This window comes from Schistocerca cancellata, chromosome 5 (genome assembly GCF_023864275.1).
Source record: "Schistocerca cancellata isolate TAMUIC-IGC-003103 chromosome 5, iqSchCanc2.1, whole genome shotgun sequence".
Classification (NCBI taxonomy): domain Eukaryota; kingdom Metazoa; phylum Arthropoda; class Insecta; order Orthoptera; family Acrididae; genus Schistocerca; species Schistocerca cancellata.
The window spans coordinates 400,537,351-400,609,439 of record NC_064630.1 but is presented as its reverse complement, the minus strand read 5'-3'; positions in this window follow the sequence as shown (position 1 = coordinate 400,609,439).

Here is a 72,089-nt window from a genome sequence, read left to right as displayed (position 1 = left end):
GAATGAACACCTATATCTTTCCGTACGAGCTCTGACTTCCCTTATTTTATCTTGGTGATCGTTCCACCCTATGTAGGTCGGTGTCAACAAAATATTTTCGCATTCAGAGGAGAAAATTTCGTGAGAAGAATCCGTGGCAACGAAAAACGCCTTTCTTTTAATGATGTCCATCCCAAATCCTGTATCATTTCTGTGACACTCTCTTCCATATTTCAAGATAATACAAAACGTACTGCTTTTCTTTGAGCGTTTTCGATGTGCTCCGTCAGTCAAGTACAAGAAAAGTATGTGGCTTAGTTGTTAAATCAGTTACGCTGCTAAAATGGCAGGTTATTAAAATTTAAGTGAGCCTGTATGTTGTGTTATAGTCGGTGCACGAGCGATGGGACACAGCATGTCCAAGGTAGCGATGAAGTGCGGATTTACCTGTACTGTCATTTCACGAGTGTACCGTGAATATAACGAATGTGGTAAAACATCAAATCTCCGACGTCGCCGCAGCCGGAAGAAAGATCCTGCAAGAAAGGGACCAACGACGACTGAAGAGAATCGCTCAACGTGACAGAAGTGCAACCCTTCCGCAAATTGCTGCATATTTCAGTGCTTGGCCATCAACAAGTAACAGCGTGCGAACCTTTCAAGGAAACATCATTGATATGGTTTTTGGATCCCCAGGCCCGTCACCTTGACAGATCTTTATACCTCGACTGGACCCGTCAAAGCCGGCATTGGACTGTTTCATTACATTACATTTATCGTTTTCTATGGATCCCTTGGAGGCGACTCTTTGGGATGTGGAAAGGATCAAAATCCTTGTGAAGATATTCATCGATGGAGTAGAAGGAGTTGGCCAATAGGAGGCCCTTTAATTCACTCTGAAACCGATCTTTATCACTTACAAGACCTTTGATGTGCTCTGGTAAGATATTGCATATACCGGGTGATCAAAAAGTCAGTATAAATATGAAAACTTAATAAACCTCATTATTCCGTGATTTATTCAGTTTTCAAATTTATACTGACTTTTTGATCACCTTCTTGATCTTGACTTCTTTTTCTACTAATGTTAAGCTTTTATAACCCTTATAAAGATTGCTTTTGGTTTTAAATCATGTTTTGCACTATATTGTGTAAAAAGAGACATGTTGAAAATGACAAGACATCATGTACTGTAGTAGTTAGAATACCAAGTTTCTTAAAGAGGTCTCTGCATGATGATCTAGGACTGACACGAGAACTAATTCTAATGACTCGTTTCTGAATTTTGAAAATGTTCTCTTTGTGACATGAGTTTTCTTAAACGATGATACCATAACTCATTAGTGCATGGAAGTAGGCTGAATAAACTAACTTCTTCATTTTTAAATCACCTATTTCTGCTATCATGCGTACTGCAAATGTAGCTGAACTAAGGCGCTTCATTAAGTCTAGAGTGTGAGTTTTCCAATTTGGGTTGTGGTCAATTTGGAGCCCTAAAAGTTAGACATTGGCTACAGCTTCAATTTCATTGTATGAATGCATTATACTTATAGGGTCAGGTATTTTTTGTGAGGTACTAAACTTATGTACTGGGTCTTGTCAAAATTCAGTGACAATCCATTTACTGTGAACCACCCATTGATTATTTCATTAGCTGATTGCTCAGTGATGTCATGGGTACTGTTTTTATACCAATACTCGTATCATCATCAAATAAGACAAAATTTGCATTTTGTGACACTACATATGGAAGGTCATTAATATATAATGGGAACATCAAGGGACCTAAAATAGAGCCCTGGGGTAACTCCTTGTCTGATGGTTTCATATTTTGAATGACTATTGTTATGTGGTAGGCCTGATACAGATTCACACTGTTTTCTATTAAAAACATAGTATGAGAACCATGAGCCTGCTACTCCTGTTATCCCATAATATTTTAACTTTTGTATAAGGACGTCATCCTTAACACAATCAAAGGCTTTAGCCAGATCACAGAATATTCCAAGTGGTAATAAATTTTGATTTATTGATTCTAATATATCATCTGTAAAAGTAGATATAGCTTGTCCAGTAGACAATCCTTTCCAAAATCCAAACAGATTACGAATGTGAATATTTTTTGTACTAAGTGTTTATAAAGTCTGTAGTACATAACCCTTTCTTACACTTTCGAAAATATTGCCAATAATGAAATAAGATGGAAGTTTTCCACTGATTATTGGTCTCCTTTTTTGTGTAATGCTTTGACAATAGCATATTTAAGGCTGTCTGGAAAAGTACCACAGTGGAGAAATTCCTCACCTAAGTAACATATTTTTTTTCTTCTTCTTCTTCTTCTTCTTCTTCTTCATCATCAGTCTACTGACTGGTTTGATGCGGCCCGCCACGAATTCCTTCCTGTGCTAACCTCTTCATCTCAGAGTAGCATTTGCAACCTACGTCCTCAATTATTTGCTTGACGTATTCCAATCTCTGTCTTCCTCTACAGTTTTTGCCCTCTACAGCTCCCTCTAGTACCATGGAAGTCATTCACTCATGTCTTAGCAGATGTCCTATCATCCTGTCCTTTCTCCTTATCAGTGTTTTCCACATATTCCTCTCCTCTCCGATTCTGCGTAGAACCTCCTCATTCCTTACCTTATCAGTCCATCTAATTTTCAACATTCGTCTATAGCACCACATCTCAAATGCTTCGATTCTCCTCTGTTCCGGTTTTCCCACAGTCCATGTTACACTACCAATGCTGTACTCCAGACGTAAATCCTCAGAAATTTCTTCTTCAAATTAAGGCCGATATTTGATATTAGTAGACTTCTCTTGGCCAGAAATGCCTTTTTTGCCATAGCGAGTCTGCTTTTGATGTTCTCCTTGCTCCGTCCGTCATTGGTTATTTTACTGCCTAGGTAGCAGAATTCCTTAACTTCATTGACTTCGTGACCATCAATCCTGATGTTAAGTTTCTAGCTGTTCTCATTTCTACTACTTCTCATTATCTTCGTCTTTCTCCGATTTACTCTCAAACCATACTGTGTACTCATTAGACTGTTCATTCCGTTCAGCAGATCATTTAATTCTTCTTCACTTTCACTCAGGATAGCAATGTCATCAGCGAATCGTATCGTTGATATCCTTTCACCTTGTATTTTAATTCCACTCCTGAACCTTTCTTTTATTTCCGTCATTGCTTCCTCGATGTACAGATTGAAGAGTAGGGGCGAAAGGCTACCGCCTTGTCTAACACCCTTCTTAATACGAGCACTTCGTTCTTGATCGTCCACTCTTATTATTCCCTCTTGGTTGTTGTACATATTGTATATGACCCGTCTCTCCCTATAGCTTACCCCTACTTTTTTCAGAATCTCGAACAGCTTGCACCATTTTATATTGTCGAACGCTTTTTCCAGGTCGACAAATCCTATGAAAGTGTCTTGATTTTTCTTTAATCTTGCTTCCATTATTAGCCGTAACGTCAGAATTGCCTCTCTCGTCCCTTTACTTTTCCTAAAGCCAAACTGATCGTCACCTACCGTATTCTCAATTTTCTTTCCATTCTTCTGTATATTATTCTTGTAAGCAGCTTCGATGCATGAGCTGTTAAGCTGATTGTGCGATAATTCTCGCACTTGTCAGCTCTTGCCGTCTTCGGAATTGTGTGGATGACGCTTTTCCGAAAGTCAGATGGTATATCGCCAGACTCATATATTCTACACACCAACGTGAATAGTCGTTTTGTTGCCACTTCCCCCAACGATTTTAGAAATTCTGATGGAATGTTATCTATCCATTTTGCTCTATTTGACCGTAAGTCCTCCAAAGCTCTTTTAAATTCCGATTCTAATATTGGATCCCCTATCTCTTCTAAAACGACTCCTGTTTCTTCTTCTATCACATCTGACAAATCTTCACCCTCATAGAGACTTTTAATGTGTCCTTTCCACCTATCTGCTCTCTCCTCTGCATTTAACAGTGGAATTCCCGTTGCACTCTTAATGTTACCACCGTTGCTTTTAATTTCACCAAAAGTTGTTTTGACTTTCCTGTATGCTGAGTCTGTACTTCTGACAATCATATCTTTTTCGATGTCTTCACATTTTTCCTGCAGCCATTTCGTCTTAGCTTCCCTGCACTTCCTATTTATTTCATTCCTCAGCGACTCTTATATCTGTATTCCTGATTTTCCCGGAACATGTTTGTACTTCCTCCTTTCATCAATCAACTGAAGTATTTCTTCTGTTACCCATGGTTTCTTCGCAGCTACCTTCTTTGTACCTATGTTTTCCTTCCCAACTTCTGTGATGGCCTTTTTTAGAGATGTCCATTCCTCTTCAACTGTACTGCTTACTGCGCTATTCCTTATTGCTGTATCTATAGCGTTAGAGAACTTCAAACGTGTCTCGTCATTCCTTAGTACTTCCGTATCCCACTTCTTTGCGTATTGATTCTTCCTGACTAATGTCTTGAACTTCAGCCTACTCTTCATCACTACTATATTGTGATCTGAGTCTATATCTGCTCCTGGTTACGCCTTACAATCCAGTATCTGATTTCGGAATCTCTGTTTGACCATGATGTAATCTAATTGAAATCTTCCCGTATCTCCCAGCCTTTTCCAAGTATAACTCGTCCTCTTGTGATTCTTGAACAGGGTATTCGCTATTACTAGCTGAAACTTGTTACAGAAATCAAATAGTCTTTCTCCTCTTTCATTCCTTGTCCCAAGACCATATTCTCCTGTAACCTTTTCTTCTACTCCTTCCCCTACAACTGCATTCCAGTCGCCCATGACTATAAGATTTTCGTCCCCCTTTACATACTGCATTACCCTTTCAATATCCTCATACACTTTCTCTATCTGTTCATCTTCAGCTTGCAACGTCGGCATGTATACCTGAACTATCGTTGTCGATGTTGGTCTGCTGTCGATTCTGATTAGAACAACCCGGTCACTGAACTGTTCACAGTAACACACCCTCTGCCGTACCTTCCTATTTATAACGAATCCAACATCTGTTATACCATTTTCTGCTGCTGTTGATATTACCCGATTCTCATCTGACCAGAAATCCTTGTCTTCCTTCCACTTCACTTCAAGTAACTCAGTATGTCTCAAAGTTCTGAGGATCAACATTTAATTATGGTAGTTCTGGTTTCATCATAAGCTCTGGAACATTTGTTTTTAAGAGAGCTAATAATATTATAAATCTCTTTCGGTGAGGTAGGATAAAGGTGAATTTCGTCAAACTTCTGCAGAAATGCATTTCTTAAATATTTTAAGCTGTGTTCTGAGGATCTATGCAAACCTAAGTTGTCTGCTACTGAAAGGAAAAAGTTGTTGAAAGTGTCTGCAATTTTGGAAGTATCTCTAATCAACTCATTATTTACATTTAACATAATTTCCTCATTTGCCTGATTAGTTTTTCTTGTTTCTCTTCTTACTATGTTCAATATAGTTTTTATCTTTTTATTAGAGGCAATTATTTTTCTTGAAAATAGATACATTTTGAGGATCTGATTACTTTGTTTAGAATTTTACAACATAATTTGTAACGTGATTTAGGTCTGTAGTCACCGTTTTCCCTTGACATTAAGTACAGTCTTCTTTTTGTTTTGCAAGATACTTTTATTCCAATTGTAATCCAAAGTTTTGAAACATTTAATCATTTGCTTTGATTACTTTCTTAGGGCAGCAGTTTTCAATGTGATTTATGACTACATTAGAGAAACAGTTACATTTTTCATTTATCCTGGGTGAATTGTATACATCTTTCCAGCCTGTATTCCTCTATCAGATTTTTATACCTTCAATTCCTGTTTCATTTATTATTCGTATAGTTTCCCACTTCCTGTTATTAGTTAAATCAGACCCAAGTATATTAAATGTAAGCAACTGGGCATCATCATCTGAAATGCCATTAAATATTGGAATTATACTGTGATTTTCTAGTGTGGTAGTATCTATGAAAATGTTATCAATACCAGTGTTGCTGGTATCCATAACTCTCGTTGGGAACTGTACTAAGGGAATGAGATTATAAGAAGTGGTAAGAGACTCTACAATGGATCTAGAGTAACTATCCTCCAAAAAATTTAAATTAAAATTTATTTTTAGAAGTTAAGAAATTTAATACTACATCAAGCTGGAAATTACTACATTATCCTAAAATTACCAGTTGGAGCCCTGCGTATTGTGACTGTAATTACTTTTATTTTGTGTGTTTCTACTTGTGTGGCACATGCTTCAAAATGCTGATCACTACAGTATTTAAGAATGTCAATGTTTTCATAATTGTCACCCTTTTTCATGTAAGTGGCTACTCGTCCTTTCTCCATATCTTTTCTACTCTTCAATATTAAGCATTTCAATTTCACTACCTAAATGATGTTCGGAAATACAAATAATTTCAACAGGATTTGTAGACTGTAGCGCATCTAAACAGATCTGAAATTCGTTAATTTTGTTTTTTAAACCTCTGATATTTTGATATAGTAAATTAACTGTTACTTTTTTTCGTTTTCACTAGTCTTCACAAGTGTGACATTTTCAGGTACATCTTATTTCAATACTGAATGCTTAGATAATGAGCTTAACCTAAAAAAGAACTAGTTCGATGAGTTGCAGTGTCTCCCCCGCTTAAAGAATTTTCTATCAACCTTGTTGATGACTGGAAACATGTTGCCTGGTCGGATGGGTCTGGTTCCAAATTGTATCGAGCGGATGAACGTGTACGGGTATGGAGACAACTTCATGAATCCACGAACGCTGCATGTCAGCAGAGGATTGGTCAAGCTGATGGAGGCTCTTTAATGCTGGGGAGCGTGTGCAGTTGGTGTGATATGGGACCTCTGATACGTCTATATACGACACTGACAGGTCACACTTACATAAGCGTTCTGTCTTACTTGCATCCATTCATATCTATTGTGCATTCCGACGGCCTTGGGCAATTCCAGCTTGACAATGCGACACCCTACACGTCCAGAATTGCTCCAGAGTGGCTCCAGGAACACTCTTCTGAGTTTAAACTAATCTGCTCGGCAACATACTCTCCAGACATGTAGGTTATTGATCATATCTAGGATGCCTTGCAACGTGCTGTTCATAAGAGATCTCCAAGCCCTCGTACTCTTACGGATTTAGGGACAGCTCTGCGGTATTCATGGGTCAGTTCCCTTAAGCACTACTTCAGACATTAGTGGAGTCCACGCCACGCCGTGTTACGGCACTTCTGAGTGCTCGCGGGGCCCCTACATGGTATTAGGCACGTGTACCAGTTTCTTTGTCTCTTCAGTGCATAAGTGATTAGAGTTGCAGTTCTCTGTGACAGGTAGAATGGCCACCAAAATACATTAGTGTTGTTCGGGTTTATTGTCATTATTTGGACTGATAGCTTGTAAGAGGCGTGTAAAAAGCTTCATATGATTAGATATCACTGTGACGGACACGGAGTTCGTGTGAGACATTGTTATCAGCTCCTCAATTTGAAATGGCCTCACTGGGTCTGGGTGCTTCACTGTTTTATCAGACACTGTAGGACAGCCTGAAGAGATCACCTAACTACAGGTTAAGTAAGAAGGGGGAGACGAAGAAGGGGACGAAGAAGAAGGGTGGGGGGGGGGGTAAGGTGTAAGAGTTCAACGTATTTTTGATTGTAGAAGTGGAATAGGATTGGGTTTAAATTGCTGCAGATGTTATCGTGATTAAAAGATCGATGCCCAATCATTTTGACGTGACAGATGGTGGGAAGGAATTTGTAGAGAGAGAGAAAGCAGGCTACACGAAATAAAGTTTAAGTGACGGTGCTAACGTACAGCTTCAGAGAAAATGGCCTGGTGGAAAACGATGATAGTAAGAATTGTGTTGGCAACGTCAGACAGCGAAACGAAAGACACTCCAGGGGATGACTGGCTGCAACTTGGCAGTGAATCGTGGTGTTAGCAATGAAAGACGACGAGGACAAAACTTCATGATAGCTATGGAGGTGGCGATGACAATGATAGATGACTACACTCAAGACACAGTAGTGATGAAGAGCATAGGCCAATAGGCGTCAGTTCCTCATGAACAGCAACCAAGAGTGTTGCCCTGGCTATCTATTGCACGATGACTGGTACTACATAAAGGATTATGAACATTCGTAAACTTTACTTGTCTTATCGATGTGGATATTCTGGATAAAAACACAACAAACCCTTATGTAGCACAGTGTAAACTGTGGTTGTAGTGAATATTAACTTAAGGACGACATTGAATATTAACTGGTTTGAGTGGCTGTCACCTTTAAAAGCCTTTGGAGAAATTAACGCTTTCAAATAAAATCCTTAACTTACATCCATCGATCCGAGATTCATTTCCTTGGGAGATGTCTCACCTTTTAAGCGTTTAATACATAGTTTCAGTGGAGCAGCGCTATTGAATTCCTCTCGAGACTCCTCCAGGAATGTATAGCATCTCGAGGGAGAAGTAATTTCGTTTCTATTAAAGAGAAGAGGGGAGCTTGATTAACAGATCTGATTATTTATTGATGTCTGAATTACAAGCTCATGCTAATAAGTGGTGGAACACATACCAGCAGAAGAACAGCAACAAAGCTCATCCTCAAACTATTACTTGAAAATGAGAGGAGGGTTAATACATACGCAGGCGTTCACAGGTTCAGTTTTATTCAACTGACCACGCATCTCTTATCTGTACGTAGACTCAGTGCAAAACTTCCGTTTCCTTTTCACATGTACGGCGGCGGTCAACGAGTGGGGAGAGTGAAGCGGCTTCCTCGGGATATAAAGAAGAAATAATTTTCTCGTGCATGAAACATACGCTTTGTTAAGTAGATACAAGCATTGTACGTAAGCTATTACAGTGGTCCGTCAGCTTAACGTTTTAATCAAATGATGGAAAAGCACCTCCTAACAATACTTTTTACTGCGACTACTTAGTTGATAGTAACAGCTGTGTTCAACGGCGGTCTCTTAAGATCATTGCTAACAAGAACAACACGGCAAGTGCCATCATGCGATTTCCCAGAAACTACGCTCACGGGAACAGGGGCCAAAATAAGCTTATCCACAGATACTCGACCGTTTCTGAGAAAACGACGGTCAAAGTTATCGAAATAGGTTATATACCTTTTAGCGCTTACAAAGTTTAAACGAAGCGGTGCCAAAGTGTTAAGCGTCGCGGCTTGCCACACTTGGGCCACGTGTTCGAAACCTAATTATTGTTTTTCTATTTGATTTTTCTTTTCATTTATCTACCCAAGTCCGTAGAAGATTACTGCACGAACGTTTTCTAATGATTGCTGAAATAATCTTGTCGTTATTCGTCTACTAATTCTCTGTCTCGTGAATGACTTATATAAAGAAACAGTAAATGAATGAGAAAATTATTTGAAATTATTTTCGGTGAAATTCCGGTGGTGTATCTTGATTCATAACTAGCTGGAAACGCCAGTTTTAGGAAAAATGATCCGTTATGCAACGAATGAAATCATCAGCAAAGTTAACTACGTTTCTTTCCTGAATGAGATTCATTGGAGAAATTTAGATGTGGCAAACCTGCCTTCGCGCGGTGATCGTGGTGTTCGGAATTTGTATATTTCCAGTGCTTCTGCGATCGGTATAACGAAGAGAATTCACGGAACTTTCCTGAAAAAGTTACGTAAGAAATAAATTTAAGAATTACTGTAAGAATTGATATCAGAATGAAATATATAAAGATGAGAGTTTAAGAAGATTGTAACCCCTGAATATACCATACACACATGCACTATGTGCTTAAAAGTATCGTCGGAGGTTCGAATCCTCCCTCTGGCTTGGGTATGTGTGTTGTTCTTAGCGTAATTTAGTTTAAGTTACATTAAGTAGTGTGTAAGCTTAGGGACCGATGACCTCAGTGGTTTGGTCCCATACGACCATATCACAAATTTCCAAAAATTAAAAGTATCCGGACAACTCCAAAAACGTTTTTCATATTAGGTGCATTGTGCTGCCACCTACTGCCAAGTACTCGATATCAGCTACCTCAGTAGTCATTAGAAATTGTTAGAGAGCAGAAGGGGCCGTTCCGCGGAACTCACGGACTTCGAACGTAGTCAAGTGATTGGGTGTCACTTGTGTCATACGTCTGTACGCGAGATTTTCACACTACTAAACATCCCTAGATCAATTTTTTCCGATGTGATAGTGAAGTGGAAACGTGAAGAGACATGTACAGCACAAAAGCATACAGGCCGATCTCGTCTGTTAGCTGACAGAGACCGCTGACAGTTGGAGAGGATCGTAATGTGTAATAGGCAGACATCTACCCGGACCATCACACAGGAATTGCAAACTGCATCAGGATCCACTGCAAGCACTATGACAGCTAGGCGAGAGGTGAGGAAACGGATTTCATGGTCGAGCGGCTGCTCATTAGTCACACATCACGTCGGTAAATACCAAACGTCGCCTCTCTTGGTGTAAGGAGCGTAAACCTTAGACGACAGAACAGTGGAAGAAAGTTGTGTGCAGTGACTAATCTCGGTACACAATGTGGCGATCCGATGGAAGGGTGTAGGTATGGGGAAATCCCGGTGAACATGATGCTCGGAGGTGATGATGTTATGGTGTCGTCGTGTTTCTAACGGAGGGGGCTTGCACCCCTTGTTGTTTTGCGTGGCACTATCACAGCACAGATATACAATGATGTTTTAAGCAGCTTCTTGCTTCGCACTGTGGAAGAGCAATTTGGGGATGGCGATTGCATCTTTCAACACGATCGAGCACAAGGTCCCCAAGGAAAAATGAATACTTTTATTGATTCATCGTTCATTCAGTACGACGGAATCGCCCAGTGAATACCACTAAAACATTCCCCAGACCATAACGCTCGCCCTCGAGCCTGGATCACTCCGACGATCGTTTCAGGGCCGTTCACACTAATGGCCATCCGTCCAATGGGACATGAAGCGTGATTCATCTGAAAAGGTCACCTGTCGCCAATCAGTGGACGTCCAGTTGCGTTACTGGCTCGCAAATCCAGCCTACGTCACCGAAGATCAGAAGTCAGCACGGGTGCACGATGCAGACAACAGTTACGGCGACCGAGGCAAAACTTTCGCAGAAAGGTCGTTCAGAAGACACTATTAGTAGCTCCTTGGTTTATCTGGGCTGTCAACTGACTAAAAATTGCACGTCTAGTCACCCATATACATCTCCGCAGCCGTCGTTCGCCCATGTCATCTACGGCCGGTGGTGCAGCATAGCTAAGGCTTCAGATAGCGCCATTTTTCCATGTACGGTGTACTGCAACCACGGCGGCATTCGACCAGTTTACAAATCTAGCCGCTTCGGTAATGTTCCCACCCTTGGACCGACAGCCACTGATCATGGTCGTTTGGTCGTCAGATAACTCTCTCAATTTCCGCATCGCAACAACGATTGCTCTCTTCATGAGTTTCCCCCCCTCTCCCCTCCACCCAGAGGTGTTATATACCCTCCACTGCTAGTGCTGCCACCTGCCGTCTGTCAGTGGTGATTGCATATTGACGTCTAACACAGACGGTGGTCACATTAGCGCGACTGAGCCGTGTAATACTATCTTCATACCTTCGGTTTTGTGTTCCGAGTTGTCTGATGGAAAAAGTTCTCTCTCTCTCTTGACAGCCCTTTAATATTGAATGATATCGTCCCAATTTCTGGTCTTCAGGAGGAACAACAATGTGTTTTGCCATCTTCCTCTGTTGTTTCTTAGATGTTTCCCGGTGGTGGACGGATTAGCCATTGGCACTAGTTCAGCCTTTGCAGGGTACGCCCGTTTGTATTGTCAGTACAATAATCGTTCGTGGAGGCTCCGTCCATGTGCCCTCAACCACACCGCTCACAACTACTACTGAATCAGAAGTCAAGACAGTGTAAGGAAGAGCAACCAAACTCGATAAAGAACCTATCCCTGAAAAATCTGATTTCCAACAAGAGAGGTCAAGTTGTAGTCAATATTAAATATGACTCAACACATCGATGACAGTTTCGAAGGGGACTTAATAAGTGGTGATATCTTCGTCGAAATTTCTGCTGTATGCAGAAAATAACAAAGGACAGTCGCTTGATTTGCATGTTAAGAGGCATACTTCAGAATCTAAGATTCTACGTAGCCTTACATTGGAAGAAAAGTAGACAGAGAAACCTTATTTCGTACAGTATCGAAACAAATGACCGTCCAAACCGGTCGGAAATAAAGAGACTCATGTATGGAGACAACACTGCCGTAATGGGTGTTGAAACAAAACTGACGAGACTTTGTATAACTTGGGGACCTGTTACGAGAAAAATCACCTGCTACCTAACCCGGAAAAAAAGGCAAGTATGTGGATTCCATCTGCGTCATAGGGAAGTCACTATAGGTTAAAAATAGAATGGAGAGGAGTTAGTCCACAACACTGCACCCAACCGCCATACTTGGGAGTCACCCTAGACCGTACACTGTAATTTAAAAAACACTGCAATGACCTAAAATAAAAAATATGTGACAGAAACAATATTGCATGTAAACTGACTGGTTAAAGATGGAGAGGGAAATCTAAAGTTCGCCGATCATCAGCAGAAGGACTCTGTTTGGCAGCGGGAGAATGTGCAGCACTAGTATGGGAGGCAACTTGGTTCTCCAAACAAATAGACTTCGCTCTAAATGAGACTGGGAGGACTGTCACAGGATTTCTGAGACATACATCTGTCCACAGATTTACTCATTCGCTGCTACAGCATCACCGGATATCAGACGCGAAGTAGCCGGCGAGATGGTGAGGAAGAATATAGCAATCACAAAAAAATGTGTGTGAAATCTTATGGGACTTAACTGCTGAGGTCATCAGTCCCTAAGCTTACACACTACTTAACCTAAGTTATCCTAAGGACAAACACACACACCCACGCCCGAGGGAGGACTCGAACCTCCCCCGGGACCAGCCACACAGTCCATGACTGCAGCGCCCCTGATCGCTCGGCTAATCCCGCGCGGCAATAGATATCATAAATTTCACCCGTCGACCACATCTAATCCATACTGTAGGGGAGAGTACAGTACGTGGAGAACAGTGTACCCTGGAACACAAGACTCTTTTTGTGCGTACTACAATCTAGTAAATGAATTTAGAAACATATGAAAGTATGCGTACTAGAGACCGCCAGAAGTAGACTCTCCCATTCTCTATGCTTTTTGTTGCTGTTACGCATGAGACTGCGTTTTGTGCAGTATTTGTAAATATTTCGCGTTCTACACCTCTACGTTCTCTATACTACATTAATGCTATTTTCAAAATATTGTTAATTCTTCAAGTACAGAAATTTATGGCGAGTTGAATTCTATACGTTTTTGGAACTATATATGTAACATGCCGACAGTAAGCCATACTCCGTCCGTTGTTCACCGTTTCGTGTCTTGAAACAGAAGAGGAGCTTTTACACTGGAACGTGTGGTACTTGTAAATGAACTGAGTTTCTTTAATGAGTTACTAATATACTTGTATTGTACATGGAAATTTGTGTTGGTTTCCAATAGATTCTATTTCAAAATGTATTTAGCTTGTAACTGGTTTTTCATAATACTTCTGCTCCATTAGATTTTACTTATTGATTATTGGTGTGTAGTGGACTAATAATGTAAAACACAGACCATTAAATACAGTACTGACTATACTGTCTCTATTGCAGCGCTTTCAAATTTCAGTCGAATTTTTGTTCCTATATACAAGACAATGTTGTACCTTGGAACATGTTTTCACATTTGTTGAAATTTTAATTTTCTGGTGTATTTCTTGTAGTTCCAGAAAAAGTCCGCAGCACATAAGAACTAAATTCTAATATTTAAAAACGGAATAAGAAAATTTATTAAACTTCTATTACAGAGCCGTATAGAGGCGAAGTTCTGAAAAATGTTCCAACGTATAGCTCTCTCCCCTGCAGTTTTAATTACAGTTAACAATAGTTTAGAATCAGTGACTGATGTAGTGTCTTCCACTACTATGAAATGGGGCAGTGCACACTATCACAATGACTAAATGGACCATGGTATTTGACATATTACAGGACAGTGTACCCGCCTCTGCAAACGTGGCGGCTAACGCGCACGTATTCAGTGACACTCTTCTCTGAGAAATTCAGTTCGTACCCTTTGGTAAACAAACTCCATCGCCAGTATTTGTTCAGGTGGGGATGAGCTGAGCATTGCAGTTCCTGGTCACCAGATCATGCGTGAAATCCCAAAGCATTCCACTATGTCTCATGGAGCGAGGAAATGTGATATTTTCGACGGTGAAACGTCCGTTGTCTTGTGACCAGTTGGGCTATTCGCGAGGAGTAGGCCATGTGGCAGCAACAGGTTCCAACATCTCTCTGCTCTCCCCTCCTTTTTCCACTTCTTCCTCCTCCTCCTCCTCCTCATCATCATCATCATCTTCATCTTCATCTTCATCACCACCACCAACAATAACAATAACAACAATAACATCAACTGCGCCATGTAGTCCATGAGTGACTTTATTTTGTAATTAAGTTGTTCGAAAACTCTTTCCAAGTATGTGGAGTGGTCACCGATGCCTAGTGCTCTAGTCTCCTTCTGTTAATTCACTGGTCCTTGGGTTGCGGAATCATATGAGGAGCGTTGCGTACACTACTCTGGTTAAGAACGATAACCTCGAATAGCTTATTCACGTTCATATTGCTTGTGCAACTATTTAGTCGGAACCAAATACCGCTGTGCGGCTTCACCGGTCGGTGATGAGGCGCTGCCACATGTACACTGAAGCGCCAAAGAAACTGGTAGAGGCATGATTCCCCCCCCCCCCCCCCCGCCATGAACCATGGACCTTGCTGTTGGAGGGGAGGGTTGCGTGCCTCAATGATACTGATAGCCGTACCGTAGGTGCAACCACAACGGAGGGGTATCTGTTAAGAGGCCTGACAAACGTGTGGTTCCTGAAGAGGGGCAGCAGCCTCTTCAGTAGTTGCAGGGTCAACAGTCTCGATGATTGACTGATATGACCTTATAACACTAACCAAAACAGCCTTGCTGTGCTGGTACTGTGAACGGCTGAAAGCAAGAGGAAACTACAGCCATAATTTTTCCCGAGGGCACGCAGCTTTACTGTATGGTTAAATGATGATGGCGTCCTCTTGGGTAAAATATTTCGGAGGTAAAATAGTCCACCATGCGGATCTCCCGGCGGGGACTACTCAGGAGAAAGTTGTTATCAGGAGAAAGAAAACTGGCGTTCTGCGGATCGGAGCGTGGAACGTCAGATACCTTAATCGGGCAGGTAGGTTAGAAAACTTAAAAAGGGAAATGGATAGGCTAAAGTTAGATATAGTGGGAATTAGTGAAGTTCGGTGGCGGGAGGGATAAGACTTTTGGTCATGTGAATATAGCGTTATAAATACAAAATCAAATAAGGGTAATGGAGGAGTAGGATTAATAATGAATAAAAAGATAGGACTGCGGGTAAGCTACTACAAACAGCATAGTGAACGCATTATTGTGGCCAAGACAGGCACGAAGCCCACACCTACTACAGTAGTACAAGTTTATATTCCAACTAGCTCTGCAGATGATGAAGAAATTGATAAAATGTATGATGATATAAAAGAAATTATTCAGGTAGTGAAGGGAGACAAAAATTTAATAGTCATGGGTGACTGGAATTCGAGAGTAGGAAAAGGGAGAGAAGGAAACATAATAGGTGAATATGGATTGGGGGAAAGAAATGAAAGAGGAAGCCGTCTGGTAGAATTTTGCACAGAGCATAACTTAATCATAGCTAACAGTTAGTTCAAGAACCATAAAAGTAGGTTGTACACATGGAAGAATCCTGGAAATACTAGAAAGTATCAGATAGATTGTATAATGGTAAGACAGAGATTTAGGAACCAGGTATTAAATTGTAAGACATTTCCAGGGGCAGATGTGGACTCTGACCACAATCTATTGGTTATGAACTGTAGATTAAAACTGAAGAAACTGCAAAAAGGTGGGAGTTTAAGGAGATGGGATCTGGATAAACTGAAAGAACCAGAGGTTGTGCAGAGTTTCAGGGAGAGCATAAGGGAACAATTGATAGGAATGGGGGAAGGAAATACAGTAGAAGAAGAATGGGTGCCTTTGAGGAATGAAATAGTGAAGCCAGCAGAGGATCAAGTAGGTAAAAAGACGAGGGCTAGTAGAAATCCTTGGGTAACAGAAGAGATACTGAATTTAATTGATGAAAGGAATACAAACGTCTCAAAAATGAGATCGACAGGGAGTGCAAAATGGCTAAGCAGGGATGGCTAGAGGACACATGTAAGGATGTAGAAGCTTATCTCACTAGGGGTAAGATAGATAATGCCTACAGGAAAATTAAAGAGACTTTTGGAGAAAAGAGAACCACTTGTATGAATATCAAGAGCTCAGATGGAAACCCAGTCCTAACCAAAGCAGGGAAAGCAGAAAGGTGGAAGGAGTATATAGAGGGTCTATACAAGGGCGATGTTATTGAGGACAATATTATGGAAATGGAAGAGGAGGTAGATGAAGATAAAATGGGAGATATGATACTGCGTGAAGAGTTTGACAGAGCACTGAAAGACCTGAGTCGAAACAAGGCCCCGGGAGTAGACAACATTCCATGAGAACTACTGACGGCCTTGGGAGAGACAGTCCTGACAAAACTCTACCATCTCTTGAGCAAGATACATGAGATAGGCGAAATACCCTCAGACTTCAAGAAGAATATAATAATTCCAATCCCAAAGAAAGCAGGTGCTGACAGATGTGAAAATTACCGAACAATCAGTTTAATAAGTCACGGATGCAAAATACTAACGCGAATTCTTTACAGACGAATGGAAAAACTGGTAGAAGCCGGCCTCAGGGAAGATCAGTTTGGATTCCGTAGAACACGTGAGGCAATACTGACCCTATGACTTATCTTAGAAGCTAGATTAAGGAAAGGCAAACCTACGTATCTATCATTTGGAGACTTAGAGAAAGCTTTTGACAATGTTGACTGGAATACTCTCTTTCAAATTCTGAAGGTAGCAGGGGTAAAATACAGGGAACGAAAGGCTATTTACTATTTGTACAGAAACCAGATGTCAGTTATACGAGTCGAGGGACATGAAAGGCAAGCAGCGGTTGGGAAGGGAGTGAGACAGGGTTGTAGCCTTTCCCCGATGTTATTCAATCTGTATATTGAGCAAGCAGTAAAGAAACAAAAGAAAAATTCGGAGTAGGTATTAAAATCCATGGAGAAGAAATAAAAACTTTGAGGTTCGCTGATGACATTGTAATTCTGTCAGAGACAGCAAAGGACTTGGAAGAGCAGTTGAACGGAATGGACAGTGTCTTGAAAGGAGGATATAAGATGAACATCAACAAAAGCAAAACGAGGATAATGGAATGTATTCGAATTAAGTCGGGTGATGCTGAGGGAATTAGATTAGGAAGTGAGACACTTAAAGTAGTAAAGGAGTTTTGCTATTTGGGGAGCAAAATAACTGATGATGGTCGAAGTAGAGAAGATATAAGATGTAGACTGGCAATGGCAAGGAAAGCGTTTCTAAAGAAGAGAAATTTGTTAACATCGAATATAGATTTAAGTGTCAGGAAGTCGTTTCTGAAAGTATTTGTATGGAATGTAGTCATGTATGGAAGTGAAACATGGACGATAAATAGTTTGGACAAGAAGAGAATAGAAGCTTTCGAAATGTGGTGCTACAGAAGAATGCTGAAGATTAGATGGGTAGATCACATAACTAATGAGGAGGTATTGAATAGAATTGGGAAGAAGAAGAGTTTGTGGCACAACTTGACAAGAAGAAGTGATCGGTTGGTAGGACATGTTCTGAGGCATTAGGGGATCACAAATTTAGCGTTGGAGGGCAGCGTGGAGGGTGAAAACCGTAGAGGGAGACCAAGAGATGAATACACTAAGCAGATTCAGAAGGATTTAGGTTGTAGTAAGTACTGGGAGATGAAGAAGCTTGCACAGGATAGAGTAGCATGGAGAGCTGAATCAAACCAGTCTCATGACTGAAGACCACAACAACAACAACAACAACAACATAGGCATGGTTATTCAAATACAGAGATATGTTAAAAGGCAGAATAGGGCACTGCAGTCGGCAACGCCTATGTGTCTGCAGCAATTGTTAGATCGGTTACTGCTGCTATAATGGCAGGTTATCAAGATTTAAGTGAATCTGAACGCAGTGTTATAACCGGCGCACGAGCGATGGAATGCAGCCTCACCGAGGTACCGATGAAGTGGGGATTTTCCCGTGCGACCGTTTCAAGAGTGCACCGTGAGTATTAAGAATCCGCTAAAACATCAAATCTCAGACAATCTCAGACGTCACTGCGACCGGCAAGAGATCCTACAAGAACGGGAACAACGACGACTGAATAGACTTGTTCATCATGACAGAAATGTAGCCTTTCCGCAAATTGCTGCAGATTTCAATGCTGTGCCACCATCAACTGTCAACTTGCGAACCATTCAACGAAACATAATCGATATTGGTTTTCGGAGCCGAAGACCCACTAGTGTACCCTTGACTGCACGACACAAAGCTTGCGTGGGCCCGTCAACACCGAAATTGAACTGTTGATGACTGGAAACATGTTGCCACGTTGGACGAGTCTCGTTTCATATTGTATGAAGCGGAAGTCGTTTTCGGATGTGGTGACAACCTCATGAATCCATGGACCCTGCATGTCAGCAGTGGAATGCTTAAGCTGTTGAAGGCTCTGTTATGGTGTGGGGCGTGTGCAGTTGGAGTGATATGGGAACCCTAACTGGTGATATGTACGTAAGTATCCTGTCTGATCACCTGTTTCCATTCATGTTCATTGTGCATTCCGACGGGCTTGGGCAATTCCAGCAGGACAGTGCGACACCCCACACGTCCACATTTGCTACATAGTTCCTCCAGGAACACTCCTCTGTGTTTAAACACTTCCGCTGGCCGCCAAACTCCTCATACATGAACATACAGGGTGTTTCAAAAATGACCGGTATATTTGAAACGGTAATAAAAACTAAACGAGCAGCGATAGAAATACACCGTTTGTTGCAATATGCTTGGGACAACAGTACATTTTCAGGTAGACAAACTTTCGAAATTACAGTAGTTACAATTGTCAACAACAGATGGCGCTGCGGTCTGGGAAACTCTATAGTACGATATTTTCCACATATCCACCATGCGTAGCAATAATATGGCGTAGTCTCTGAATGAAATTACCCGAAACCTTTGACAACGTGTCTGGCGGAATGGCTTCACATGCAGATGAGATGTACTGCTTCAGCTGTTCAATTGTTTCTGGATTCTGGCGGTACACCTGGTCTTTCGTTTCCCCACAGAAAGAAGTCACAAGGGTTCATGTCTGGCGAATAGGGAGGCCAATCCACGCCGCCTCCTGTATGTTTCGGATAGCCCAAAGCAATCACACGATCATCGAAATATTCATTCAGGAAATTAAAGACGTCGGCCGTGCGATGTGGCCGGGCACCATCTTGCATAAACCACGAGGTGTTCGCAGTGTCGTCTAAGGCAGTTTGTACCGCCACAAATTCACGAAGAATGTCCAGATAGCGTGCTGCAGTAATCGTTTCGGATCTGAAAAATGGGCCAATGATTCCTTTGGAAGAAATGGCGGCCCAGACCAGTACTTTTTGAGGATGCAGGGACGATGAGACTGCAACATGGGGCTTTTCGGTTCCCCATATGCGCCAGTTCTGTTTATTGACGAAGCCGTCCAGGTAAAAATAAGCTTCGTCAGTAAACCAAATGCTGCCCACATGCATATCGCCGTCATCAATCCTGTGCACTATATCGTTAGCGAATGTCTCTCGTGCAGCAATGGTAGCGGCGCTGAGGGGTTGCCGCGTTTGAATTTTGTATGGATAGAGGTGTAAACTCTGGCGCATGAGACGATACGTGGACGTTGGCGTCATTTGGACCGCAGCTGCAACACGGCGAACGGAAACCCGAGGCCGCTGTTGGATCACCTGCTGCACTAGCTGCGCGTTGCCCTCTGTGGTTGCCGTACGCGGTCGCCCTACCTTTCCAGCACGTTCATCCGTCACGTTGCTGGCGGGGTCAGGGATTTTCACCTGCCTCGAGATGACTGGGTGTTTGTGTTGTCCTCATCATTTCATCATCATCCAGGAAAGTGGCGAAATTGGACTGAGCAAAGATTGGGTAACTGTACGGGCGCTGATAACCACGCAGTTGAGCGCCCCACAAACCAAACATCATCATCCGTCACGTTCCCAGTCCGTTGAAATTTTTCAAACAGATCCTTTATTGTATCGCTTTTCGGTCCTTTGGTTACATTAAACCTCCGTTGAAAACTTCGTCTTGTTGCAACAACACTGTGTTCTAGGCGGTGGAATTCCAACACCAGAAAAATCCTCTGTTCTAAGGAATAAACCATGTTGTCCACAGCACACTTGCACGTTGTGAACAGCACACGCTTACAGCAGAAACACGACGTACAGAATGGCCCACCCACAGACTGCATTGTCTTCTATATCTTTCACATCACTTGCAGCGCCATCTGTTGTTGAAAATTGTAACTACTGTAATTTCGAAAGTTTGTTCGCCTGAAAATGTACTGTTGTCCCAAGCATATTGCAACAAAAGGTGTATTTCTATCGCTGCTCGTTTAGTTTTTATTGCCGTTTCAAATATACCGGTCATTTTTGAAACACCCTGTAAATGCTTCACTGAACTTATCCGGGATACCTTGCGACGTGCTGCTCGGAAGAGATCTCCACCCTCTCGTACGCTTACGGATTTATGGACAAACCTGCAGGATTCATTGTGTCATTCCCTTTCAGCACTAATCCCGACATTAGTATAGTCCATGTCACGTCATGTTGCGGCACTTCTGCGTGCTCGCGTGGGCCGTACACGATAGTAGACAGCTGCAGAAGTTTCTTTGGCTCTTCAGTGTATTTTCGCTGAGCATGTCTTCTGTTATGACAACTGTACGTCCTCTAACGCTGTAACTGTGAGTAAATACGCTCATTGGCCTAATTTTTACTGATTTTTTCTGATTTCATCTAAGGGATCGCCCCCACTGTGTTTATTACAAATGTAATAAAATTTTCAGCTCTCTCAACATACAAAAAATACGACGCATTTTATAAACGATAAATCATGATAACGGAAAATCCAAAAACGATGAAAAACATGAAGTAACTGATACTTCTGTGTACGGTTGGCACATGGAAACAAAATGATGATGCAAACTGCTCCCAAGTCATGCTTACACAGCTAAGAATGCATACTGTAGACTGAAATCACTAAAGTGATTACCTTATTTGAACACTGTTTTCCCCAGAAACTAACCAAGGTCAGAGCAAAGTATATAAAGAAGTCATGGATTACTCAAGGAATAGAGGTATCTTGTAAAACAAAAACAAAACTATCTGCCAACTCGCAACAGTTCTGATGTTGATGCTGTAGAACATTACAAGAAATACTGCAAAATATTAAGGACTGTAATACGGACATCAAAGCAAATATATTACAAGGAAATGATAGTCATATCAGACAACAAAATAAACACAATATGGGATATAGTGAAGGAGGAAACCGATAGAACCAGACTTGAACAGGGACAAAGAGCATTAAGAGTATATGACACATCGGTGACAGATGTGTATAGTGTTGCAGAACATTTTAACAAACATTGTCAAAGTCGCAATTTGGATTCGTAAAGGGAGAAGGCTATCTACACTTACAGTGAAAACGTACTTAATTCATTAGACAAAACATTGCAGGCAACTGGTATATTTTGTGATCTGTCAAAGGCATTTGACTGGGTAAATCACAATAGCCTTTTAAGTAAATTAGAATATTGTGGTGTAACAGGAGACGCTGCAAAATGGTTCAAATGTTATATCTCTGGCAGGAAACAAAAGGTGTTATTAGGAAAGAGACATGTAGTAAGCTATCAGGCATCATCCAACTGGGAACTAACTGCATGTGGGGTCCCACAAGGTTCCATCTCAGGGCCCTTACTCATGAAAGGTCGTTGATTTACACAAGACAAAGTGTTAACATTACCAGATGCCAAGTTTGTTTTGTTTGCCAACGATACAAACGTTGTAATAAACAGCACAAGTGTAGTCTTAGAAAGATCAGCTAATAAAATATTTGTGGACATTAGTCACTGGTTCCTAGCCAATTCTTTGTCGCTAAACTTTGGAAAAACACACTACAAGCAGTGAAGAACTTGTAAGGAGTGACCCACGAGTATATGCCTAACATATGATGACAAGCAGATAGAAGTGGATGTTAAATCTTGGGATTACAGCTTGATAATAAATTCAACTAGGAGGAGCACACCCAGAACTGCTGAAGCGTCTTAACAATTCTCTATTTGCAATGCCAATTGTGTCAGACATAGGGGATATAAAAATGGAAAAACTGGCATACTATATTTACTTTCATTCGATAATGTTAAATGGGAGTATTTTTTGGGGTAATTCACGAAGTCAGGCTAAAGTTTTCCAGGCAAAAAACGTGCAATAAGAGTTATATTTGGTATGAGCTCAACAACATCCTGCAGAAGCCTATTTAGGGAACTAGGGATACTAACTACTGCTTCCAAATATACGTATTGCTTAATGAAATATGTCATTAAGAATATATCATTTTTTTCAAAACAACAGCTCAATTCATGGAATCAGTACTAGAAATAAGAATAGTCTTCACAATGATTTAAAGTCACTCTTGTACAAAAAGGTGTGCCTTATTCAGGAACACACATTTCCAATAACTTGCCAGCAAACATAAAAAGCTTAACAACCAATGAAATTCAGATTAAGAGAAGCCTAAAGGATTTATTGGTAGTCAACTCCTTCTACTCCATTGATGAATTTATCAATAGAACCAACAGATACATATCTATATATAATCTAACTTCTGCACCATTTCAGTGCAGTAATATGTTCATTGTAAATAAGTATTTTAGTAATTTACTAGTTCTATTATGTTTATTACCTTATAAATAAAAATTATTTTCTTAATTTTAAATTCAGTGCATTAATTCAATCACAGTAAATGAGTGTTTGTAAAATGATTCTTTCATACAATGTTCATTAAAAAAATGACGATCAATCCACTTGGCACCTGTGGAAGGTACATTAGCTTATTTGTTTCAGTTGTCAATATTTGTCATTTATCATCGTTATTCTGTCATGTACTACATCCTGGAGGACCTCCTCACTACGGATCAGTTGGAATGAAAGTAAATCTAATATAATCTAGTCATGACAGTTTTCTCTGAAAATGAGAGGAGAGACCTAGGGAAGGTAGCCCCAGAAAATCGTTCCACGGCGTCTTCTTTTTGGACGCGTTTGTCTTTATTCAGAGCCAATGGTAGAGTGTAAAAAGATGAATCAGAGACAGATTGCAGAGTGGCTAGATCCACCTCATTTTGTTGTTCATACTCTGTGGCAACTATTTCCAGCCCAGCTCTGCCAAACGGAAGATTCTTCCAATACCCTTAACGCAAATAAATGATCAAAATTTGCTGCTCGAAGGGGAAGGACAATGCATCCAACACAAATGCTTGCTGCATCTGTAGTAATGTGTTGCGACCATCTCCCATTCGATGAATTATGTGTCACCTTCATCACTGACTAACTAGTAGCCCATTTGCTGCCTTTCATATAGCGGGAGGACACACGGTTCGTAAAACTACAACAAATAATTATTTCTAAATTCATACCTAGTCTTAAGGACGTCTCCTTCCTTCCGTTACATCCCTTCGGACGTCACTTCAGAGAAAAACATTTGAATTCAACATGGTTACCTTCTAAGAGCTCATGGTAAGAACGTAGATACTGTTACGTAACAATTACTGTGGAAACTTCGGGATACCTTTTACTGTATGTATTAGACCAATTAATACTCTTCCAAAACCAAAAGTATTACGCTACTATTCTCGGGGTAAATATTCAGAATAATTTATTATAAAAAAATTGTTACCTAGTTCTCTGTAAAGATCTATTAAACATATCAAGTGCATAACTATACTGTGTGAGTAAATTTAGCAGTTATAAATTCACATAGAAAATAAGCTTGTTAATTACTGCAAAAATAGCGCTTTCTATAAGCGTGGAATAAGAACTAAATTGAATTTTCCGGAAAGGAATACACATGAAACTAAAGGAGCATTTTTCAACAGGCGATAAAAATGTGCAATGCACTGCAAGTAACTAAACTATGTTTAAAATGTCTGTTAAAAATCATCTGTTAATGGAATACATTACATATAGGGAACTACAATGCTTGACAGCTGCTAAGGAACAGAGACATTGTTGGACAGGAATAATCTCAGGCAATGATGGACGACATGAAATACAGTACATACGTAATAGAAGTGGAGTGGTATATTTACAACAAAAAATGGCCCTGATTTCGCCACAATGGAAACGAGGATGACATAAATAAATGTCAACAACGCTTCACATAGGTTAGGATCCCGACGTAATGGTCGATATCGGACTCTTAAGTAAGGAATATGCCCTTCTTGAGCAGTACGCACAGTTTTCACCTGTTATTCATACTATCAAAATGTTTAGGAGACCTTGGGGGATATTGTTCCACTGATCTCTAAAGGCGGTTTTCAGTTTTTGCACGGTTCGGAGAGGGTGTGTTCGTTGAGAAACAGGTCTTCCAAGAGCTTCCCAGGAATGCTCTGTAGGCTTTAGGTCCGGGCACTAAGTTCAATATCTTCACTTTCCAGTGTGTCTGACACATCAGCGATCCTGTGTGGGCACGAACTGTCGTACAGGAACAGAAAATCCAGACCTACAGCACCCGTAAACAGATGGACATGATCCAGAATAATCTTGCTACAATATCGCTGTGTTGTAGCTGTACGTCGCGCAAAGGTATGGAGCAATATCGGTCACTGTGCATAATGCCTACCCATATAACGTCTCGGCCATAATGACGTTGATGAACATCCTGTGGTTAGTAAAGTGTGACCCTCCCTCTCTCCATTAAATGTTGGCCATAATCATCTACACAGTGAAGCAGAATTCGTCGGGGAACAACACTCTGGAACACAATTTCTTACCTCAACCGATATACTCCTTACACCAACGAACGCTTCCTAGACGATGACGAGACTGAAGTGGGGTGTATTTACCAGGATTCCGAGCATACGAATCAGCCAGATCCCCTGGCAGACATACATGTACAGATACCGGTTGCAAGATCTACAGCGACCTGCCTGAGAGTACGATGTCTATTCCTTTTCGCCACTAGGGTTACGTATCTACTATTTGCAGTTTAGAAGACCACCTATGACCAGCGGCATGCTTTCGCATAGCATTTCATCTTTCAGCGCTCTTTTCTCATAGCGAGATGACACTACTGGGCACTTTGCTTACTCCGGCCACAGAAGTGAAACTTTGACCGTCCAGCTGCTCGAGCACGATCTTAAGCACTCAAATCATTTCTGGCAGACATGTTGCCACACCACACGGTTTATTGCACTAAAGGATTCCGCTACAACCTTCATCACAGAACGTACCGCATGAACTGTAGACGGCATACTGAGATTCTGTAGAAAGCCTTAAATGCAGTGAACACGCCCCCCCCCTCCACATTTCCTTTTAGTGTCATTGGTCGGGCGTTCCGTGACAATTGTCGGGTGTTCCGTAGCATAGCAACTGGTAGTTGTTCCTTAGCAATTGTAAAGCAGTGTATTACTTAGAGGACTGAGTGTAGGGTTTTGGTGAAAAATTTCTGACAAGTAATAAGCCAGCTCTGTCATTACACTACACATTTATCGCCATGGTATTTTTCCTTTTTAACGTCTGAAAAATCTTATACCGAAGTTCTACGCTAGATATTGAGCTGAATAATGTAACTCAGAAAGTGTTTCTCACTCATTATGGAGTGATGCTGACTCTACTTTTCAAGCAAGCAACTGGGGTAAACAAAATTGAAAACCAACCTCATTGTCATTGTGCTGTTTCCTACTTCCAGCCAATAGTATATAAATGCGTGTGTGTGTGTGTGTGTGTGTGTGTGTGTGTGTGTGTGTGTGTGTGTGTGTGTGCTGTGAGGGGTATTGAGATTGAATTAACCTTATAGCACTAGCTTTTCATATTAAGAAATGAAATAACTCCTTTGCAAGGATGCAGAAACAAGACTGAAACTGGTCACCTGAATCCGTCTCATGAATGTTAGTTGCATCTGGCGTCCTGGCAGTTTGGCAGCATTTAGTCCAATTGACAGTTCATTCCGTCATAGCTACAGGTAGCCTCTAGAAAAGGAGGGGTTATTTTGTTCGTTTTTCATCTCAATACAACCTGTTTTTCTTTCCTCATTACCCTATAAAAGTGTGTGAGGCAATGGACGCGAAAATGAGAGTGTTTTGAAGTTGCCTCCTATATTCCTATAGTTCTTAGGGCTGGGGGGTAGTATTACCAACCTAATTTCGTAGATACGAAGCACAGGAACAAAAAAATCAGTCAGTGACATGAGTGGAAGCCAGTCCAGTACGCTAAAGGATCTCAGTGGGCAATCCGCCTCTGCTCTGAAGGAAACATCACCCTCCACTGAACGCGGGGTAGACGTTTCGGACGAGAGCCCCTTTCGGCACTCTTCAATTAAGCTCTATAGATAATGGACGCTTGTATATACGGTCCTCTAGGGTTTGAGACAAAGGCATTAGTTCTCCTTAGGTTGTCTTGCGACTATGATTAATTTCACTTACTTCAGCTGTCGTGAATAGGCAGGTGTTTTTCGATCGCCTGTTTGCACTTTCGCGTAGTTTTATGGGCTTACATCTGACTTTGAATAATAAACTCAGTTCTGATATAAGAGACACCGTTTATGTGCTCTTTTCCCAAAACGTGATCGACTTTATTGGTGTTGTGTTTCTACTTATTGAGAGGTTGCATGCTGAGCTGTCAATCGTAGTTTTCCAATATCTTGACTGAGTTACCTTTGTATCCGGCGAGTAAAGTTCTTACCATCAGCACCCCGTGATCGCTAGAGTTGATTCCTACTGTTAAGTGGTGCTTTTTAAATTGTACAAGGATTTCTGGATGTTGCAACCCTTGTTCACTAAAGTACGAGCAGCCCTTAGCGGTTCGCCATCGTATTTAGAACTATTCATGACGTCGCCTTTCCGGCTTAGATCTTTTTTAATATGTGACTTGTAAGTGCTGCATCTTTTTCCAGTCAGTACAAACTTTAATTTTATTAATGTATTATATACCTAATATGTTTTAGAACTGTTAGTCTACTTCTGAAGACGACGCTCATACTAGCGTCGAAACCTGGTGAATTTTGACTTCATATTTGTGCCGAGGGCTTATTTGTTCTAATATGTTTTCTAACTTCCTAGTTTTTTACCGACAACATAATTTTTTATGTTGAGCTCACCATGTGTAATGGTCACCATTGGCCCATATTCCAAATGAAATTATAGGACACGCAGTCCTGAGTATAATGGGTACTTGCTTTTTTGGAAATCTTTGTTAGTTTCTGGTTTCTATGTTTTTCTTCTTTTTTACGTGATTGTAATGGATACGTCTTGCCAGGGCCGATGAGGAGCCTTGACGTTCCTGATTACTTCCTAATCACCTGAATGATAGAAAGTTGTAAATACTGTGGGGTTCCTCTATGAATCTAAATGCCAGTAAATTGAGTATTCCCCGCTCCACTTGCCATATTGCCTCACACATTTCAAAACCGGGTTGTGTTCAGTTATGTTTACTAGTATGTCCGCTGACTTTCCTTATCCAGCCGTGTATTAATGAACTGCTTAAGGAACAGTGTTTCAGTGAATTTGTATGTTTGTTGTCCTGTGTATACCATTATTATTCTTATAATTGTATGATTACGTGTAGAGAAGTGTCCTTTTTGATGGTATATTGTTGCGAGCTCTAGTTCTTGCTTAAAAAATTCGGACTGTGATTAATGGATCGCATTTTTACATTTCCCATTTTCATTTCCCAGTTCATTCCATATGACGTCCAGAATGTTGATGCGCATGACGAATGAGGGCGTACCTTGAGTTAGAGAAAGAATCATGATTAGGAAAATATTTAACGAACTTAAAAAATAATACACCGTCTGTGGCGTCTCCTTCTTTCTTCCCGACATGCCCACAGAGGAATAAATAACTCTCATCCTAATTATCCATTGTGCATACAAATGATAACTACAGCTTTAATAATTGAGCAAGTGTAACACTATGAACCTAATTAGTGCGAAGCGCATGCTGGACTATGTATGTGACGTTTGCGGACGTAAATGCTACCTCTGACTATCACTAACAGTACTATACACTTGGGACAAACTGAAAGAAGTTGCGCCATTTTAAAAAGTTTGGCCTTCTATTGGATACGCTGGATGTTCTAATATCCGTCCGTCTATCCGGAACTAAGTTTGGGTATATCATGAACAAGGTTTTAAATGATTACCTTAAATTATTTAAGCAAAATGATTGGATGGTCATATCTATATGTCAATTTCCGATAAAGTGAGCTTTCGCATACTTGACCTGTAAGCATGTAAATGACTATAAATGTGAATTCTATATTTTTATTACAATTTTTGTGCGTTCTGAAAGTGTAATACGTCGAATAGGCCTGTAAAAGTGATGGAACGGTGAATGACACCATTTCTAATACTACTATTACTGACAACCACAGAGAAGTATTTATGGAGACTGACAACATTCAGCATTTCGTTTTACATTCACTATTATTTACATCTACATAAATACTATGCAAACCACAGTACAGTACATGATGGGGAGTACATCGTGCCAATAGTTTCAATTTTCTGTTCTAATCCGTTTGCGTATTCAGAAAAGGATAATTTACTCTGTTTCTATGCCCACATTCCAATATCTCTTACCTAATTTATGGTCCTTATGCGTCATATACGGTGGCTGCAGCATATGATCGCATTGTCATCTTTAAATACACGTTCTTTAAATCTACTCAACAAGTTTTCGCGAGAACTATGTTGTCTTTGATCCTAGAATACCACTTTTGTATGTGCTATACCGACCAATTAGCCAAAGGCCTCGACGCAGTGGTAACTCCGGTTCCCGTCAGATCACCGAAGTTAATCTCTGTCGTACTTAGTTATCTCTTGGATGGATGACCGTCCAATCTGCCGAGCGCAGTTGGTAAGAGGGGTGCACTCAGCCCTTGTGATGCAATTTGAGAAGCTACTTGACTGAGAAATAGCGGCTTCGGTCACGAAAACTGTCTACTGCTGGGAGAGCGGCTTGCTGACATCGTGCATCTCCATACCCGTATCCAGTGACGCCTATAGGCCGAAAATGACATGGTCGGTCAGTGGTGTTGGGCCCTCCGAGACCTGTTCGGACGGAGTTTATATTTTTATAACGACCAGTTACGAACCTATCAGCACGTCTCTTAATAATTTCGATGACTTCTGTCATGCCTACTTGATAAGGATTCCAAACTCCGAGACAGTAATCACATTCAATCGATTTCACTCTTGATATTTTTCTATGATTTTGTTGATAGTGTGGCGTTATTAATTCTGTAACGGGCAGTCAAATGAATACCGGTAACCCACCAAAACGAGATCATGGAATGTTTCCAATCAAAAGTAATCACCGCAAGTGTTAAGACATTTATCCCACTGGGAAGCAAGACAGTCGGCCGTTGACGGATCCACAACCGTACCCACTATCGCACTTCCTCATCCATATGAAACCGATATCCACGCACGACTTTCTTCAGGTCATCAAAGCTGTTAGAATCGCACAATGAGAGATTCTGGTTGTATGAAGTATGTTGCAGTGTTTCCCAACCAAATCGCTGAAACGTAATCTTCGTCCGATTAACAGCATGGGGCGGGTGTTATCGTGCAACAAATTGCTTCCGTCCGATAGCCTACCCGGGAGTTTTGACTTTATAATGCGTTACAGTTTCTGCAAAGTTTCTTCATGGCGCTACGCACTGACTCTTGCTCCACGATCGATAAACTCGACTAGCAGAGGGCCCCTGCAATCGAAGAAGAGCGTCGTGGAGGCTGTATCGGAAATTGTGTGAACAGCTTTGGATTTCTTTGGCGAGGGAGATGTGGAATGTCTCCACAGCTGATTTGCAGTATGCCCTCGGGTTGTCGGGACGTTGTCGGACGGAATATTCCTATTGCACGTTACTTCCCACCCCCACATTGTCGGTCGGACGAAAGATGCACTTCAGCTAATTGGTTGGGTAATACCACAACATCCCTCATACAACCCGGATATCTCAGTGTGCGATGCTAACGTCTTTGATGACCTGAAGAAAGATGTGGTTGGATATCGGTTTCAGTCGGACGAGCAAATGCGATATTGGGTGCGGTTGTGGATCCGTAGCGGCCAACTGTGTTGTACGATATAGGAATTAATCATCTTGTGTCCCAGTGGGATAAATTTCTTCATGGTTGTGGTGATTACTTTTAACTGAAACCACTCTATGATCTCGTGGTGGCGGGTGTTCGGCTTTCGTTTGACATGCCCTCAAACGTATTTATTGTTGAAAATTTAGCAAGAGTATTTGGCCAGTATCCATCTAACGGTAAGTATCTCTTTAATGAGAAAATAATTACTTCTAAAATGCACACTTCATTATTACCTCGTAAAAGTGATGTCTAATTAACAGTTCCGTTGTTTGTATGCTTGCTGGTACATGTCTGCACTGAAATCCCCGCGACACAGTACAGTATCGTTGCACGCCTCCAGAGTTGCCAAAACAAAATGAAGGAGCCCATTCTTAAGTGAGGTATCGTACGGTAAAACATTTTCTGCATTTGATAGGGAAACACTGCGTATAGCAATACATCATAATAGTACGCAGTGGTTAACTGCCGCAGGCACACCCAGTATGGAAAAAACAAATCTGAAAGAAATGGAAGACCTGATGCTCGAAGATCAGCTATCACAATCGAGACGACATTGGAAAAAAGTGGAAGTCAATCGTGGACCAAGTTTCAACATCATGCACGACATTTGAAACATGAGAAAGCTGCCCACTCATTGTGTTCCGCGACCGCTTCCAACTGCAGCAGAGGAAAGGTTCCCGCGGAGCCACGTCAATCCTGACGACATCTGTGGCCACCTATTCACCATGAACGAGATGTGGTTGTGTTAGTATCACCCCGAGAAAATGGAGAAAAGCAGGCATGCGTATTCGCCAAAGTCAAAAATGGCGAAGACCCAATCGTCATCGAGCAAAAAAATGGCACAAATGGTTCTGAGCACTCTGGGACTTAACGTCTGAGTTCATCAGTCCAAAATGGCTCAAATGGCTCTGAGCACTATGCGACTTAACTTCTGAGGTCATCAGTCGCCTAGAACTTAGAACTAATTAAACCTAACTAACCTAAGGACATCACACACATCCATGCCCGAGACAGGATAAGAACCTGCGACCGTAGCGGTGGGGCGGTTCCATACTGAAGCGCCTAGAACCACTCGCCCACACCGGCCGGCTCATCGAGCAAGATAATGCTGAATGTTTGACAGGAATGCCAGTGTATGGTATTAGCAAATAATGTTCTTAATGGGCAATACATTTTAGGAGCATATTACGAAAACTTTCTGATAAGGTTAGGGCATGTTCTCAAGACGAAGTATCGCGGAAAGCTGTCCAAATGCGGGCCTTTGCTCCACAATAATGTTCATCTCATTCTGCGCATGACGTACTCACACAAGCTGCTACTCTGAAGTATCAAATTTTGTCTTACCCTCACACTCACTTTCTCCCTCTTCGTATTCACTCTACATGGCACTCTGTAACTTCTTCCTTTTTTCACCCCTGAAGGAAGAACTGCGTAGAATGCCCTACTAACAAAGCGACACTACGATTTTTGGCGTGAAATGTGTGCACGGCGCCTAAAATTGAGACTACTACAATTAAGTCACCCCTAGTCGGAAGAAATGTGTAGCAATGAAGGATAAATATGTGTAGACGGCTAACACCATCCTGAAGAATAAAGGTGGAGCACTGTTTTTGCTAGGTAATTATTTAACACGTTCACACCTGCTCTAAGAATTCTCCTTCCATCCTTCCGGCAGCGCTACTTTTCCAGTTTCTCTCTTTGCGGCAGCGGTCGTATTCAACTGTTTTAATACAGTGAACCTTTATTTTGAAAGTGGCATAACTACTAAAGGATGTGCCTTGGCCATTAAAACTGATCGGGAATGGCAGGACCTCCCCTTTCGCAACATAACGTGGTTTTTTCTCAAAACTGCCCTATCAGAATGACTTTCCCATATCTAGAAGGGAGAACTGGGGTTGAATTTCATACTGATAATATCCACCACTATCGAACAAAAGCTACTCATTGAATTTACAATTAAACTTACCTTCTTAAGAGGTGCATTTTCAACAGGGGGCTTTGGAATGCTAGTATTTCATTGCTATCTCTATAAATGGGATTAACCATTCTCATTGAAAGTCGTATTAAAAGCACAACATTGTATTGTAAACTGAAATTAAAAATAATTATAATTATTGAGTATAAGCCGGCCGGGGTGGCCGAGCGGTTCTAGTCGCTACAGTCTGGAACCGCGCGACCGCTACGGTCGCAGGTTCGAATCCTGCATCGGGAATGGATTGTGTCATGTCCTTAGGTTAGTTAGGTTTAAGCAGTTCTACGTTCTAGGGGATTAATGACCTCAGACATTAAGTCCCATAATGCTCAGAGCCATTTGAACCATTTTTTTAATTGGTTATACAAATTTTATTACATATGAATGTTAATACAAGATTGGGGGGCATGGGTGGATACGGCCTAAATTCAGCAGTCACCCACAATACTAGCGTTCGAAATTGATAAGGAAAGGTGGGAGCTGACCATCCAGAATAGAGTTTACTGTAATAAATAGTGAAAGTTAAGAGACGGGATCCAATAGCTAATACGTAAATATATTGAAAAGGCAAACTATGAATTACTTGTGGCTGCAAGTTATTAAAGCGACCCCCCGTCCGTAAACTAATAAAATTCATAAAACTCATTCTGAAACACTTTGATTTATGAATACGAATAACAAGAACCGCGGGCCATGCTACTTCTGGTTCAGTTTAGATATCGTGTGCAGTACTAATCGCCACGTGTTCACATATGGGCGACAAAGAAGGGGAAACCTAACACACAAGAGGCCCTTATGAAATGTTAACTAATATCACGGAGTATGGAAAAAAAAGACATTCGCTGAAGGCGAAGTGGTTACAAAGAAGGTTGAATTATACCGAACGTGGTGACAGAGTCGTGAGTATGTTTTGCATACTACAATCGACCAGACTCTGACGCCAAGTTCTAAAATATAATTGCAAAATGAGGAAGAAGTAAAATCAATGAGGCGCAAATCCTCCCGAAATTAAAGATCACCTAATACTTTAATATGTATTCGCGACTGGTCGAGTCCTCCCTCGGGCATGGGTGTGTGTGTTTGTCCTTAGGATAATTTAGGTTAAGTAGTGTATAAGCTTAGGGACTGATGACCTTAGCAGTTAAGTCCCATAAGATTTCACACCCATTTGAACATTTTTTGTATTCGCTTCTCAGTCCACTTCTGAACACAGCAAGAGCACGAATGCTTACTACTTTGCAACCATCTTGTTCTGGATCTCACCACCGACTCCCCACAACTGCTATCCGCCTACCGGCCGTTGCTCCAGCGGAGCCGGTCCTTGTAGTGGTGGGAATTGGCGTATTTTACGCCGGCCAATCAGGGGCCACGGATCTGTCGCCGAACTAGCTGCCGTTCAAGCAGACATTCCTGACTTGTCTGACTGACTCTAGATTGGATAGAATTTAGTCAGGGAGGCGTCTTTACATAGTCAAACGTGCAGGAGAAACTGAGTTTTAGGTTGGTACTACTACTTAGAAGAATAAGGAGGAGGACTGCTGTGGCTTCTCCAAGTCATTCAAACTACCAGCCCATGCTTCCAAGCTCAAAAGTCAGCGAGGGAAAAGAAAAGCCAACATGGCTAGCTGATGGAAACTACTGAATATGAAAGTAAAGTAAATGTACCTTGCTCCAGTCCTTTCTCCAATTTAATTATGATGCCGATACTGAATGAAACTAGCAGAATAGCAGGCATGCTATTGCCGTATTAGTAATGATAATAATATGACTACAATATCCTAAATCGTAAATAAGTGCAAGAAGTGCAAGGTAGATGCACGTCTTTCACTCCCTTCCTTAAAAACGAGAAATCATAATAAAATACTTTTACGCTAGGTTAATCACAAATTATGTGACACCTCGTTTGCTCAGAAAGCTCTTTGATTGAATGAACACACAAAAAAATTGAATGATCGTATGAACTGATGGCCGGGATTCCTCATCTGTAGAAGTTCGGCCGCCGAGTTGCAAGTCTTTTGAGTTGACGCCATATTGGTCGACTTGGCTGTCGAACATCATTCAGTGATCATGAGGGCAACACAGCACCCAGTCCCCGAACAGAGAAAATCTCCGACGCAATTGTGAATCGAATCCGGGACCGCTACATGGCAGTCAGACGTGCTGACCGCTCAGCTCAGGAGGCGGATTTAGGGACACACACAACTGTATGAACAGCTCTTCGTTACGCCTCCATGATAGATAACACACCATACACTGTTGTATTGCGGGTAGCATATCTGGTGGAGTCTAGCACGACCCACCAGTAGTACACGGCGCCACACGGGAAGGACTAGTGTGAGCCATCAGAGGTACATGGCGAGCGTGAAAGTGTAGAGGTGGGACGTACGCGAAAGCGACGAAAATTGTGGAAATTTTTTTATTAGAACTTCATTTACTACGTGGTATTGAAATTTTAATTCCTGAATACTCCGCTCTATCTCCACTTCAACATGTGACAAAAATAATAATCAGCAAAAGCTTGCACGTAGACGCGCCCCCTTGATGCTCTGTATTTCCCCACCGTTTATTCCTGCCGTGTTTTCACGACATGGAGAATATTTCGGTGTTGAGCAGATCCAGTACTCCTGCAAAAGACTCAAAATCGTAATGAAAGTCACAGCTCTCTCTAATAGCAAAACCATGCCACAGTACAACATTTGTTTCCACAACTGGTGATGAAGTTACAGCGTATGATGCTTGTTTAGTTTTGAGCTGTGCTAATCTTGGCGGACTGTGGGCTCTACAGACGCTAGGATTTGATTATTTGATCCAGAAGCTTTCACTGTCGATATTAAGGAAAACCGATAGTAGAAGAATTGATTTACCTGCTACTATTATTAATGAGTTTAAAACACAAGAACCTGAGAGGACAAGCAAAGAAAAGCCTGCTTGAGGATGAATAGAAAAATATATTTGATTTGCGCTAGTTCAGCCAGATCGGGTAAGGCCTGTCAAATTTTTGAATGAGGTTTTCCTTAACTTACATTATGGCCACATTATGTACCTTTTCCTAAAAAGGAAAGAAAAAGAACACTTACATTGTAACACTTAAATTTGTCATGAAATTAGTCAATATCATAGTGAAACATTCTGTGGAAGGAATTTTCATTTACTACAGTAGTAAGGCATTTATGTAAGAGAAAAGCCCTAAATATTTTTGCAGACATTTGGAGAGCTCTAAAAATGTAACAAAAGAAGATATCTACATTGTGCTCCACAGATACCTGTAACCTGTAATAATCATATTCACACTCTGTACAAAAATACATTAATTTCATTTTGACAGATTATTCGATAAAGGAACATTTGCACTCTCCTCGATTAAAAACTTTCAATTGTTTGTAATTAAATACACGTAATTTGACTAAGCATGAAAAAGTGTGTGTGTATCCACATACCAGCACCGTTATCTGCTACAGGAGATGTAAGCAGAAGGGTTAATGAAGGAGGTAATAGTCATAAACTTATATTATTTATTCGAGGCAATTCTCACTCTGGTACTCCAATTATTAATTGTAGAAGAAACTGAGCCAGATTTCGTTACATTGCCTTGAAAACTGTAAATTTTGCGGTTTTTCGAAGTATTCCAACTTCGCATATGTCCATCCTTAAACACTACGATCACATATTGCAAAGGGCAGGTTTGGTGTTCTAATGTTCCGTTCGTTAAGAGAGTAGGAATATTGTGGACACTCAAGCACACCTCAGCATGGAAGGGAGGGCATATGGCTGGTTCGCTGTTACCCCGGGCGTCGTGCACTGCAGAGCCGAAGAAACTGGTACACCTGCCCAGTATCATGTAGGACCCCCGCGAGCACGCAACAGTACCGCAATAGAACGTGACATGGAATCGACTAATGTCTGTAGCAGTGCTATAGGGAACAGACACCATAAATCCGTAAGAGTAGGAGGAGATGGAAACCTCTTCTGAACAGCACTTTGCAAGGCATCCCAGATATGCTCAATAATGTTCATGTCTGGGGAGTTTGGAGAACAGTGGAAGTGCTTAAACTCGGAAGAGTGTTCCTGGAGCCACTCTGTAGCAATTCTGGACTTGTGGGGTGTCGAATAGTCCTGCTCGAATTGTCCAAGTCCGTCCGAATCCGCAATGTACATGAATGGATGAAGGTGATCAGACAGGATGCTTACGTACGTGTCACGGGTCAAGGTCGTATCTAGACGTATCAGGGGACCAATATCACTCCAACTGCACACGCCCACACCATTACAGAGACTCCACCACCTTGAAGAGTCCTCTGCTGACATGCAGAGTCCATAGATTCATGAGGTTGTCTTCATACCCGTACACGCCCTTCCGCTCGATACAATATCAAACGAGACTCCTCCGACCAGGCAACATATTCCCAGTCATTAACAGTACAATGTCGGTGTTGATGTGCTCAAGCAAGGCGTAAAGCTATTGTGACGTGGAGGCACCAAGGGTACACGAGTGGTCCTTCGGCTCCAAAAGTCCATACCGATGCTGGCACCTGTTGATGTCCCATCACTGAAATCTGCAGCAATTTTCGGAGGGGATGTACAATGCATGTCAGTCGTTTTGGTCTCATTCTTGCAGGATGTCGGAGATTTGATGTTTTATCGGGTTCCTAATATTCACGGAACACTCCTGAAATGGTCGTACGGGAAAATCCCCACTTCATCGCTTGGAGATGCTGTGTTCCATCCCTCGTGCACTGACTATAACTCCATGTTCAAACTCATTTAAATCTTGATAACTTGCCATCGTAGCAGCAGTAACCGATCTAACAACTTTGCGAGACAGTTGTTATCTACACAGGTGTAGCCACCGAAGCGCCCTATTCTGCCTGTTTACATATGTTTGTAGTTGAATGCGGACCCCTATATGAGTTTCTTTGGGGCTTCGGTGTATATTTGCTCGGCGGCATCACTATGTGATTCTGTGTTGGACACTTCCATGCACTCACTGTTAACCTACAGCACTAGTTCCTCGTGCAGAAATACGTAATCACATTTTCCATTCTTCTGTTGTCAGTTTCCGACAATCTTGTGGCGCAGTGCAAAATTATTAAGCATACACCGAAAGTGAATCACAGTCGTTACGTCCCCAATTGCAAATTTTGTGCTTTGTGACAAATGTGGGAAACAACGATATGACAATAGTGAACATAACGGACGTTGTGCAGACGCCGTTCTTCTTTTGGTGGTGTTTGAAGATAGCTATCTTGCAAAGAATTAGTTGTTTATGACCTTTCTTGTTCTGATTCAGATATAAGCAGGCAAGCGCTCTTACGAGGTCTACTTTCCCACCTCTTCAGATTACTTATGCCGCGCTGTACTTTGTCAGCCATCGCACGGTGTATTTTACCGAAAGCATTTGACCGTACCATACGGCTGAAAACGAAAATGAAACAGCCCCATGTGAGCAGCGTATCGCATGGACAATCTTTCACGAGGGTGGTATGAAAGAGAGGCAACTAGCCACCTGAGTGTCGCTCATAGGACGTCTTTACTAGGAGCCTATGCACTGTACTTGAAGTAAACACGGAAATGTAGATCAGTGGAGGATGTTTCTCTTCAATACCGAGTCGCTGTTTATCGTGCAGAATGAAAGCAACCATGCTTTCAATTCCATCAAATGAAATCCGTTGTTAACTTTAAAACATCTATGAAAGGGATGTCTTTAGAGAGACGGCTGTTCTTATTAGGGCAGGCATATATTTCACAAGCAGACTGCCTTATATTTTTTTGAGAAACACCACTGACAGATTCTATAGATTTTGTGATGTTCCAACCAAAGAGCTTCCGTCCTTTTCATGCATAATTTCATTATTTCATTTTATCAGAGCTCATAATCAGACGTTGTCTACGCAGCCGGTGAAGATGTAATCAAGAAATACTTGTTTTGTAACTAAAACCGCCTTTTCCTGATGCCACTTAATTTATTTATCCCAGACGCGTTTCGCCTTTTTCTTGTTCTAAGGCATCGTCAGTGGGATCCATAGCGATACAGTTTTGTTATTTTTAGATTATTAAACAGTTCATATCGCGGTTTTTTATGTAAATAAGTAATTACTTACGATTTGCTCATCTGCGTTTCCTCTCATATGGTCTGGAGGTCGCACTACCAATTTATTATTGTCATATAAGCACAACTTTGTGTTCTGACCTTCTTCACACTCTTCACCGTGTTTATTCTTTGTTGTGGTGTTCTGTTGCCACTTGATATAAGTATTTCGTCGGACACTGCTTTTAACAACGTAAATATTGGAACTCCATTACGTGTTTCCCCCTATTTGGCGTGTTTACCTACTTGTAGCCAACCTGACGAAGTATATATTCAAGAATAACTTCTATTCATGTTGTTCATACCGTGTGTGTATGAGAGAAATTAGTTATAACTTTGTTGATGTATTCGAAAGGTTTGTAAGGACTGAATCCAGCTTGCGTTTGAAGAAGAGATAAGGGTAAACCGAGTCCTGATGTGTCAGAATAATAATAGATAATTGGATTCCTGTTGTTTAAGAAGAGGAGGAAGGTCGAAATGATGGAGGTGATGGTTAGACATTATGACCGATATCTGGGCATGGTAATGGTAGGCTGTTTGTGTAGATGGATAGTGGGGGGAAAAGATGATCCGTTAAAGGCATGATACGTACTTAGGTTATCAAATTTACGGGATGCGTGAAGGTTTCTTAAAACTGTAATCTCAGCATCGGACGACTGTGATAAAATTTTCATCTCAGCTCCTCCAGGCGCATATGCCGGTGTAACCTCTACAAGGCGCCCGCTGCTGCGGCTATTAAACAGCGTAACAGTGGCGCAGGGCCGCCCTCTGGCTGGCTATCGAGAACGCAGTCGACTAGGCGCGCCGCGCTGCCCCGTCAGCGCACGCTATCGACCTATCGGTCGCCGCTTCTCGGGGCTAATGCGTAGGCACTGAGAAAACACTCGTTAGCGGCGTGGGACGAGCCGGCCCGGTTAATAGTGAGCGTGCGGCCGCTGATCCCAGCCCCACTCCCCACCCCCTTTCTCCTGGCCCACCACCTCTCCACTAATTAACTGGGCCAGCCGCCGGCCGGGGCAATTACTGTCTCATGACGTCACGGCTCGGGTGCAGTTCGGGACAGCGCTCCGGTGTCCCCGTGGCCCGGTGCTCCGACGTCGCACTGAAACCCTCCTGGCCCACCTCCCCCCCTCGACCACACCACCCTTACTGCTGTCTAGACTTCATTCTCCTTATCGAGACAAGCGCAAGGTCTGGGACGCCGTACTGGTTAACAATTACGCTTCTGCGTCTGCGCTAATGGTAGACGCTATTTCTATGTTATTCTGGAACTGACAACTTTAAGATGCATGAAAAGGGTTGGGCAGTAACAGATAAACTATGCTTGGACTAGCAGGAAATATAGCTTGGAAAAACTAACTTAAGTCTCCCATAATTTCTCTCGCTAATTTGTGTCAGTTGGAAAGTGTTCATTACAGGATTCAAGACTGAATACTTACTTCATTGCATTTGAATGTAGCGAATTTTATTTCTAATTATCGAAATGTGACCTTTATTACGGTTTTAGTGGTTGTCCAATGAATAATTTTATAAAGATCTACATATACATGGTGTTTCGCAACCGCTGTAGAAAGGGCACCACTGCTCAGGACGACGTCAGATTTGAACAGCGTATTATTGCCGTAGGAAGAAACGTCATGGTGAAAAAAATTAAGGAAAATCTGATCAACAGCTGGTGCTGTAACCGTCAGAATATGCACGCAAACAGACGCACGGCACTCAGCAGTTCCTCATAGAAGGGATAACCTATAGAGGTACTCAAAGTACCCTCCGCCACACACCGTCAGGTGGCTTGCGTAGTCTGAATGTCGATGTAGATGTAGATTATGCTTCCGAGACGCCAAAAGTGACTGTCTCCATGAAGGATCGCGGCTTCTGCTAAAGTTCTTTTAAATGAACGATAACTGTGCCCTCAGAAGTTCCAGAGATTCATGTGTATGAAAAAAGGCATTGTTCTGCTATTCGCTAATGGTCTCAGGAAAATGATTAGAAAATTCGAAAAGATAGGTTCTCTTGAAGTACAATGTGTCAGAGGGAGGAAGGCAGTTTATCTGACGTCTGTCGAAGATGTAGCCACAACATTGTAGCAGGGGTCTAATGGTGGTGTGCAAACACGCAGTGCATGGGGAATTGCCAGAACGGTGGACATTCTTGCGAATTCGGTGCACAAAATCCTACAAAACAGCCTGCATTGCTATCGACACAAAATCACCCATGTTCAGCAGTTTCTTGTTGCTGCCCTGCGAGCAAGACAAACATTCGCCCTGGAATTTCTTGCTTGCATGGAAGTGGGCAACGAATGGCCATGGAACATTCTATTGACAGACGAAGCCACCTCCACCTCCAAGGTCATGTCAGTCCGCATAACTGCAGATATCGGCAACGGAAAATCCTTGCGCATATCAAGTAGTATCACTTCATTTGCAAAGGTGATTTTGTGGTACGGGTTGAGGACATCGTTTATCGCAAGGCCGCATTTTTTCAAATGGCCCAAATGGCTCTAAGAACTATGGGACTTAACATCTGAGGTCATCAGTCCCCTAGACTTAGAACTACTTAAACCTAAGTAACCTAAGGACATCACACACATCCACGCCCGAGGCAGGATTCGAACCTGCGACCGTGGCAGCAGCGCGGTTCCGGACTGAAGCACCTAGAACCGCTCGGTCACAGCGGCCGGCCCGTTTTTTCCGAGATGATGGGTCCTTCGAGTACTGTTACATATGCCGTCACTGGTAAACGCAGTGAGAGTCTTTTGCTCACCAACGTCATTCCGACCCTTCAACAGCCTGGGTATGTGGGTAGGATCATTTGTATGGAAGATGACACTCCTCCACAAACTGCACAGCGAGTGAAGCGGCTGCTGCAGAGGCATTTTGGAAATACTATAATCATCAGTCTTTACTAGCTCTATACTCAGACGAAGTGTTGAGTGCTATTGACAAGGGATTAATAATTGATTCCATATTTCTAGATTTCCAGAAGGCTTTTGAAACAGCATCTCACAAGCGGTTTGTAATCAGATTGCGTGCTTATTGAATATCGCCTCAGTTATGCAACTGGATTCGTGATTTCCTGTCCGAAAAGTCACAGTTTGTAGTAACTGATGGAAAGTCATCGAATAAAACAGAAGTGATTTCTGGCTTTCCCCAATGTACTGCTATAGGCCCTTTGCTGTTCGGTATCTGCAACGCGTTTCTTTCAGAGCGTCCAAAAATTTAGTAGGGCATAGAGGATTCTCCACTGAAGAATTTGAGGTAGGGAACCTGGGGTCGGATAATGCAGCTTAAGGTGGTATGGAAGTAAACTTGTCTTCCACTTTGTCTAGCATTACTGTTTTCCAGCTTATGTACAACTAACGTGCGTACAGGTTTACACGTACTGTGCTGTTCAGTCACATGTACATTCTTTATTCCCTGCACGGACACAAGGAGGACAATCTCACTGGGCTATATCTTCCACCTGGCTGACTGAATGGTCACCTGTACTTGAAGTTCGTGCAAAGAGTTTCATCGGAGTTGTTGGAGAATGTATCCTTGGCTGCTCGTGAGAGGATGAGGATACCACATAAAGGTGAACCGCCTCACTTCAGTGTGTATGTCCGCAAACCTCCCAGTGCCGTATTTCCTGGTCGCTGGAGCGGAGGTTCTGCTCCATGGCCTGCTAGGTCATTGGCCTGAATCCAGTAGATAATTTCCTATGGGGATAGCTAAAGTAACGTGTGATGACATCCCAGTGGATACAGAGATGGAATTAGTTACCAGAATTGTTGCTGGCTCTGACGATATTCGAAATACACGAGGAATATTTGTCAAGGTGCGTTGTTCGCCTATGTCATGCTTGCATAGGGGTTGATGGCCATCAGTTTCAGCACATTTTGTTAAATACAGAACAAGTGGTATATTCATTGTATCAATATTGGTATTTGCAGTTAACTGTAACTAACTAATGTAAATAAAAAAGTACACATTAATGTGATTTTATTCCTGTCTCCTTAAACTGGATTCTCCGATCCGAGGTTATGTACCTCAAATTGTTCAGTGAGGCATCCTCTATGTCCTGTTAAATTTTTGCACGCTTTTACGGAAACACCCTGTATATAAACGCTTTAGAAAATAATCTGAGCAGCCGTCTTAGGCTGTTTGCAGATGATGCTGTCTTTTATCGCCTAGTAAAGTCGTCAGAAAAGGAACACAGTTCAAATCAAGACATGACCTGAGCACAGTAAGTGAAGACAAACACTTTGGAATATCAGCTATTGAATTAACAGGGCTTGATATCACCAAGAAATTAATTAGTTTATGTGCATATAGATCTCCCAGTGGTAGTGTGGACACTTCTTCAATACGTAAACAGAAGTTCTTGATAAAGTCTCAAGTACAAAGGTCTACATAATTCTGTGTTGGTACATTAACATATCATAAATGAATCCAGCAGTACCTTCATAAACTTCCTTCAAAGTTTTGTCATGTCCGTATTGGTCCATAGTGCAACAAAGGTTACTACAACGACTGCATTAGTAATTCACCATGTGGTCACAAATATTGACAGGGAAAAATGTGATGTAGCTGTAAAAGATCTCGGACTATCGGTCCATCTCTGTCAAATAACAACAGTAAAATCAGGCATCGAATAATTCCGTAAATTACAAGCCTACAAACGACATCTATCAGAAATCAAAATAAAATATTTTTCAAAAGAACTAGAAAAACATAGCTGGGATGAAGAGTATAAGGAAACCAAGGTGAATATGAAATTCTCAAAATTATTAACATTGTTTAAACTGAACTTTGAAAAGGACTTTCCAGAAGTATGCATGTCTGTATCAAAATCTCACAAAAATAGTTGGATAACAGCAGCTATTAACAAGTCCTATCAAACACTTAAACACCTCAGTTGCATGAAAAAGATTAGCAATGATCCAGAATTCTTAAATTTCTATCATGGATAAAAAAAGATCCATAGGAAGGTGCTGATTGCTGCAAAAAAGTCATTTAATGACAGAATAATATATAATGCAGCGTACAAAAGCAAATCAGTCTGGGATGTTACAAAAAAGGAAGCGGGGAGAGGCAAACACACGCAGAATAAGGTACTGCCAACGGAGGGGGATAAGGTAATAAATGATCCACAACACTTAGCAAACTATGTAAACGAGCGTTTTTCTAGTATTACAGAGAAGTTACAGCAAAAATTCCCCCAAACAAATATAACACCTGTAAATAATGTTGCACTAAATACAATGATGTTACTTCCAACCACAGAGAATGAAATCAATAAAACTGTTTAAATACTAAAAAATAAAAAGTCAGTAGACTTGGCTGAAGTACCATTGTGTGTACTGAAACAATGCACAGGGAATATACAAGGCCCCTTAACAAATATAATAAATGAATTCTTCACATCAGGGACATTTCCAGAGCAGTTAAAACAGGCAAGAGTTGCACCTTTGCTCATGAAAGGTAATGCAGAAGACATAGAAAATTACTGGCCCATTTCCTTGCTGTCACCATTCTCTGAAATAGTAGAAGCAATTATGAAAGACATTAATGAATTACGTGAATAAATACATTTTTAAGCGAATCACAGTTTGGTTTGCGAAGTGGCAAAAATACGGAGTCAGCCATAGTAGAATTCACAAAAGTTGTACTTCATGATCTTGGTAAAGATGAGTGTGTCACAGGCATATTTTTGGCGAAGTCAGAAGATGATGGGTACGAAACTCATTGAAACGTTGCGACCAGACTACGCCACCACTCGGCTGATAACCCGAGAAGAATTCATCAGTGGAATACGCCGAGAAAGATTGCAGTCGCATAGAAAAGTTTTTGGATCTTTCTAAGATTTAGTAAAACACTTAATCGGAACCAAAATACATTAATATAGGGGTTCCGCGAGGTAGCATATTAGGACCAATACTGTTCCTGATATACATCAATGACTTTCCCAGTCATGTTACGCATGGTGAAAAAAATCTCTCTGCTGATGACAGAAATATTATAGTCACTGAGAGAAAAAGATAATTTCTTGCCGAGAAAGCAAATAAAACTCTCAAGGAAGTTTATGATGAGCCAATAAGAAATAAAGTGACATAGAACACAAAGAAAATTAATGCCATGAATTTCAGTTTGAACAGGAAAAATGACAATGTTAAATTATATGTAAATGACACCTCTACAGACTGTGTAACAAATGCAAATTTTTTGGGGATGAATATTGATTCTCAGTCAAAGTGGTGTGAACACACAAAGGTACTTGCAAACAGAATGTCATCAGCATGTTATGCCCTAGAATCCTATCATCAGTGTGTAACATGCAGTGTCTTTTAGTTACATATTATTCATATGTACACTCAGTTCTTAGCTATGGCTTTCGTTTTTGGGGAACAAATGCACAAAATATGAACACAATTTTCAAACACCAGAAAAGAGCCCTAAGAGTAATAACAAAAAATACTAGTCGAGCTCATTGTAAAGATCTGTTCAAAACCCTGGTGATTTTAACTGCTCCATGTGAATACATGTACCAGTCAGTTGTACATACCATATATAACATTGGTAATTACTGCACAAACAGCTCTGTCCATCACTATGCAACAAGTGATAGTCATCTTACGTTACCAAGAAAAAATAAACAAAACACTCAAAACAGCATTTTCTGATAAAACTGTACAATAGATTATCAAAAGAGGTTAAAGAAATTGCAAAAATACACTTATTTAAAAAGGCAGCTCAAAAGTACCTGTTATGCAATACGTTATATACACTGAAGGATTACTTACCTAAAACAGAGTAGAGGTTTGATAAAAAATGTTATACAAATAAATAATAATAATGATTATAAAATATCCAACATTCCACATAACATCTTCACTTTATGTTCTTCTTTTTCCCTCTATAGAAATACTTACCTCTAAGCTATGCATAGTACAATAACATCTCGTCCTCTTTCTGAAATCAACATCTCCTCATTATGGAGGGATTCTGATTCAGTTTTTCGGGATAGCAAATGGGAAGTTGGGGTTTGGGGTACAGAAAATGGCCCAGAGATCACCAGTGTGTGTGTGTGTGTGTGTGTGTGTGTGTGTGTAGTGAGTAGTGAGTAGTGAGTGAAGTGTTATGAAACAATGTGTGTACAGTGTGTGCAGTGGTTGAGAGTGAGATATGAGTGAACAATGTGGCATTACATTATTTAATAAGTTATTTGTGAAAAAAGGTATTGTATACCAGGAGTAAATCTAATGATTGTCTCTAACTACAAGTCTGTAAATATATCTGTGTACGAATTAGCTTATTTTAAATTGATCTAAATTTGTAAATACTTTGACATGACCTATATCCTTGTAAAATTAGATCTACGGTTGAATAAAGCTGCTACTACTACTACTACTACAACTAAAACAAATTGCAAAACTACAGAGAAAAGATGTCTGTTTGGTACGAAAATTGGCAGTTGACCCTAAGTAATTAAAAGTGTGAGGTCCGCATGAGTACTATAAGGAATTCGTTAAACTTTGGTAATTTCAACTAAATACGTTGGAATTACAATTACGAGCAACTTAAATTGGAAAGAACTGATAGGAAATATTTGGGGAAAGGTGAACCAAAGACTGCATTTTATTGGTATAACATTTAGAAGATGATACAGATCTACTAAAGAGACTACCTACACTACGGTTGTACGTCATCTTCTGGAGTACTGCTGCGCGGTGTAGGACCCGTACCAGATAGGATTAACAAAGTACGTCAGGAAAGTCCAAAGAAGTGCAACACGTTTTTTATTATCTAGAGATAGGGGAAATAATGTCACAGACTGCCTGTTAATAGCGTGTTGGCCCACCTTCGGAACGCAATGCGGCAGTGATTCTGCGTTGTATGGGTTCTACAAGTCTTTGGTAGGATTTCTCGGGAGTGTGGCGTGCAGTTCCCGCAAATTACGGGCCACTGGTACGTGGCCGTGGAGCTGACACATGATAATGTCCCAAATGTGTCCATCGGGTACAGTGAGGTGAATTTAGCTGTCAACATATAAATACGAGTTCACTATCATACTCCTGAAACCACTAACCAGGATTCTGGCACTGCTGACGTGGACAGTTATCCTCCTGGAAGGTGGCACTGCAGTCACGGAAGACATCTTGCATTAAGAGGTACTAGCGGTCCGCAGTAACGTTCTCTCAGACCAGAGCTGTCGTGGTGCCCTGGATAGCTACCACTAGTTACATGCAAACGCAAATGAATGTCTCTCGTAGCATAATGCTGTTCCAACCGGCCTGAGTTCGTGGTGCAGTGCACGTTCAGAGCAGACGTCACCCTGGAAGACTGCGTATCTGGATCCAACGTTCCATCTGATTCGTGATTCGTCCGATCAGGTGACACGATTCCACTGACCGACGACCCAGTCTCAAGACCCATAGCATCTGTAATTGACGAGTCCTCGAACCAACATGGTTCAAAACGGTTGAAATGGCTCTAAGCACTATGGCACTCAACATCTGAGGTCATCAGTCCCCTAGACTTAGAAACTACTTAAACCTAACTAACCTAAGGACATCACATACATCCATGCCCTAGGCAGGATTCAAACCTGTGACCGGAGCAGGCGCGCGGTTCGAGACTGAAGCGCGTAGAACCGCTCGGTCACCGCGGCCGGCGAACCAACATGAAAACACGTAAGGATTGTCATGTGCGGAGCTCAATGTTCATAACTGTGCCCTGATCGATTTGCTCTGAAACACTTGTTTCTGCACCATCAGTCTAGTACCTCGTCAGGTCTGACACAAATCGCCTCTATCCCGCTTTGTAGCATCGGTGAGACTCCGATTTCTACGTAGTGTAATGAGGCCTGGACGTCCAACACCTAGTAGTACTTTCGTTGTTTCACCGCCCCTCAACCGCTTCCCACACTTGTTCACAACCGCAGCGCGTCAACGATGCATTATCTTCTCCACTTTTGAGGTGCTCGTTGCACGTGCCGCGCCATAACAATCTCCACTTTCTCGGAGACGCTTATATTAGTGGAATTTTCCGATTACGGGCGGAATCATATCTAAAATGATTCCCCGTTCGTCTGTGTTCTGCTTACATACATTCTTTACTATGTCACGTCCCTATAATTTTACCAAGCAGCTACCCAGTTTGCTGTTTAATTAGTTTGTTAGTTATATGTTCCTTAGATCATATAAACGATTTTTCATAGAAATCATACGGATAGAGTCAGTTTAAGGGATATTTACGCATGATTAGCTTCAATGCATGGTGACCTGCTGGCCATTTACAAGTTCCAAATTTGCACAATTGCTTAAATTTAACATTGATGAGCATTTTATTTTTCGGTCTTGTTCATGCTCCTATATTGCCATGAATATACACTGATGAGCCAAAACATTATGACAATCCGCTTAATAGCTTTTTTTTTTCGGTCTTTGTATAGAAATACATCACTGATTCGGCGTATCGGGTATCCGACAGTCTGTTGGTAGGTTTGTGGAGGTACGTGGCATTAGATGTCTACGGCCCAGATGGGTTCCGTAGGATTTACGTCAGCCGAATATGGTTTCCGAGAGTTCACTATAATGCTCCTAAAACCACTGAAGCACGGTTCTGGCTATGAGACACAGACAATTATAGTGCTGAAAGATGACATCACCATCGGGGAAGACATCAAGCCTGAAGAGATGCATGTAGTTCGTAGCTGTAAGCATGTGTTCTATTACTACCACAGGTTCCATGCAAGCGCAGTAGAATGTTTCCCACAGCATAATACTGCTCCCACTAGCCTGCGTCCGTGTTGCGCTGCACGTTTCGAGCTACCCTTCACTTCGATTACGGCGATTGTGGAGACGACCGTTGACCGAGAGTAGCAAAAATTTGGTTCACCGAAGAGACGACTCCTTTCCATTGATCGCCGGTCGAATCGCAACGGTCACGTTGCCACTGCAATCGTAATTGACGATGTCGTTGGTTCAAAATATGCACATTTAGAGGTGGTTTGCTGCGGCGTTCCACGTTCAACAGTGTACGATGAACGGTGTACTCCGAAACACTTGTGCGCGCAAAAGCTTTGTGCTATTACTTTACAGAGCAGAAAAGCCTCTGAACCCCACGGTCTGTGAAGAGTCATGGACGTCCTCCATTGAGCGCCTAGTAGTAGTTCCACTGTCCTTCCTCTTTCCGTAGACGCTCACGACAGTAGCACGTTAATATTCGACCAGTTTCTACGTATTCGGAAACCCCGTTCACAGGCTCTACCTAATAATAATCTGACCTTTTTCAAGGCTCCTTTTTCAGTGGATTTCCACATTTGCATGTCATATCATTGCTAGGGTGATCCCCAGTCCATGTCTGATTCGCTTACATACTTTCGTTACCGCGTCAAGTGCTCGAAACTCCACTAGGCGGCTTCCACCGTTCCAGTGGGTAGTGGTCATGTAATGTCGAAACGGAGCGATTTACCTGACGTCCAAAATAGCATGATCATTCGCTTTTAGACCAAAGGTGGAAGCATTTCCTCAACGGAGCGATTTATCTGACGTCCAAAATAGCATGATCATTCGCTTTTAGACCAAAGGTGGAAGCATTTCCTCAACGGGTAAACTTGTAAACTGTTTGCGTGCCGTCGTGATTGAAGTACACCATTCACGGGGAAATCGTGCTGTCGAAAATCGGCGTCGAGGCAACTGTGGTGCACACCACACGCCATAGATGACTGGGGTCAACGACGGCTGCGGAAATGGGCATGAGTGGATACACATGTAGCTGTTAAGGAACTGACCGCCAAGATGAACCAAGGCCTACCAACAGTGTCTCACCAACGACCATTGAGTGAATGTTTTAGCGTATAGGCCTTCACAACAGGTGCCTGGTTCGTGCACAAATGCTAACTACTGTTCATCAGTGGCAAGGCTGGAATTTGCACGCCAGTACCACAACTGGACGTCCACTGAGTGGCGACAGGTAGTCTTTTCAGGTGAACCACGTTTTATGGTTCAAATGGCTCTGAGCACTATGGGACTCAACATCTTAGGTCATAAGTCCCCTAGAACTTAGAACTACTTAAACCTAACTAACCTAAGGACATCACACACACCCATGCCCGAGGCAGGATTCGAACCTGCGAGCGTAGCAGTCCCGCGGTTCCGGACTGCAGCGGCAGAACCGCTAGACCACCGCGGCCGGCCACGTTTTATGCTCCATGGGACAGATGACCGATATCCTGCAACAATCTTGAGAAGGGTACAGCCAGAAGAGGGAGTGTTAGGATCTGCGGATTGATTTCGTGCCTTTCCCTGGGTGATCTCGTCATTCTAGGTGGACCAGTGGATCAGCACAGGTATGTATGTATCCTTATAGACCATGTCGACCGCTACACGCAGTTTGCTTTTCCTTGGCACATTGGCATCTGCCATCACAACAATCCAACCTGCCACATAGCGGGCAGAGTACGAGCATTGTTTGAAGAGCATCAGGGTGAGTTTACCGTATGCTTCTGAACACTAAACTCCCTTGATTTGAATCTAATCAATAATCTGTGAGATAGCCTCAATTGGGTTTTCACGCCGTAGATGCTCAGCAGAGAAACGTATTAAATTTGGCCACTGTATTGGAGTCAGCATGGCTCCACATCTCTGTCGGCAGCTTCCAGAACCGAATCTCACTACCTGTCTTCCTGCACGTTTCGCAGTGGTCCGCATTGCAAACGGTGGTTGTTCAGACTTTTGCAAGGGGTCACATTACGTGACAGGAGAGTGTAGTGGTGTTGTCAGTCCAATTCCTTACTGTGTGTTACGAATAAGACACACAATATTCTTCATTTATACCGGAGTAGCAGAGCGAGTAATGGGTCTGACTTAATCTTACCATATCAAAGCAAAACAAAAAATTTCTAATTCTCCATCAACCAGGCGTCTTCAAGTGATGTCATCTGAGCATAGAGGTAGCACTTTCCCTGTGAGGATTGAACAGAACTACAGTGTAGCAGGATAAGACCCATTCCAACCGAAATAATAAATTTTGTAGTTAATAGCGATACCAACTAATTTTGTTATGAACACTAGCCTTTCCCAAGCTGCTTCGCCATTTATTCGTTCAATACAGTGTAGCCCCTGCAATACATTTCAATAAGGCAGGCTGATACTACTCCCACAACACATCTGCCTTGCAGGAAAGGCAAACCCTCAGAGGGTTTAAAATCGTTTATTTTCTCCCTACATACAGGCTGCAATGCAACACGAGTCGATAAAGGAAGCTAATACTACTCTAACACAACACACCTGTCATGCTGGGCAGCCTATGTGTTGGGGCATGAAAAACTGTTTCTTGTCCATGACATGTTGGCTGCCCTGCAGGGCAGGTTGATTTGACAGACAAACTGTTCCCACACAATAAGCCTGTCATGCAGGGCACCCTGTAAGCCAGGGGCTGAAGAAACATGCTCTTGCCTGTATCTCTGCTCCTATTGGAGCTACGAGATAATAAACCCAAAAATGGTGACACTTGTGAGGCCTACTGTTACTTTGCCAGATTTGGTTGAAATCGACCAGGTATTTGAGAGAAGGTCCTGGACATACTCATATACACTCTATATATGTAATAGATTTCTTAAGGTGAAAACAGCAAAGTAAACAATATGTAATCATGCACAAGCTTACTGGATTCACTTTTAAATCTACCAGTCACTCTTATGGAACACTATACAATTGTTAATCATTCTCCAAATCACAAATATTGTCATTATATCACAAGCACTTCTCCAAACTCCACAATAATCTGTTTTGCTCACATGTTCCGAACCTGCGATGCATCCAACATAGCAACCGAACAGATTTGGTTCCTATTTCCCACCTTCCCTGTACTTTTCAACTTAACACTAAATGGTTGGGTACAAATCACTTCCCTAGTCATTCATTTCACATGAAGAAGAAATGCTTTTAGACTTCAATGACAATATAATCCAGTCCCAAAGAAGGCACATGCACTCAGGCATCAGAATTATGAACTGCCAAAGAGCCAAAGATACTGACACACCTGCCTAATATCGTGTAGGGCCCCTGTGAGCAAGCAGAAGTACCGCAACACGACGTAGCATGGACTCGACTACTGTCTGAAGTAGTGCTGGGAGAAACTGACACCATGAATCCTGCACGGCTGTCCATAAATCCATAAGAGTACGACGGGATGATCTCTTCTGAACAGCACGTTGCAAGGCATCCCGGATATGCTCAATAATGTTCATATCTGGAGAGTTTGGTGGCCGGCGGAAGAGATTAAACACACAAGATTATTCCTGGAGATACTTTGTAGAAATTATGGAAGTGTGATGTGACGCATAGCCCTGCTGGAATTGCCCAAGTCCGTCGGAACGCACTATGGACGTGAGTGGATGCAGGTGATCAGAAATGTCACCTGTCATAGTCGTATAAAGACGTATCAGGGTTTCCATATAGCTGCACCTGCACACGCCCCACATCACTTCAGTGTCTCCACCAGCTTGAAGAGTCGCCTGCTGACATGCAGGGTCCATGGTTTCATGAGGTTGTCTCCATACCCGTACAAGTCCATCCAGTCACCAGCAGTCCAATGTCGGTGTCGACGGGCCTAGGCGAGGCGTGAAGCTTTGCGTCGTGCGGTCATCAAGGGTACACGAGTGGGCCTATGGCTCCGAAAGCCCATATCGATGATGTTTCGTTGAATAGTTCGGACGCTGACACTTGTTGAGGGTCCATCATTAAAATTTGCAGCAATTTTACGGAAGGGTTGTACTTCTGTGATGCTGAACGTTTTTCTTCAGTCGTCGTTGATCCCGTTCTTGCAGTATCTCTTTCCGACCGCAGCGATGTCCGAAATCTGATCATTGTTGCTACCTCAAAGCTGCTGTGTTACATCGCTCCAGAGTCGACTGTAACACCACGTTCAAACTCACTTAAATCTTTATAATCTGCCCTTGTAGGAGCAGTAACCGATCTAACAACTGCACCAGACACTTGTTGTCTTATATAGGCGTCGACGACCGCAGCGCCGTCTTCTGCTTATTATCATATCTCTGTATTTGAATACGCGGCCCTATACTAGTTTCTTCGATGTTTCTGTGTATTACATCAATAACTAATGCTTGGAAAATATTGAAACTAATTATTTACAGAAGAATCGAAAAACTGGTAAAAGTCAAGCTTGGGGAAGATCAGTTTGGGTTTTGAGGAAATGGAGAAACATATGAGGCAATTTCGAACCTATGACTTACCGTACAACATAGGTTAAGAGAGGCAACCTATAACTTCTAGCATTCATAGATTCAAAGAAAGCTTTTGAGAGTGCTGACTGGACCACATTCTTCGATATTGTGAAGGTAGCAGCGATAAAACACAGAGACCGAAAGTTTACTCACAACTTGGACAAAAATGAGTCTGTTACTGTAGGAGTCGAGGGTAGCAGTTGTCATGAAGGGAGTGAGACGTTGCTGCAACCAATCCCCAATGTTATTCAATCTATACGTTGAGCTAGCAGTAGAAGAAATCAAGAAAAAAATGATAAAAGAAATTAAACTTAAGGGGGGAGGGGAATAAAAACTTTGAGGTTTACTGGTAGCATTGTGATCCTGTCAGAGATGGCAAAGGACTTCGAAGAGCTGTTAAAAGGAATGAAGCACCAATTTAACTTCCGGTGATGTAGCCACATACATTCCACTTGTGCTTCTAATATTTCGGCCGTACACCGCTCATTCATATTTGGAGTGATCCGAATGAGTCATTCGAACGATATACGGCTGAAATATTAGAAGATGAAGCGGAATCTATGCAGCTTCACACCCGAAATTTTATGTAGTCATTTGCGCCACGAATACATTAACAGGCATAGAACGAATAGTGTCTTGAAAAAGAGATTATGATATGAATATCAACTACAATAAAACAAGGGCAACGGAATACAATCGAAATAAATTATGTAAGCTTCAACGAATTAGATTAGTAAATGAGTTACTAATAGTACAATAACTAATGACAGCTGAAGTGGCCTGCATATAAAATGTAGACTGGGTATGGCACGCAGAACATTTCTGAAAGAGAGGAAATTGTAAACATGTAATATGACTTTGTATGTTAGGAAGCCTTTTCTGAAAACGTTTGTCTGAAGTATAGCCTTTTACGAAAGTGAAAAGTGGGCGAGAAGCAGTTCAAACAAATAAATAATGAAACTTCCTGGCGGATTAAAACTGTGTGCCCGACCGAGACTCGAAATCGGGACCTTTGCCTTTCGCGGGCAAGCGCTCTACCATCTGAGCTACCGAAGCACGACTCACGCCCGGTACTCACAGATTTACTTCTGCCAGTACCTCGTCTCCTACCTTCCAAACTTTACAGAAGCTCTCCTGCGAACCTTGCAGAACTAGCACTCCTGAAAGAAAGGATATTGCGGAGACATGGCTTAGCCACAGCCTGGGGGACGTTTCCAGAATGAGATTTTCACTCTGCAGCGGAGTGTGCGCTGATATGAAGCTTCCTGGCAGATTAAAACTGTGCGCCCGACCGAGACTCGAACTCGGGACCTTTGCCTTTCGCGGGCAAGCGCTTGGCAGCATTACATTAAGTGCACTATTATCTATAAAGTGCGCTGGAGCGCGGTTTTCGCAACCAGTATTTAATGAAAGAATTAGGTGATCTAGCTACTAAAATTTCATTAAAGTGTAATATAATTTTTTTCTGCAAAAGTTACCTCATTCTGCATCAGGTTTAATTTCTATGCAGATATCCTTTACAATATATATTCTCAAATAGTTAACGTATTGTCATCAGAAACTAAAATAAAGAGAAAAAAGTAATATGCCTATCCTATTAACAATTACCAGATGGTTACTTTCGTGGGTACTAGTCTTCAGTAAAAGTAAAAAAAAAAAAAAAAACTATTCTACATCTCCACCTAAATACATACTGCACAAGCCACCGTAGGTGCATTGTGAAAAGTACCCTGTCCACTAACAGTCATTTCCTTTCCTGTTCCGCTCGCAAATAGAACGAGGAAAAGCAATTGTCTACATGCCTCCCAAGAGCCCTAATTTCCGTTATCTTCGTGGTGCACGTTGGCCGCAGTACAATCGTTCTGCAGTCAGCTTCAGATGCCAGTTCTCTAAATTTTCTCAACGGTGTTGCTCGGAAAGAACGTCGCCTTCCCTCCAGGGGCCCACATTTGTGTTCCCGAAGCATTTCCGTAAAACTGCATGTTGATCAAACCTATCGGTATGAAATCAAGCAGCCAGCCTCTAAATTACATGTATGTCTTACTTTAATCCTAAATGATGCGAATTACAAACACTCGAGCTGTACTCAACGAACTAGTGTCCTATATGCTGTCTCCTTTACACATGAACCACTTTCCTAAAATTCTCCCAGTAAACCTACTACAGTCCTTACATGCTCATTCCATTTGATATCTCTTACGCCCACATATTTAATCGATATGACTTTGTATTCGAACATTACGGGTTTGTTTTCCCTACTCATTCCCATTAGCTCCCATTTTCCTACATTCAAAGCTAGCTGCCATATAACACACCAACTAGAAATTTGTGTAATTCTTCTTGTATCCTCCTGCTGTCACTCAACAAAGACATCTTTCCGATCAGCGTCATCAGGAAATAGCCTAAATTGCTGCCCACTATGTTCGCCAGAGCATTTTAAATGGTTTAAGAAATGTATTTTCTTCTTCCACCAAAGTAATTTCTCTTACTAGTACCACATTCTGTTTAGCTTTTGTAAACTTGAAGATGGTTGTTCACCTGAACCCGGTCATGCAGCTCCTTCTTTGTATTGCGATCAAGACAAATTTTTAGTGAAATATTACGGATCCCGTGTATCCATAACTGGTAACGGCTGGTTTTAGAGATACAACTTTCCTCGGCTTTAATTACAATAGTTCAAGGGATAGCGTAGACGGCTGAATAACAGAAATCTCGAACGTTGGTCTATTTTAGACGTGCTCTTTGAGAACATACAGAAATACCAAGAAAAAGGACGAAAGGTAAGACAGCAGGTCCGGCAGGGATTCGTACATTAATGCCGTGGACTTGAGGGAATTACGCGAAGGTCAGGGTCAAGGTTTCAGTGGGCGGAGATGTTTCCTGGCAACGATTTAGTCTTCTTTTTGAAACATTAACAGCCTTATATGAATCCTTCCCTGAATACGCAAGCCTTAGGGAATAGCTCGGCAATGACCATCTCCACGAAACTGTGCCGGTGTGCTTTCGGAAGCGCTTCGGGGGAAACTCAGTGCCCAGATAAAGACCATCAGTAGCAGATAAGCGCAAACTCTATAGCGGCCGTTATTCAAGCGTATTGGAATGTTAGCTGTGTCATGGCTGCACAAACACTCTTGAGTGGGATTTGTGATAGATATTATGAATTCTTTCAGAAAGATCTTTTTGCCTCGGTTTCTATATCATTCATATAGACTATGTGGAGGTCAACGAAGGGGAAGATTATAAAAGCAAACAGCTTGCAAACATGTACACTCATTTTGAAGCTGCAATAATTATTATCGCCAGGAATAATTTCAAATTATAGAATACTCAAAACACTGGAGTAGCCAAACGAATGCGGTGTATAAGCACGAGAAAGCTCTTTTACCAATATTAAGAATATTCTAACATGTGTGAGACTGGTTCTGATCTATCTTCCTACCAAAGTTGCACAAGGACGCACTGTGAGTGCCATAGGAATTTGATGTTGAACCTACTGTGTGCAAGGTAGGAAGATACCATCTGATGCACGCAGAATTCAGAAGAGTGCAGCAGTACAGACAGTGATGTAATCAGACAATGATCTCAATGTCGTTTCCACTACACTCCCTGTAAAGGAAACTTTAACGCTAACAGAAATTACTGTAGAGGTTCAGGTGTATCTATATGTTAGCAAAAATGAAAATCTTAGATTTTCGTTATTAAGGTTTATTTTTGCTCTATGTATGACTTCATGACATAACAGTGTTAGAAAAATTACGTACACCATGGTAAAATATTGATTCTGGGTGTTCACAACTGTGAAGCGAAATTCCTAACTATTACAAGGTTCTTTAAAGGTAAGATTGTTAATGACAATGTCTGGGGGTCTATAAAAATACAAACAATTCATTTATGGTAAAATGCACGGTGAAAATACCGAAAATTGAATGGGGATCGGTAAAGAGCAATCAAAAAGAAACACACAGTTAAAACAATTCCATAACTTAAGAGTATAAAGCACTCTATAGTGACTGATCAGTTGTGTTCATTAATCGGATCTCTCGCGGTTCTGCTTCAGTTGAGCCCGGCAATCGTGAATATCTTTAACTACAGGTCATGGCTGAATGTAAAATAATTATTAGAAACAGAGACAACTGCTGAGCGGGTGTTTACGTTCGTCGGCGGCGGCAGTAGACGCTGTCGGCACGAGCTCTAAACCTAAGGTTGGTTCTGAGCACTATGGGACTTAACATCTGTGGTCATCAGTCCCCTAGAACTTAGAACTACTTAATCCTAACTAACCTAAGGACATCACACACATCCATGCCCGAGGCAGGATTCGAACCTGCGACCGTAACAGTCGCGCGGTTCCGGACTGAGCGCCTGAACCGCTAGACCACCGCGGCCGGCTCTAAACCTAAGGATCTATTCTAAATCTCTCTGGACTGCTAAGCACCAGTTGATACATTTCCTATGTTTTCGGTGCAACCAAAACTCCTAGTTATTCCTTAGCTAAGTTAATTGGCATGGTACATGCTTTTTGGCTGGAACAGCACGTATGTCATTGCCCTAAAATAGCTTGCAAGCGTTAACTCTCAGTGCTCAGTGCGATTCTCCCTACTAGGAGACTTTGCAGTTTAATTGCTTATGAGTTAAGACGAGCTTGTGAAGAAGTGTTCACGTAATGATTCTCACAATCGCCTCAGTGCAGCGCGAGTCACCTTGCTCAAACACTCGCCGATGTGCTGCAACGGAAGAAGTGAATTACTCTGTCAAAAAAATGTTCAAATGTATGTGAAATCTTGTAGGACTTAATTGCTAAGGTCATCAGTCCCTAAGCTTACGCACTACTTAACCTAAATTATCCTAAGGACAAACACACACACACACCCACGCCAGAGGGAGGACTCGAACCTCCGCCGGGACCTAAATTACTCTGTCTTCAGTTTGCCTATATGAAAGCCGGTGCCCAGTGACTTTACCTTTCCAGCCAGTCAGAGCGTTTGTACTTGTTAAAACTCCATCCACTAGAGCTTTTGTAGTCCATCACAGCCGTCATTTATTTCGTAGGGAAGAATTTAACTTTTGCTATGTAATACTGAGATAAACAGCTTTATCTCTCATGCGAGTTTTAAGACAGGTAGCTTCAGTGAGTAACCAGTATTTTGAATTGGGTTTCTCTGGACGTTTATCTGGCACCTCGCACCGTGTTCCTGTAGAAAGGTTTTCTGAAGGGTCGTCGTTAAAGGCAGGGACAAGAGCTGCTTTTTCTGGTGACCTATGAAGTGGCTCCGGCGTCACATTCTGTCTGCTACGTGTACCACTGTGCAAGTTTCGGCCTAACGTGGGATGGGCATTCTGTCGTAAAAATTTTCCTTCCCTCAGAACTGCATCTCATAGCTCAGGTCTGGGAATTTACTTGCGTGCAGTTACAATTTGAGTGTTATTGGTTTATATCCACGAAATGTCAGTTTGCTTATTTACCTAGCAATAAAATCATACATTTTGATGTAACTGTGTCATGTGACGTACCGAGTTTACTGGAATTTTTTCAGGAATTCAATGTAAGGTGTGTTATTTGTGTGAGAGCCCACAGCACGTAACATCAGAATATATGGGCTAGAGCTGAACCTCTGACCATACGGCCATGACCCGGTGTAACTGAAATAAATATGGGAAAGAAAATGCACAAAGGAATATCATATTGGAAATGGAGCGATATGAAACTCAAAGCAATGTCGGCAACCGATCAGCATCCATTGACTTGCATAGAAATTGTAACTTCTTTTAACAGTTACCAATATGAAATTTCAGGGTAATAGTTATTATACATACATAAGATTCGTCTGCTTTAGTATCTAGGTGGTGTACCTATATGTACACTAGCTGCAAATAATGAACTATCAAATTGCAGACTTCAGCAGAGTATGGTGTCTGTTGATGACATCTACATTCCACATCTCCAGCTATGCGAACTATCTTCAGAAGGCAACTAGGGAACTGATTCTCATTCCTTGAGAGTGACTGCAACATACTTGCACTTACAAGTTGAAAGTCATACTGAGACACATCAGTCTGTCTCAGTGAAAGTGACACAGACTGTAGCTCAGACGTGATGTCTTAAGATGAGCTTCACTGGTAAGCTGAATTAGACTAAGGTGTCGGATGTAACCAGGATGCTTGCAGGACTAATGAATAAATAGTATTTTCGGTCGTCAGCGGGACAGGAGGCAACCTGTAACGTAGTCCCTTAATGAACAAGTGGATTTTACGACCATGAGGAGGTGTAGAATTCGCAACACTCTGGACCACATATCAGCAAAAAATTCTAATGTTTGTTGGCTTTCCTAGTCGTGTAGTCAAAGTGTTTCAGTTCTCAACGAAATACTATAAAAGCCAAAGAACTTACTCTTGTTCCCATAACTATTTTCAGTTGAAGCAAACTGCTGCACTGTAAATTGTTCTTCAGTTGTGTAACAACTGAGCGGCATGCTCAGTCACACATAAAGATATGTTTAAATTCATTTAAGTTTTCAACTAGCCATCATATCTTAGTGCAGTTTCTACCGTCGCAGTATTTATTTATCATCACTTATGTTGTTTCTATGCGTACCACTATATTTACATAACATTATTTCACATTTCCTAACCAACTGGCTACTACAGCTGTTGACTTTGTATTTGATACAATGCACGTACAATGGGGTGACAAAAGTATTGGAATGGCGATATGCCCATATGCAGATGGCAGTAGTATCGTGTACACAAGGTATATAAGGGCAGAGCACTGCTGAAGCTATCATTTGTACTCAGGCGATTGTGGCAGCGTGATGCGAATTAACAGACTTTTAAAGCAGAATGGTAGTTGGAGCTAGACGTGTGGGACATTTCATTTCGGAAATCGTTCGGGAATTCAGTATTTTCAGATTCATAGTGTCAAGAGCGTGCCGAGAAAACCTAATTTCAGACATTACCTCTTACCAAGAACAACACAGTGGCCGACGGTTTCCATTTAACGACCGAAAGCACTGGAGTTTACGTAGATTCGTCAGCGCTAACAGAGAAGCAACACTGCCGGAAATAACCACAGAAATCAATCGGGGATGTACGACGAACCTATTCATTAGGACAGTGCGGCTGACTTTGGCGTTAAAGGGCTATGACAGCAGATAATCAAGGCGAATGGCTTTGCTAACAGCACGGCATCACCTACAGCACCTCTCCTGGACTCGTGACTTTGGCATTTGTACCCTAGACGACTGGACAATCGTGGCCTGGTCAGAAGAGTCCCTTTGTCGGTTGGTAAGAGGTTATGGTAGGGTTCTCGTGTGGCGCAGACCCCACGAAGCAATGAGCCCAAGATGTCAAGAAGTCACTTTGCAAGCTAATGGTGGTTCCATAATGGCATGAGCTGTGTTTACATGGAATGGACTGGGCTCTCTGTTCCAGCTGAATCGATCATTAACTGGCAATGACTATGTTCGGTTGCTTGGAGACCAGTGACAGCCATTCAGGAACTTCATATTCCCAACAACGACATGGCATGTCTTTGGACCACAGGTGTTACTGGAGCGAATGATTTGGCCAACCAGATCGGTCGACATGAATTCCATCTAATATTTATCGGACGTAATTTGAAGGTCATTTCGTGCGTAAAATCATGCACCGGCAACAATTTCGTAATTATGGTCAGTTATAGAGGCAGCATGCCTCAATATTTCTGCAGGGGACTTCCAACGACTTTTGGAGTCCACGCTATGTCTAGTTGCTGCACTACGTCGTACGAAAGGAAGTCCGAAGGGACACTGGGAGGAATCCCATGACTTCTGTCAACTCTTTGTATAGCAGCTGCTCAGTCACATGCTAACACAATTGTTGAAGTGATTTAAACTTTCAGCTAGCAATCATATCTTGGTGTAGATTCTACCATCGTAATATTTATTTCTCACCTATTATGTCATTCCTTGTATGTACCACAATATTCATATACTATTATTTAAATAACATTTCCTAACGAACTGGCTGCTACATCTGTTGACTTCATTGGAAGTAATGCTTAAAATACTGATAATGTAACGTGTATTCTTTGTAAATTTTCTACGGTCAAATCATTGTTTGTATTGTAATACACTCCTGGAAATGGAAAAAAGAACACATTGACACCGCTGTGTCAGACCCGCCATACTTGCTCCGGACACTGCGAGAGGGCTGTACAAGCAATGATCACACGCACGGCACAGCGGACACACCAGGAACCGCGGTGTTGGCCGTCGAATGGCGCTAGCTGCGCAGCATTTGTGCACCGCCGCCGTCAGTGTCAGACAGTTTGCCGTGGCATACGGAGCTCCATCGCAGTCTTTAACACTGGTAGCATGCCGCGACAGCGTGGACGTGAACCGTATGTGCAGTTGACGGACTTTGAGCGAGGGCGTATAGTGGGCATGCGGGAGGCCGGGTGGACGTACCGCCGAATTGCTCAGCACGTGGGGCGTGAGGTCTCCACAGCACATCGATGTTGTCGCCAGTGGTCGGCGGAAGGTGCACGTGCCCGTCGACCTGGGACCGGACCGCAGCGACGCACGGATGCACGCCAAGACCGTAGGATCCTACGCAGTGCCGTAGGGGACCGCACCGCCACTTCCCAGCAAATTAGGGACACTGTTGCTCCTGGGGTATCGGCGAGGACCATTCGCAACCGTCTCCATGAAGCTGGGCTACGGTCCCGCACACCGTTAGGCCCTCTTCCGCTCACGCCCCAACATCGTGCAGCCCGCCTCCAGTGGTGTCGCGACAGGCGTGAATGGAGGGACGAATGGAGACGTGTCGTCTTCAGCGATGAGAGTCGCTTCTGCTTGGTGCCAATGATGGTCGTATGCGTGTTTGGCGCCGTGCAGGTGAGCGCCACAATCAGGACTGCATACGACCGAGGCACACAGGGCCAACACCCGGCATCATGGTGTGGGGAGCGATCTCCTACACTGGCCGTACACCATTGGTGATCGTCGAGGGGACACTGAATAGTGCACGGTACATCCAAACCGTCATCGAACCCATCGTTCTACCATTCCTAGACCGGCAAGGGAACTTGCTGTTCCAACAGGACAATGCACGTCCGCATGTATCCCGTGCCACCCAACGTGCTCTAGAAGGTGTAAGTCAACTACCCTGACCAGCAAGATCTCCGGATCTGTCCCCCATTGAGCATGTTTGGGACTGGATGAAGCGTCGTCTCACGCGGTCTGCACGTCCAGCACGAACGCTGGTCCAACTGAGGCGCCAGGTGGAAATGGCATGGCAAGCCGTTCCACAGGACTACATCCAGCATCTCTACGATCGTCTCCATGGGAGAATAGCAGCCTGCATTGCTGCGAAAGGTGGATATACACTGTACTAGTGCCGACATTGTGCATGCTCTGTTGCCTGTGTCTATGTGCCTGTGGTTCTGTCAGTGTGATCATGTGATGTATCTGACCCCAGGAATGTGTCAATAAAGTTTCCCCTTCCTGGGAAAATGAATTCCCGGTGTTCTTATTTCAATTTCCAGGAGTGTATATTTCTGGGAGAATTTCTTTGGCATTGTTGCATTTGTGATATTGCCAACTTTGTGTACATTTCCATGTGGCAAAAGCTTTCTGGGGTCTGTGCGGTGCATTGAGCAATGTGGTTACGTACTGATCATGTAAGTGCTCCAGTATTTAGCGTATACAAGCCAACAACATTACAACAAAATTACGCGAGATTTTCGACGTAAGAATTGCCGCTGCTGCTGCTGCTGCTGCTAATAGTACTACCACTACTACTACTACTACTACTACTAGTACTACTACTACTACTCAGTCTTACATACTTAATTAAAATGTGCGCGATCGTAGTGAGGCACAGTTATGTTTTACTAGTTCGTTTCAAAGATCGTTCTGTTTCTTTTTACCATAGGGCACCACCAGCCCAAGAATTTTTCACTACAAGCGATAATAAAGAGCAAGAAACGAAGGTAAACTTCAATAAAATGTCCATCTACGATACTTTAGAGCCTGTGTTATTAAAAAGAATAATGCAATGTCAGCTGGTAACAGGCAGTGATTTTCAATTTAAATGTTCTTCCCTGTACGGGAGTTATACAACGTATGTACGAGTACATGTTGTGCTGCAGGAATGACGACGTATGAAAGATAGACACCGCTCGCCTTAAGCAGGAAAAGCAGGTTCGAGTATCGGTCCAGCACTGTTTTTCATTGTTGTCATTCCCTCCTACAGCTGATGACTGATCATTCGCAATTGCGAAGACGTTTAGCATAATGTCCATCTCGTGAACAGCCGTCTGAAGATAAATCTTTTAATTCGAAATCAATTACGACGCTCTTTTCTTAAATAAATACTGGCTGGTTGCTTTGTTTCAAAGAATCAGTCTAAATTTTGTACACAGTAACGGTCTCAGACCATCAGTTTTCGACAAAATAGCACACATTTATGCTATCACGGCAATAACGTCTAGCTATTATTGAGAACGAAGACAAATACTGAAAGGAATTTTACCCTATGTTCTTCGTAAAACACACTAGGCGCTATGTGCTGCATTTCAATTTGACATAATAATGTCCTTGACGTGCACTCTGTAAATAAAGGACGTCAGTCAACCACGAACAAATTGCAAAGTCTGACAGTGCATAATTCATTTCAGTATTTCTCGTTCTGCAGCAGTGGCACCCCGAGATTCTATAACAGGCCAGAATATTGTCGCCCAGCCGCCGTTGTTCACCCACTCTTCACCAGGTAATTTTATCTCTGGATACTGCCTGGCATCGTAGTACTCTTTCTGTAACGGTTTTCACGCTTACTAGCACATGGCACAACCCCCTTCTTGTGACTCCGTGAGGCTGCTCAACAATACTGTTCTCTACATTCTTCTGTCATTGCCTTTTAAAGGGGAGTAAATTCGCCATACCAACTGTCGTCTTGGGCGAACCGTTACACCGCCCATTCACGGGCCGACCAGTCAGCAACCAAACGTGCCGAGCTGGTCTGCCATCTTCTTTGTGGTGTACGATTTTATAGCAGTCAGGTCCCTGGTCTGGGGAGCATTGACTCCATTAGCGGACCTCTAGCTGCTTGCCTCCCCCCCCTCCTCTACCTGCCTACCCCGCGCTCCGTCCTTTCCCTTCTGTTTCGGCGTGGCGGAAGCTGTCACATGACGGGGCACAGGTAGGGTCCCATGAAGATGCAGTGTGCCCACACACTGTCAGATGAGTCGACAACATGGCCAGTGTGGGGGTTTGTCCGACTCGTCGGCCTGTGAATAGGCAGCTTTATAAAGGTCGTACTCAACTCCATGCCATGCAGGACCTCTTCATTCACACAAGTCTAGCACTTATAGGTAAAGACACATTGTTCACTCAGATGTGCAGGATTATACAGGATGAGTCACCTAACGTTACCGCTGGATGTATTTCGTAAACCACATCAAATACTGACGAACCGATTCCACAGACCGAACGTGAGGAGAGGGTCTAGTGTAATTGTTTAATACAAACCATACAAAAATGCACGGAAGTATGTTTTTTAACACAAACCTACGTTTTTTTAAAAGGAACCACGTTAGTTTTCTTAGCACATCCGAACATATAAACAAATACGTAATCAGTGCCGTTTGTTGCATTGTAAAAAGTTAATTACATCCGGAGATACTGTAACCTAAAGTTGACGCTTGAAACCTCCGACGTTCAGTTGCGTGTTGTAACAAACACGGGCCACAGTCGGCGAGCAGCATCTGCAGGGACATGTTTACGATGACGACCGCGTTTACGAGTGTGGCTGTAGTGCACTGTTGTAGTTTGGTCTAGCTGTCGCAGTCTCCGCATGTAGCGCTTGCTGCTATTGTTATTCTGCATTCGTCTCCGCACACAGACCAACTGTAGTACACCGTGTTACCAGACGTCTGTGATAGTGTAATGTTGTAGGAACTGTGACCATGGTGTATTCGAACTCTGAAAAGGCGGAGATGATACTCATCTATGGCGAGTGTCGACAAAATGCAGCTGAAGTCTGCAGGGTGTGTGCAGAACGGTACCTGGACAGAGAGCATCCAACGTGCCGCACATTGCAAAACATCTACCGCCAACTGTATGCAACAGGTATGGTCGTAGCCGAGCCATAATCCGTAGGTAGCTGTCATCCACTGCAGTAGTAGCCCTTGGGCGGCCTGAGCGAGGCATGTCTTCGACAGTTGCTGTCTTTCTGTATCTCCTCCATATCCGAACGATATCGCTTTGGTTCCCTCCTAGATGCCTGGACATTTCCTTTATTGAGAGCCCTTCCTGGCACAAAGTAACAATGCGGACGCGATCGATCAGCGGTATGGACTGCCTAGGCATGGTTGAACTACATACAACAAGCGCCGTGTACGTCCTTCCTAGTGGAATGACTGGAACTGATCGGCTGTCGGACCCACTCCGTCTAATAGGCCCTGCTCATGCACGGTTGTTTACATCTTTGGGCGGGTTTAGTGACTTCTCTGAACAGGCAATTGGACCTTTTGTGTGATGCAATATCCACAGTCAACGTCTATCTTTAGGAGTTCTAAGAAACCGGGGTGTTACAAAACTTTTTTTGGTGTGTGTATGGAGCCTTGAAAGGGTAATACAGTAAGTAAAAGTGGGGGAAAATGTTATAATCATGGAAGCTTGGCACACTACAGCAGAGGTGGTAATAGAAGAAATTTGGAAATTTGTGATAAGATCTTATGGGACCAAACTGCTGAGCTTATCGATCCCTAAGCTTACACACTACTTACTCTAGCTTAAACTAAGTTACGCTGAGGACAACAAACACACATCCATGCCCGAGGGAGGACTCGAAGCACCGACGGTGGGAGCCACGTGAACCGTGACAGAGACCATGGAAGAAACAGTTACGGTAATATATGAGCATGGTAACAGGACTGAGAAAGGGCAGTGTCTGTGTTCTTCAACAAAATTTCAGCTAGTAACAGCTATGCAGACTTCTCTATGTGTGGAGACTCCGAGAAGAACGAATGCTATCAGATGGCATTCATGATCGTCATATCGGCCCAATATCTGGCTTGGTAGAATGGGATGCTATCCAGCAGACTACACGAGTATCTCTGGTTTGCTTGGAAGGCAACTTAGAGTTAACCCAATGGTTGTACACTATCTCTGCATGATCCATGACATTACCTTTCAACAAGATAAAACAAGTCCTTTGTTATCTGTGCCGTCCTCAACTGCCTCGTTACAGAGTGAACCGACTGTGGCTGTGAGCAGCATGTTCCATAAATGTCTCACATACTGAAAACATCTGGTCATCGAGTGCCAAGGGACAAACTTGCCGCCACTCTGCAGGCACTACGTTCATAAATTCTGGTACAGAGTTGAAACAGCATCGAATTACGCCTTTGTATATCTTGGGTTACCTCCGGTTGATGCAGTGCCTTGTCGGTTTAGAGCAGTGCTGCAAGAGATGGCAGCTCTGAATACTAATGATGGAAGAGAATTACTGACGTCAGCCGCGGTGGCAACAAGTGAAAATTTGCGCCGGACTGGAACTCGAACTCAGGTTTCCCACTTTACGCGAAGGGAAGCCTTTTCTCTTCGGCTGTCGAGACGCGCTTCCCAACCGATCCCAATTCCCAACTTGCCACACATTATTTCTATAGTGCACCATCCTCACTGCTCACGGCAAGAGATCGGATCTAGCTCACACTGAAGTTATATACCGCCGGAAAAAAAATTGTATACTTTACTTGAACGGATGACGTGGATTTTGATCCGAAGACAGTAATATGGACACTTGGGGGATAGTAAACGTACTGGTAACGGCTCCAACTTCGTCCACCAACCTGGTGTAGGAACCAAAGCTCCAACCGTGTCTGTCCTCTAATAGGGAATGCTCACAACCAGAAGGCCTAGTATAGTGCAAAAGTGTGGAGCAAGCAAGCAACCATGCCAAAGCGATGCACTCATATAGCCACTTTGAAAGCGGTCAAATTGTGCCTTCTGTGTGACACGATGGTCCTTTCGGGCAATTGAAACATAAATTGGATGTGTTGCGTCAGTTGGGCAACGATTCTGTTGTCAGCCGGCCTCTGTGGCCGAGCAGTTCTAGACTTTTCAGTTCGGAACCGCACTGCCGCTACGGTCGCAGGTTCGAAGCCTGCCTCGGGCATAGATTCGTGCGATTTCCTTAGGTAGTTAGGTTTCAGTAGTTCAAAGTCTAGGGGACTGATGACCTAAGATGTTAAGTCCTGTGGCGTTTAGAGCCATCTGAAGCATTCCTTTTTACTCTATCAATTGTCACGTGAAAATTTTTACACCTAAAGACGAGATTCTGAACGTGCATGCAGGACAGACGCCCGCCAGGGTCAGCCGCGTTTGTAGCCGCATGGTCTTAAGCGCCTTACACGGTTTGCGCGGCTGCCCCCGTCGGAGGTTCGAGTCCTCCCTCGGGCTTGGGCGTGTGTTTGTTGTCCTTAGCGTAAGTTAAAGTTAGATTAAGTAGTATGTAGGCCTAGGGACTGATGACCTCAGCAGTTCGGTCCCATATGATCTTGCCACACATTTCAAAAATTTCCCGCCAGGGTCTTCGTATTGTAAGGGCAGCAGTGACAGATCTTATAGCTACTACAGTACTGATACCAGTACTGAGCCCAGACATGTCAGCACGAACTGCTGCGAACCGGTTATTAGCATTGGGACCACGGACCATGTACATCTCTGGCCCGTCTTCCGCTCAAGCCACATTATGGACGTACATTGCTCTACTGGTGCCGTCAGAGGATCACTTGGAAGATGGAAGTAGTCTTCAGCGATGACAGCAGATTCTGCCTGCACACAGCTCATCGTCGATTGTGCATATTACGTAGACCTTTAGAGCGCTGTGCATTCGGCCAAGACGCTCTGGTCTCACCCCAGGTCCTATGGTCTGGGGTGCAGTAAGATACAACTCTTCGTCACCTGCGGTATTTTTGGAGGTGACGTTACCTAGGCTTGGTCTACGTGCAGAATGTTGTTAGACCCGTTCTTTTGCGCGCTTGCAACTGGATGGCGATATGTTGTTCCAACAGGACAATGGCTAGCCCACACACCGTGATATTCAACATGTTCTGCAAGACGTGCAGCAACGTCCCTGGCCAGAACGATCTGCGGACTTGTCTCAAGTTGAACACGTGTGAGATATGATGGAATAATAAGTGACTTGTGTGACTCGTCAACCAACAACTCATACAGAACTAGATGAACAGGTAGAGCAGACGCGGAACAACGTATCCCAGGACAATATTCGCCATCTGTACGACCGACTAGGTGCCTGGGTGCATTGTCGACCATGCAAGTTACACCGCGTAACAATATGGATGTTTCAGCGTGGGTCGCTACCTGGTAACTCAAAACCGCTTTTGCTTCTAATTTGTAATCATTTCATGTTCTCCATAACCAGTGTAGCAACGATAGATCATGAGTGAATTGGAAACCTCTAAAAGTCTGTACTATCTTTTTGCGGCAGTGTATCATGAAATGCCGACAAGATGTATAGATATTACAATTACGTGTGTTCGTCGGGAAAAGGTATACCGCACATGTAGTGGTATGCCCTGACGGCATTTCGTGATATTTCTTCAGCATGGATACAGCCTAGGTCCTAGCTCTTGCAGGAATCATGCTAAATATCGTTAGCAAAGAATTTGGTGGACAGGGGGTGCTACGGAAGTAGTGGACGACAAGCTGGGAATTTTGCTCACCAGGAATCGTATCCATAGAGCCGAAGCGTTTAGATCAGTCGATCTTGAAAAGCGGGAAATACGGTTTCGATTCCCGATCCGGCAAAAATTTTCACTTGTTGCCACTGAATTATTTCATTGCAATGCCGAATCGAACTATGTCGTGCAAGACTTACCAGTAATGTGGGATGGATTACACCAAGCGAAAGACTACCACCTGCCTACACAGATAATTGGAGTACATGGAGATCACTCAATAGACTAAGCTCGGGTGTCACGAAATGTAAGAGCAATTTGACTAAATGGGGTTTCCCAGAGGAGCCGCCACTCTGTGAGTGTGGAGCAACGCAGACGGCCTTCCACCTGCTCCAGTGTACCCAATATCCAGCAACATGCACAACAGAAGACCTGCTACATGCCACGCCAAGTGCAATAGAGGTCGCTAACTTCTGGGCGGCAAAAGTGTAAATAAATGTCTTGCAAATATATATAAACATGACATGTAAATATTGTGCATTATTTTATACGTCGTAAATGCTTCTGACACGAATAAATATATAAATTGCCCTCTTGCGGCTGACACCAGCAAATATCTTCCACCACGTGTGTATACAGCTTCGGTATCATGAATGTGTGGTGTCTTTTTGATAAGTCCGTGCCGGCTGCGGTGGTCTAGCGGTTCTAGGCGCTCAGTCCGGAACCGCGGGACTGCTACGGTCGCAGGTTCGAATCCTGCCTCAGGCATGGATGTGTGTGATGTCCTTAGGTTAGTTAGGTTTAAGTAGTTCTACGTTCTAGGGGACTGATGACCACAGATGTTAAGTCCCATAGTGCTCAGAGCCATTTTTTGATAAATCCGAAAGAACAGACTTCGCACATGTAATTATAAGAAAAAACTTTCTTGTTTACTCCAATGTACAGACAAATTCTAATCCTATTTCCGCTTTTAAACTTGTGTATTTCCAGGGGGTACTCATTTCATCGCACATTAACTCTGTTTGTGTAACGAAACACCTGTATACTAAACTTTACACTCTGTATACCTCCAGACTGCCTACAATTTTAATCATGTAATCTTCCTAATATAAGCACTATTAGTAACATTTCGTTACTTTGCTTTCTATCTGGTCTTGCATTTTATTGGACGATATCGTTTCTGTTCTGTTCCGTTCACACACTCGGAGCCGAGAAATACGTGACTGTTTGTAAGTCAAATATCGCACCTAATTATCGTAGTCTCTAAGCAAGACATGCGATGGAAACAACATAATTTTAGCCAGTAGCCCTTGAATTCAGGTTTTGTATATTAATGCAACGGACTTTCGCTGGAAAAGTGATTCCATGCATTGCAAAGATTCCCTTTTAAGTTCAGTGAGCATCTCTGTTGTTGTTTTTGTTTGGACTATGCTGAGTTATTACGATCCTAGTAGCGTGTATCCGAATTCTACCAATGTCTGTTGTTATTTCCACTACTTTAAGACTGTTAGAACTGGAGAAGTACACATTAGTAATCCGTACTAACTTCTTGTAGATGATCTCCGCTACAGACGCTGGGTTCGCGTCTTCTTCTCGTTTCGTATGACCTGGTGGTATTACCTCTAAATATTGTAGTATATTAATTTTCATCGTATCAGTTGAATATTATGAAGAAGCACATCTGATTTGATGGTAGTAATACCAGAATCACATTTTTGTTGGTCCGTTTTGTAAAACAAACTATCTTTCTTCGAATCTTGCGGACTCGCGTTTCTCTCATGTGTTTTCTTAGAAGTAAGACGTCCCTATTGGTGCTATTAAGCTATTTGATGATACTGCCCCAACTTTATGGGATACAATGAGTAAAAATTCACTAGATGTTACCATCATGTATCACTATCTGTGTAAGTGCATCGGATGTTTCAGCGGTTTATTTCCTCTTTGAAACTTAGGTTCAGTTATGTGATGATTGCGCAATATCCGCGCACTACCATATGCTTAATTACGTCATTTGAATTCGAGCTTGCAGTCTGATTTGCTTTAAATACGAAATATGATTACTCATTCTGCACACTGCGACATATTTCGTCACACTTCACTGCATTTTCACACCATCACGCGTACCCAACTTTATCGGTACCAACAGCTATGTTTATGCATCACTTCATCAGAATAGGACCAAGAAATGGTGACAAGCACAGAGTCAGCCACAGTGGGAATTTTATTCAGAACATTTTTCAATCCAAAATTAGTCAATCATTTCCTCTGCCGCTGCTACTCATGTAACATATCCCGCCACATAACAGGTAACATTCTACCAGAACTTTATGCAGACTATGGGTTATATTACAATATTTAAACCATGTGACAGGCTCCAAAGTCTACCTCTGTTCTTTTCATTACAGACAATCAAGTTCTTCATCTTTTAATGAGCATTATATTGTACTTGTCCAAAACTAGAGAATAAAAGTGAAAATTCTCTTTTAGTAATTTTTACATTTCCTTATGATAATCCACTAGCGATACTTAACTGTAGGCGACAACATTGTCAGAGAGCTATCTAAATTGACTCTATGTGATATGAAGTAATAGAAGTCATGGTTTTGCTGAGGCTCCGCAGTATCTGAATAGGCTACTAAATTGAGCACTGTTGACCACTTTCAACGCAACGATCTTTTTCAAGTATACATGTACGTATGATAGTACATAACCAGGTACCAGATCCTACATGAAGTCAAAACGTGACGAGTCATATGAAAATGCATCGTCGATCCAACTGTGTATAAACCACAGTACAAAACATAATACTCATATTTCCAAATGAACTGAACAGTACAACAACGTTTCCTACACACGTGTGATTCTAGATCAACCATCTGATATACAGTTCATCTGTACCAGCTGTATGGCGATCGTGAAACGCCTTCCAATATAACACATCATTTTAATGTTGCTGGTACTGAATATACGTCATCTAGTACAGAGTACTGCTAAACCTCCTACTGCTATTCAGTGAGGCACGCGCATATTCTTACATTAACGAGGATAAAGTCAAGCCAGTGAAGTAATTCAGTTGTGTCTCCATTATGGAAACAGAAAGTCTTCGTCGTAGTCGGAGCTATATTCATCAGCGCGAAATCAAAATGTGATTAACCGCACAACAAACCTCGCTGAGAACTTTCCAGCGGAGCTCCATTCTTTAGCGCGGCCGAAAAGTTTTGTGCCCGTTATTTACAAGCCAATCACAAGTGTCTGCGTTTCCCTCGACTTCATCGGTTTTGCCGACGAGCGGCTGTCAGACAATAGAAGACTTTCAGGCGCCGTTGACTACAGAGTCTCGTGTTCTCTTGTGTTTCCTTTATGTCTCCCAAAGAGCTTAATATTCGCTCAAGACTTTCTGCGAAGCTTAAGAAAGAATGGACGCTGTAATTATAACAAAGTACTTTCTTGTTTACTCCAATGTAAAGACGAATTCTAATCCTATTTCCGCTTTTAAACTTGTGTATTTCCAGGGGGTACTCATTTCATCGCACATTAACTCTGTTTGTGTAAAGAAACACCGAATCAATTTATTTTATTTTTGCAAAATTCTGTTTCATTATCTGTTTTAAGATAAGAAGCGTTGACTCTGACAATACTACAACAATTTTGGTGAATGTCTTTGTTTGACTTCAGATTATACTAAAGTATTACAGAAAGTGTAATTTAAT